Source organism: Oncorhynchus tshawytscha, unplaced genomic scaffold (assembly GCF_018296145.1).
Source record: "Oncorhynchus tshawytscha isolate Ot180627B unplaced genomic scaffold, Otsh_v2.0 Un_contig_4883_pilon_pilon, whole genome shotgun sequence".
NCBI lineage: Eukaryota > Metazoa > Chordata > Actinopteri > Salmoniformes > Salmonidae > Oncorhynchus > Oncorhynchus tshawytscha.
The window spans coordinates 4,024-73,754 of record NW_024609513.1 but is presented as its reverse complement, the minus strand read 5'-3'; the positions used below and the strand labels follow the sequence as shown (position 1 = coordinate 73,754).

The 69,731-nt window shown below is 44.2% G+C and overlaps 5 protein-coding genes across 9 annotated transcripts in view; 4 read left to right on the top strand and 1 right to left on the bottom strand.

The window, feature by feature from the left end:
• The window catches only part of LOC112253571 (ABC transporter G family member 23-like), a 59,967-nt gene extending 39,270 nt beyond the window's left edge, over positions 1–20,697 (bottom strand). For both annotated transcript variants that reach the window (XM_042315634.1, XM_042315635.1), the window contains exon 1: positions 20,559–20,697. In XM_042315634.1, coding sequence (XP_042171568.1) covers positions 20,559–20,655 — 97 coding nt within the window. In that variant the 5' untranslated portion in view covers positions 20,656–20,697. The remainder of the gene's footprint in view (positions 1–20,558) is intronic.
• Positions 20,698–25,939: 5,242 nt separating this feature from the next.
• Positions 25,940–39,825, top strand: LOC112253197 (galectin-related protein). Of its 2 annotated transcripts, XM_042315629.1 has the most exons (6): positions 25,940–26,107; positions 26,208–26,306; positions 26,937–27,020; positions 27,211–27,299; positions 31,733–31,919; positions 33,777–39,825. In XM_042315629.1, exons 2-6 carry the CDS (start codon positions 26,274–26,276, stop codon positions 33,918–33,920), a joined length of 537 nt encoding a protein of 178 aa, XP_042171563.1. In that variant the 5' UTR covers positions 25,940–26,107; positions 26,208–26,273; the 3' UTR covers positions 33,921–39,825. The 2 variants fall into 2 exon arrangements, with proteins under 2 accessions (XP_042171563.1, XP_042171562.1); XM_042315628.1 differs by having other exon boundaries at positions 25,941–26,306.
• Positions 39,380–44,077, top strand: LOC121844992. Its single transcript, XM_042315630.1, has 6 exons — positions 39,380–39,530; positions 42,118–42,265; positions 42,365–42,409; positions 42,475–42,654; positions 42,777–42,911; positions 42,952–44,077. The coding sequence occupies exons 1-6, from the start codon at positions 39,380–39,382 to the stop codon at positions 43,370–43,372; spliced, it is 1,080 nt and encodes a 359-aa protein (XP_042171564.1). The 3' UTR covers positions 43,373–44,077.
• A 4,239-nt stretch (positions 44,078–48,316) lies between these two features.
• LOC112240968 (aftiphilin) lies at positions 48,317–64,265 on the top strand. 3 transcript variants are annotated; one of them, XM_042315632.1, is made up of 10 exons: positions 48,317–48,439; positions 54,992–55,463; positions 55,645–56,732; positions 57,441–57,724; positions 57,861–57,987; positions 58,729–58,785; positions 59,199–59,315; positions 60,605–60,674; positions 63,639–63,723; positions 63,902–64,265. In XM_042315632.1, the coding sequence occupies exons 2-10, from the start codon at positions 55,025–55,027 to the stop codon at positions 64,050–64,052; spliced, it is 2,418 nt and encodes an 805-aa protein (XP_042171566.1). In that variant the 5' UTR covers positions 48,317–48,439; positions 54,992–55,024; the 3' UTR covers positions 64,053–64,265. The 3 variants fall into 3 exon arrangements, with proteins under 3 accessions (XP_042171566.1, XP_042171567.1, XP_042171565.1); XM_042315633.1 differs by having other exon boundaries at positions 48,320–48,534; positions 60,608–60,674; XM_042315631.1 differs by having other exon boundaries at positions 48,320–48,534.
• Positions 64,266–68,331: 4,066 nt separating this feature from the next.
• LOC112253199 (butyrophilin subfamily 2 member A1-like) overlaps positions 68,332–69,731 on the top strand; it is a 4,038-nt gene continuing 2,638 nt past the window's right edge. The window contains exons 1-2 of the mRNA XM_042315643.1: positions 68,332–68,549; positions 68,694–68,762. Of these exons, the coding sequence (XP_042171577.1) occupies positions 68,696–68,762 (67 nt within the window). The 5' untranslated portion in view covers positions 68,332–68,549; positions 68,694–68,695. The remainder of the gene's footprint in view (positions 68,550–68,693; positions 68,763–69,731) is intronic.

Here is a 69,731-nt window from a genome sequence, read left to right as displayed (position 1 = left end):
GTGTGGTTAAGGTTAGGGTTAGACATTAGGGCTAACAGTGTGGTTAAGGTTAGGAATTAGGGCTGACAGTGTGGTTAAGGTTAGGCATTAGGGCTAACAGTGTGGTTAAGGTTAGGGTTAGACATTAGGGCTAACAGTGTGGTTAAGGTTAGGCATTAGGGCTAACAGTGTGGTTAAGGTTAGGGTTAGACATTAGGACTAACAGTGTGGTTAGGGTTAGGCATTAGGGCTAACAGTATGGTTAAGGTTAGGCATTAGGGCTAACAGTGTGGTTAAGGTTAGGGTTAGGCATTAGGGCTAACAGTGTGGTTAGGGTTAGGCATTAGGGCTAACAGTGTGGTTAAGGTTAGGCATTAGGGCTAACAGTGTGGTTAAGGTTAGGGTTAGGCATTAGGGCTAACAGTGTGGTTAAGGTTAGGGTTAGGCATTAGGGCTAACAGTGTGGTTAAGGTTAGGGTTAGGCATTAGGGCTAACAGTGTGGTTAGGGTTAGGCATTAGGGCTAACAGTGTGGTTAAGGGGTTAGGCATTAGGGCTAACAGTGTGGTTAAGGTTAGGGTTAGGCATTAGGGCTAACAGTGTGGTTAGGGTTAGGCATTAGGGCTAACAGTGTGGTTAAGGTTAGGCATTAGGGCTAACAGTGTGGTTAAGGTTAGGGTTAGACATTAGGGCTAACAGTGTGGTTAAGGTTAGGGTTAGGCATTAGGGCTAACAGTGTGGTTAAGGTTAGGTTAGGCATTAGGGCTGACAGTGTGGTTAAGGTTAGGCATTAGGGCTAACAGTGTGGTTAGGGTTAGGCATTAGGGCTAACAGTGTGGTTAAGGTTAGGGTTAAACATTAGGGCTAACAGTGTGGTTAAGGTTAGGGTTAGACATTAGGGCTAACAGTGTGGTTACGGTTAGGGTTAGACATTAGGGCTAACAGTGTGGTTAAGGTTAGGGTTAGGCATTAGGGCTAACAGTGTGGTTAAGGTTAGGGTTAGACATTAGGGCTAACAGTGTGGTTAAGTTTAGGGTTAGGAATTAGGGCTAACAGTGTGGTTAGGGTTAGGCATTAGGGCTAACAGTGTGGTTAAGGTTAGGGTTAGACATTAGGGCTAACAGTGTGGTTAAGGTTAGGTTAGGCATTAGGGCTAACAGTGTGGTTAAGGTTAGGGTTAGACATTAGGGCTAACAGTGTGGTTAAGGTTAGGGTTAGACATTAGGGCTAACAGTGTGGTTAAGGTTAGGAATTAGGGCTGACAGTGTGGTTAGGGTTAGGCATTAGGGCTAACAGTGTGGTTAAGGTTAGGGTTAGACATTAGGGCTAACAGTGTGGTTAAGGTTAGGCATTAAGGCTAACAGTGTGGTTAAGGTTAGGGTTAGGAATTAGGGCTAACAGTGTGGTTAAGGTTAGGGTTAGGAATTAGGGCTAACAGTGTGGTTAAGGTTAGGCATTAGGGCTAACAGTGTGGTTAAGGTTAGGCATTAGGGCTAACAGTGTGGTTAAGGTTAGGCATTAGGGCTAACAGTGTGGTTAAGGTTAGGGTTAGGCATTAGGGCTAACAGTGTGGTTAAGGTTAGGGTTAGGAATTAGGGCTGACAGTGTGGTTAAGGTTAGGGTTAGACATTAGGGCTAACAGTGTGGTTAAGGTTAGGGTTAGGCATTAAGGCTAACAGTGTAGTTAGGCTTAGGGCTAACAGTGTGGTTAAGGTTAGGGTTAGGAATTAGGGCTAACAGTGTGGTTAAGGTTAGGCATTAGGGCTAACAGTGTGGTTAAGGTTAGGGTTAGACATTAGGGCTAACAGTGTGGTTAAGGTTAGGGTTAGACATTAGGGCTAACAGTGTGGTTAGGGTTAGGCATTAGGGCTAACAGTGTGGTTAAGGTTAGGATTAGGCATTAGGGCTGACAGTGTGGTTAAGGTTAGACATTAGGGCTAACAGTGTGGTTAAGGTTAGGGTTAGACATTAGGGCTAACAGTGTGGTTAAGGTTAGGAATTAGGGCTGACAGTGTGGTTAGGGTTAGGCATTAGGGCTAACAGTGTGGTTAAGGTTAGGGTTAGACATTAGGGCTAACAGTGTGGTTAAGGTTAGGGTTAGACATTAGGGCTAACAGTGTGGTTAGGGTTAGACATTAGGGCTAACAGTGTGGTTAAGGTTAGGGTTAGGAATTAGGGCTAACAGTGTGGTTAAGGTTAGGGTTAGACATTAGGGCTAACAGTGTGGTTAAGGTTAGGGTTAGACATTAGGGCTAACAGTGTGGTTAAGGTTAGGGTTAGACATTAGGGCTAACAGTGTGGTTAAGGTTAGGCATTAGGGCTAACAGTGTGGTTAGGGTTAGACATTAGGGCTAACAGTGTGGTTAGGTTAGGCATTAGGGCTAACAGTGTGGTTACGGTTAGGGTTAGACATTAGGGCTAACAGTGTGGTTAAGGTTAGGGTTAGGCATTAAGGCTAACAGTGTGGTTAAGGTTAGGGTTAGGCATTAGGGCTAACAGTGTGGATAAGGTTAGGGTTAGACATTAGGGCTAACAGTGTGGTTAGGGTTAGGCATTAGGGCTAACAGTGTGGTTAGGGTTAGGGTTAGACATTAGGGCTAACAGTGTGGTTAAGGTTAGGGTTAGACATTAGGGCTAACAGTGTGGTTAAGGTTAGGGTTAGGAATTAGGGCTGACAGTGTGGTTAAGGTTAGGCATTAGGGCTAACAGTGTGGTTACGGTTAGGGTTAGACATTAGGGCTAACAGTGTGGTTAGGGTTAGATATTAGGGCTAACAGTGTGGTTAAGTTTAGGGTTAGGAATTACTGCTAACAGTGTGGTTAAGGTTAGGCATTAGGGCTAACAGTGTGGTTAAGGTTAGGGTTAGACATTAGGGCTAACAGTGTGGTTAAGGTTAGGGTTAGACATTAGGGCTAACAGTGTGGTTAAGGTTAGGGTTAGGAATTAGGGCTGACAGTGTGGTTAAGGTTAGGCATTAGGGCTAACAGTGTGGTTAAGGTTAGGGTTAAACATTAGGGCTAACAGTGTGGTTAAGGTTAGGGTTAGGCATTAAGGCTAACAGTGTGGTTAGGGTTAGATATTAGGGCTAACAGTGTGGTTAAGTTTAGGTTAGGAATTAGGGCTAACAGTGTGGTTAAGGTTAGGCATTAGGGCTAACAGTGTGGTTAAGGTTAGGGTTAGACATTAGGGCTAACAGTGTGGTTAAGGTTAGGGTTAGACATTAGGGCTAACAGTGTGGTTAGGGTTAGGCATTAGGGCTAACAGTGTGGTTAAGGTTAGGGTTAGACATTAGGGCTAACAGTGTGGTTAAGGTTAGGGTTAGACATTAGGGCTAACAGTGTGGTTAGGTTAGGCATTAGGGCTAACAGTGTGGTTAAGGTTAGGGTTAGACATTAGGGCTAACAGTGTAGTTAAGGTTAGGAATTAGGGCTGACAGTGTGGTTAGGGTTAGGCATTAGGACTAATAGTGTGGTTAAGGTTAGGGTTAGACATTAGGGCTAACAGTGTGGTTAAGGTTAGGCATTAAGGCTAACAGTGTGGTTAAGGTTAGGGTTAGACATTAGGGCTAACAGTGTGGTTAGGTTAGAATTAGGGCTAACAGTGTGGTTAAGGTTAGGCATTAGGGCTAACAGTGTGGTTAAGGTTAGGGTTAGACATTAGGGCTAACAGTGTGGTTAGGGTGAGGCATTAGGGCTGACAGTGTGGTTAAGGTTAGGCATTAGGGCTAACAGTGGTTAAGGTTAGGGTTAGACATTAGGGCTAACAGTGTGGTTAAGGTTAGGGTTAGGCATTAGGGCTAACAGTGTGGTTAAGGTTAGGGTTAGGCATTAGGGCTAACAGTGTGGTTAAGTTAGGCATTAGGGCTAACAGTGTGGTTAGGTTAGGCATTAGGGCTAACAGTGTGGTTAAAGTTAGGGTTAGGCATTAGGGCTAACAGTGTGGTTAAGGTTAGGCATTAGGGCTAACAGTGTGGTTAAGGATAGGGTTAGGCATTAGGGCTAACAGTGTGGTTAAGGTTAGGGTTGGACATTAGGGCTGACAGTGTGGTTAAGGTTAGGGTTAGACATTAGGGCTAACAGTGTGGTTAAGGTTAGGGTTAGACATTAGGGCTAACAGTGTGGTTAAGGTTAGGGTTAGGAATTAGGGCTGACAGTGTGGTTAAAGTTAGGCATTAGGGCTAACAGTGTGGTTAAGGTTAGGCATTAGGGCTAACAGTGTGGTTAAGGATAGGGTTAGACATTAGGGCTAACAGTGTGGTTAAGGTTAGGGTTAGACATTAGGGCTAACAGTGTGGTTACGGTTAGGGTTAGACATTAGGGCTAACAGTGTGGTTAAGGTTAGGTTAGGCATTAAGGCTAACAGTGTGGTTAAGGTTAGGGTTAGACATTAGGGCTAACAGTGTGGTTAAGTTTAGGTTAGGAATTAGGGCTAACAGTGTGGTTAGGGTTAGGCATTAGGGCTAACAGTGTGGTTAAGGTTAGGGTTAGACATTAGGGCTAACAGTGTGGTTAAGGTTAGGTTAGGCATTAGGGCTGACAGTGTGGTTAAGGTTAGGGTTAGACATTAGGGCTAACAGTGTGGTTAAGGTTAGGGTTAGACATTAGGGCTAACAGTGTGGTTAAGGTTAGGAATTAGGGCTGACAGTGTGGTTAGGGTTAGGCATTAGGGCTAACAGTGTGGTTAAGGTTAGGGTTAGACATTAGGGCTAACAGTGTGGTTAAGGTTAGGTATTAAGACTAACAGTGTGGTTAAGGTTAGGGTTAGACATTAGGGCTAACAGTGTGGTTAAGGTTAGGGTTAGGAATTAGGGCTAACAGTGTGGTTAAGGTTAGGCATTAGGGCTAACAGTGTGGTTAGGTTAGGCATTAGGGCTAACAGTGTGGTTAAGGTTAGGCATTAGGGCTAACAGTGTGGTTAAGGTTAGGGTTAGACATTAGGGCTAACAGTGTGGTTAAGGTTAGGGTTAGGAATTAGGGCTGACAGTGTGGTTACGGTTAGGGTTAGACATTAGGGCTAACAGTGTGGTTAAGGTTAGGGTTAGGCATTAAGGCTAACAGTGTGGTTAGGGTTAGATATTAGGGCTAACAGTGTGGTTAAGTTTAGGGTTAGGAATTAGGGCTAACAGTGTGGTTAAGGTTAGGCATTAGGGCTAACAGTGTGGTTAAGGTTAGGGTTAGACATTAGGGCTAACAGTGTGGTTAAGGTTAGGGTTAGACATTAGGGCTAACAGTGTGGTTAGGGTTAGGCATTAGGGCTAACAGTGTGGTTAAGGTTAGGATTAGGCATTAGGGCTGACAGTGTGGTTAAGGTTAGACATTAGGGCTAACAGTGTGGTTAAGGTTAGGGTTAGACATTAGGGCTAACAGTGTGGTTAAGGTTAGGGTTAGGCATTAGGGCTAACAGTGTGGTTAGGGTTAGACATTAGGGCTAACAGTGTGGTTAAGGTTAGGGTTAGGAATTAGGGCTAACAGTGTGGTTAAGGTTAGGGTTAGACATTAGGGCTAACAGTGTGGTTAAGGTTAGGGTTAGACATTAGGGCTAACAGTGTGGTTAAGGTTAGGGTTAGACATTAGGGCTAACAGTGTGGTTAAGGTTAGGCATTAGGGCTAACAGTGTGGTTAGGGTTAGACATTAGGGCTAACAGTGTGGTTAGGGTTAGGCATTATGGCTAACAGTGTGGTTACGGTTAGGGTTAGACATTAGGGCTAACAGTGTGGTTAAGGTTAGGGTTAGGCATTAAGGCTAACAGTGTGGTTAAGGTTAGGGTTAGGCATTAGGGCTAACAGTGTGGATAAGGTTAGGGTTAGACATTAGGGCTAACAGTGTGGTTAGGGTTAGGCATTAGGGCTAACAATGTGGTTAGGGTTAGGGTTAGACATTAGGGCTAACAGTGTGGTTAAGGTTAGGGTTAGACATTAGGGCTAACAGTGTGGTTAAGGTTAGGGTTAGGAATTAGGGCTGACAGTGTGGTTAAGGTTAGGCATTAGGGCTAACAGTGTGGTTACGGTTAGGGTTAGACATTAGGGCTAACAGTGTGGTTAGGGTTAGATATTAGGGCTAACAGTGTGGTTAAGTTTAGGGTTAGGAATTACTGCTAACAGTGTGGTTAAGGTTAGGCATTAGGGCTAACAGTGTGGTTAAGGTTAGGGTTAGACATTAGGGCTAACAGTGTGGTTAAGGTTAGGGTTAGACATTAGGGCTAACAGTGTGGTTAAGGTTAGGGTTAGGAATTAGGGCTGACAGTGTGGTTAAGGTTAGGCATTAGGGCTAACAGTGTGGTTAAGGTTAGGGTTAAACATTAGGGCTAACAGTGTGGTTAAGGTTAGGGTTAGGCATTAAGGCTAACAGTGTGGTTAGGGTTAGATATTAGGGCTAACAGTGTGGTTAAGTTTAGGGTTAGGAATTAGGGCTAACAGTGTGGTTAAGGTTAGGCATTAGGGCTAACAGTGTGGTTAAGGTTAGGGTTAGACATTAGGGCTAACAGTGTGGTTAAGGTTAGGGTTAGACATTAGGGCTAACAGTGTGGTTAGGGTTAGGCATTAGGGCTAACAGTGTGGTTAAGGTTAGGATTAGGCATTAGGGCTGACAGTGTGGTTAAGGTTAGACATTAGGGCTAACAGTGTGGTTAAGGTTAGGGTTAGACATTAGGGCTAACAGTGTGGTTAAGGTTAGGAATTAGGGCTGACAGTGTGGTTAGGGTTAGGCATTAGGGCTAACAGTGTGGTTAAGGTTAGGGTTAGACATTAGGGCTAACAGTGTGGTTAAGGTTAGGGTTAGGCATTAGGGCTAACAGTGTGGTTAGGGTTAGACATTAGGGCTAACAGTGTGGTTAAGGTTAGGGTTAGGAATTAGGGCTAACAGTGTGGTTAAGGTTAGGGTTAGACATTAGGGCTAACAGTGTGGTTAAGGTTAGGGTTAGACATTAGGGCTAACAGTGTGGTTAAGGTTAGGGTTAGACATTAGGGCTAACAGTGTGGTTAAGGTTAGGCATTAGGGCTAACAGTGTGGTTAGGGTTAGACATTAGGGCTAACAGTGTGGTTAGGGTTAGGCATTATGGCTAACAGTGTGGTTACGGTTAGGGTTAGACATTAGGGCTAACAGTGTGGTTAAGGTTAGGGTTAGGCATTAAGGCTAACAGTGTGGTTAAGGTTAGGGTTAGGCATTAGGGCTAACAGTGTGGATAAGGTTAGGGTTAGACATTAGGGCTAACAGTGTGGTTAGGGTTAGGCATTAGGGCTAACAGTGTGGTTAGGGTTAGGGTTAGACATTAGGGCTAACAGTGTGGTTAAGGTTAGGGTTAGACATTAGGGCTAACAGTGTGGTTAAGGTTAGGGTTAGGAATTAGGGCTGACAGTGTGGTTAAGGTTAGGCATTAGGGCTAACAGTGTGGTTACGGTTAGGGTTAGACATTAGGGCTAACAGTGTGGTTAGGGTTAGATATTAGGGCTAACAGTGTGGTTAAGTTTAGGGTTAGGAATTACTGCTAACAGTGTGGTTAAGGTTAGGCATTAGGGCTAACAGTGTGGTTAAGGTTAGGGTTAGACATTAGGGCTAACAGTGTGGTTAAGGTTAGGGTTAGACATTAGGGCTAACAGTGTGGTTAAGGTTAGGGTTAGGAATTAGGGCTGACAGTGTGGTTAAGGTTAGGCATTAGGGCTAACAGTGTGGTTAAGGTTAGGGTTAAACATTAGGGCTAACAGTGTGGTTAAGGTTAGGGTTAGGCATTAAGGCTAACAGTGTGGTTAGGGTTAGATATTAGGGCTAACAGTGTGGTTAAGTTTAGGGTTAGGAATTAGGGCTAACAGTGTGGTTAAGGTTAGGCATTAGGGCTAACAGTGTGGTTAAGGTTAGGGTTAGACATTAGGGCTAACAGTGTGGTTAAGGTTAGGGTTAGACATTAGGGCTAACAGTGTGGTTAGGGTTAGGCATTAGGGCTAACAGTGTGGTTAAGGTTAGGGTTAGGCATTAGGGCTGACAGTGTGGTTAAGGTTAGACATTAGGGCTAACAGTGTGGTTAAGGTTAGGGTTAGACATTAGGGCTAACAGTGTGGTTAAGGTTAGGAATTAGGGCTGACAGTGTGGTTAGGGTTAGGCATTAGGGCTAACAGTGTGGTTAAGGTTAGGGTTAGACATTAGGGCTAACAGTGTGGTTAAGGTTAGGGTTAGGCATTAGGGCTAACAGTGTGGTTAGGGTTAGACATTAGGGCTAACAGTGTGGTTAAGGTTAGGGTTAGGAATTAGGGCTAACAGTGTGGTTAAGGTTAGGGTTAGACATTAGGGCTAACAGTGTGGTTAAGGTTAGGGTTAGACATTAGGGCTAACAGTGTGGTTAAGGTTAGGCATTAGGGCTAACAGTGTGGTTAGGTTAGACATTAGGGCTAACAGTGTGGTTAGGGTTAGGCATTAGGGCTAACAGTGTGGTTACGGTTAGGGTTAGACATTAGGGCTAACAGTGTGGTTAAGGTTAGGGTTAGACATTAGGGCTAACAGTGTGGTTACGGTTAGGGTTAGACATTAGGGCTAACAGTGTGGTTAAGGTTAGGGTTAGGCATTAAGGCTAACAGTGTGGTTAAGGTTAGGGTTAGGCATTAGGGCTAACAGTGTGGATAAGGTTAGGGTTAGACATTAGGGCTAACAGTGTGGTTAGGGTTAGGCATTAGGGCTAACAGTGTGGTTAGGGTTAGGGTTAGACATTAGGGCTAACAGTGTGGTTAAGGTTAGGGTTAGACATTAGGGCTAACAGTGTGGTTAAGGTTAGGGTTAGGAATTAGGGCTAACAGTGTGGTTAAGGTTAGGGTTAGACATTAGGGCTAACAGTGTGGTTAAGGTTAGGGTTAGGCATTAAGGCTAACAGTGTGGTTAGGGTTAGATATTAGGGCTAACAGTGTGGTTAAGTTTAGGGTTAGGAATTACTGCTAACAGTGTGGTTAAGGTTAGGCATTAGGGCTAACAGTGTGGTTAAGGTTAGGGTTAGACATTAGGGCTAACAGTGTGGTTAAGGTTAGGGTTAGACATTAGGGCTAACAGTGTGGTTAAGGTTAGGGTTAGGAATTAGGGCTGACAGTGTGGTTAAGGTTAGGCATTAGGGCTAACAGTGTGGTTAAGGTTAGGGTTAAACATTAGGGCTAACAGTGTGGTTAAGGTTAGGGTTAGACATTAGGGCTAACAGTGTGGTTAGGGTTAGACATTAGGGCTAACAGTGTGGTTAAGTTTAGGGTTAGGAATTAGGGCTAACAGTGTGGTTAAGGTTAGGGTTAGACATTAGGGCTAACAGTGTGGTTAGGGTTAGGCATTAGGGCTAACAGTGTGGTTAGGGTTAGGGTTAGACATTAGGGCTAACAGTGTGGTTAAGGTTAGGGTTAGACATTAGGGCTAACAGTGTGGTTAAGGTTAGGTTAGGCATTAGGGCTGACAGTGTGGTTAGGGTTAGGCATTAGGGCTAACAGTGTGGTTAAGGTTAGGGTTAGACATTAGGGCTAACAGTGTGGTTAAGGTTGGGTATTAAGGCTAACAGTGTGGTTAAGGTTAGGGTTAGACATTAGGGCTAACAGTGTGGTTAGGGTTAGGAATTAGGGCTAACAGTGTGGTTAAGGTTAGGCATTAGGGCTAACAGTGTGGTTAAGGTTAGGGTTAGGCATTAGGGCTAACAGTGTGGTTAAGGTTAGGGTTAGGCATTAAGGCTAACAGTGTGGTTAGGGTTAGATATTAGGGCTAACAGTGTGGTTAAGTTTAGGGTTAGACATTAGGGCTAACAGTGTGGTTAGGGTTAGGCATTAGGGCTAACAGTGTGGTTACGGTTAGGGTTAGACATTAGGGCTAACAGTGTGGTTAAGGTTAGGGTTAGGCATTAAGGCTAACAGTGTGGTTAAGGTTAGGGTTAGGCATTAGGGCTAACAGTGTGGATAAGGTTAGGGTTAGACATTAGGGCTAACAGTGTGGTTAGGGTTAGGCATTAGGGCTAACAGTGTGGTTAGGGTTAGGGTTAGACATTAGGGCTAACAGTGTGGTTAAGGTTAGGGTTAGACATTAGGGCTAACAGTGTGGTTAAGGTTAGGGTTAGGAATTAGGGCTGACAGTGTGGTTAAGGTTAGGCATTAGGGCTAACAGTGTGGTTACGGTTAGGGTTAGACATTAGGGCTAACAGTGTGGTTAGGGTTAGATATTAGGGCTAACAGTGTGGTTAAGTTTAGGGTTAGGAATTACTGCTAACAGTGTGGTTAAGGTTAGGCATTAGGGCTAACAGTGTGGTTAAGGTTAGGGTTAGGAATTACTGCTAACAGTGTGGTTAAGGTTAGGCATTAGGGCTAACAGTGTGGTTAAGGTTAGGGTTAGACATTAGGGCTAACAGTGTGGTTAAGGTTAGGGTTAGACATTAGGGCTAACAGTGTGGTTAAGGTTAGGGTTAGACATTAGGGCTAACAGTGTGGTTAGGGTTAGATATTAGGGCTAACAGTGTGGTTAAGTTTAGGGTTAGGAATTACTGCTAACAGTGTGGTTAAGGTTAGGCATTAGGGCTAACAGTGTGGTTAAGGTTAGGGTTAGACATTAGGGCTAACAGTGTGGTTAAGGTTAGGGTTAGACATTAGGGCTAACAGTGTGGTTAAGGTTAGGGTTAGACATTAGGGCTAACAGTGTGGTTAAGGTTAGGGTTAGACATTAGGGCTAACAGTGTGGTTAAGGTTAGGCATTAGGGCTAACAGTGTGGTTACGGTTAGGGTTAGACATTAGGGCTAACAGTGTGGTTAAGGTTAGGGTTAGGAATTAGGGCTAACAGTGTGGTTAAGGTTAGGGTTAGGCATTAGGGCTAACAGTGTGGTTAAGGTTAGGGTTAGGCATTAGGGCTAACAGTGTGGTTAAGCTTAGGGTTAGGCATTAAGGCTAACAGTGTGGTTAGGGTTAGATATTAGGGCTAACAGTGTGGTTAAGTTTAGGGTTAGGCATTAGGGCTAACAGTGTGGTTACAGTTAGGGTTAGACATTAGGGCTAACAGTGTGGTTAAGGTTAGGGTTAGGCATTAAGGCTAACAGTGTGGTTAGGGTTAGATATTAGGGCTAACAGTGTGGTTAAGGTTAGGGTTAGACATTAGGGCTAACAGTGTGGTTAGGGTTAGGCATTAGGGCTAACAGTGCGGTTAAGGTTAGGGTTAGACATTAGGGCTAACAGTGTGGTTAAGGTTAGGGTTAGGCATTAGGGCTAACAGTGTGGTTAAGGTTAGGGTTAGACATTAGGGCTAACAGTGTGGTTAAGGTTAGGGTTAGACATTAGGGCTAACAGTGTGGTTAGGGTTAGGCATTAGGGCTAACAGTGCGGTTAAGGTTAGGGTTAGACATTAGGGCTAACAGTGTGGTTAAGGTTAGGGTTAGGCATTAGGGCTAACAGTGTGGTTAAGGTTAGGGTTAGACATTAGGGCTAACAGTGTGGTTAAGGTTAGGGTTAGACATTAGGGCTAACAGTGTGGTTAGGGTTAGGCATTAGGGCTAACAGTGCGGTTAAGGTTAGGGTTAGACATTAGGGCTAACAGTGTGGTTAAGGTTAGGGTTAGGCATTAGGGCTAACAGTGTGGTTAAGGTTAGGGTTAGACATTAGGGCTAACAGTGTGGTTAAGGTTAGGGTTAGGCATTAGGGCTAACAGTGTGGATAAGGTTAGGGTTAGACATTAGGGCTAACAGTGTGGTTAGGGTTAGGCATTAGGGCTAACAGTGTGGTTAGGGTTAGGGTTAGACATTAGGGCTAACAGTGTGGTTAAGGTTAGGGTTAGACATTAGGGCTAACAGTGTGGTTAAGGTTAGGCATTAGGGCTAACAGTGTGGTTAGGGTTAGACATTAGGGCTAACAGTGTGGTTAGGGTTAGGCATTAGGGCTAACAGTGTGGTTACGGTTAGGGTTAGACATTAGGGCTAACAGTGTGGTTAAGGTTAGGGTTAGGCATTAAGGCTAACAGTGTGGTTAAGGTTAGGGTTAGGCATTAGGGCTAACAGTGTGGATAAGGTTAGGGTTAGACATTAGGGCTAACAGTGTGGTTAGGGTTAGGCATTAGGGCTAACAGTGTGGTTAGGGTTAGGGTTAGACATTAGGGCTAACAGTGTGGTTAAGGTTAGGGTTAGACATTAGGGCTAACAGTGTGGTTAAGGTTAGGGTTAGGAATTAGGGCTGACAGTGTGGTTAAGGTTAGGCATTAGGGCTAACAGTGTGGTTACGGTTAGGGTTAGACATTAGGGCTAACAGTGTGGTTAGGGTTAGATATTAGGGCTAACAGTGTGGTTAAGTTTAGGGTTAGGAATTACTGCTAACAGTGTGGTTAAGGTTAGGCATTAGGGCTAACAGTGTGGTTAAGGTTAGGGTTAGGAATTACTGCTAACAGTGTGGTTAAGGTTAGGCATTAGGGCTAACAGTGTGGTTAAGGTTAGGGTTAGACATTAGGGCTAACAGTGTGGTTAAGGTTAGGGTTAGACATTAGGGCTAACAGTGTGGTTAAGGTTAGGGTTAGACATTAGGGCTAACAGTGTGGTTAGGGTTAGATATTAGGGCTAACAGTGTGGTTAAGTTTAGGGTTAGGAATTACTGCTAACAGTGTGGTTAAGGTTAGGCATTAGGGCTAACAGTGTGGTTAAGGTTAGGGTTAGACATTAGGGCTAACAGTGTGGTTAAGGTTAGGGTTAGACATTAGGGCTAACAGTGTGGTTAAGGTTAGGGTTAGACATTAGGGCTAACAGTGTGGTTAAGGTTAGGGTTAGGAATTAGGGCTGACAGTGTGGTTAAGGTTAGGCATTAGGGCTAACAGTGTGGTTACGGTTAGGGTTAGACATTAGGGCTAACAGTGTGGTTAGGGTTAGATATTAGGGCTAACAGTGTGGTTAAGTTTAGGGTTAGGAATTACTGCTAACAGTGTGGTTAAGGTTAGGCATTAGGGCTAACAGTGTGGTTAAGGTTAGGGTTAGACATTAGGGCTAACAGTGTGGTTAAGGTTAGGGTTAGACATTAGGGCTAACAGTGTGGTTAAGGTTAGGGTTAGGAATTAGGGCTGACAGTGTGGTTAAGGTTAGGCATTAGGGCTAACAGTGTGGTTAAGGTTAGGGTTAAACATTAGGGCTAACAGTGTGGTTAAGGTTAGGGTTAGGCATTAAGGCTAACAGTGTGGTTAGGGTTAGATATTAGGGCTAACAGTGTGGTTAAGTTTAGGGTTAGGAATTAGGGCTAACAGTGTGGTTAAGGTTAGGCATTAGGGCTAACAGTGTGGTTAAGGTTAGGGTTAGACATTAGGGCTAACAGTGTGGTTAAGGTTAGGGTTAGACATTAGGGCTAACAGTGTGGTTAGGGTTAGGCATTAGGGCTAACAGTGTGGTTAAGGTTAGGGTTAGACATTAGGGCTAACAGTGTGGTTAAGGTTAGGGTTAGACATTAGGGCTAACAGTGTGGTTAGGGTTAGGCATTAGGGCTAACAGTGTGGTTAAGGTTAGGGTTAGACATTAGGGCTAACAGTGTAGTTAAGGTTAGGAATTAGGGCTGACAGTGTGGTTAGGGTTAGGCATTAGGACTAATAGTGTGGTTAAGGTTAGGGTTAGACATTAGGGCTAACAGTGTGGTTAAGGTTAGGCATTAAGGCTAACAGTGTGGTTAAGGTTAGGGTTAGACATTAGGGCTAACAGTGTGGTTAGGGTTAGGAATTAGGGCTAACAGTGTGGTTAAGGTTAGGCATTAGGGCTAACAGTGTGGTTAAGGTTAGGGTTAGACATTAGGGCTAACAGTGTGGTTAGGGTGAGGCATTAGGGCTGACAGTGTGGTTAAGGTTAGGCATTAGGGCTAACAGTGTGGTTAAGGTTAGGGTTAGACATTAGGGCTAACAGTGTGGTTAAGGTTAGGGTTAGGCATTAGGGCTAACAGTGTGGTTAAGGTTAGGGTTAGGCATTAGGGCTAACAGTGTGGTTAAGTTAGGCATTAGGGCTAACAGTGTGGTTAGGGTTAGGCATTAGGGCTAACAGTGTGGTTAAAGTTAGGGTTAGGCATTAGGGCTAACAGTGTGGTTAAGGTTAGGGTTAGGCATTAGGGCTAACAGTGTGGTTAGGGTTAGGCATTAGGGCTGACAGTGTGGTTAAGGTTAGGGTTGGACATTAGGGCTGACAGTGTGGTTAAGGTTAGGGTTAGACATTAGGGCTAACAGTGTGGTTAAGGTTAGGGTTAGACATTAGGGCTAACAGTGTGGTTAAGGTTAGGGTTAGGCATTAGGGCTAACAGTGTGGTTAAGGTTAGGCATTAGGGCTGACAGTGTGGTTAAGGTTAGGCATTAGGGCTAACAGTGTGGTTAAGGTTAGGGTTAGACATTAGGGCTAACAGTGTGGTTAAGGTTAGGGTTAGGCATTAAGGCTAACAGTGTGGTTAAGGTTAGGGTTAGACATTAGGGCTAACAGTGTGGTTAAGTTTAGGGTTAGGAATTAGGGCTAACAGTGTGGTTAGGGTTAGGCATTAGGGCTAACAGTGTGGTTAAGGTTAGGGTTAGACATTAGGGCTAACAGTGTGGTTAAGGTTAGGTTAGGCATTAGGGCTGACAGTGTGGTTAAGGTTAGGGTTAGACATTAGGGCTAACAGTGTGGTTAAGGTTAGGGTTAGACATTAGGGCTAACAGTGTGGTTAAGGTTAGGAATTAGGGCTGACAGTGTGGTTAGGGTTAGGCATTAGGGCTAACAGTGTGGTTAAGGTTAGGGTTAGACATTAGGGCTAACAGTGTGGTTAAGGTTAGGTATTAAGACTAACAGTGTGGTTAAGGTTAGGGTTAGACATTAGGGCTAACAGTGTGGTTAAGGTTAGGGTTAGGAATTAGGGCTAACAGTGTGGTTAAGGTTAGGCATTAGGGCTAACAGTGTGGTTAGGGTTAGGCATTAGGGCTAACAGTGTGGTTAAGGTTAGGCATTAGGGCTAACAGTGTGGTTAAGGTTAGGGTTAGACATTAGGGCTAACAGTGTGGTTAAGGTTAGGGTTAGGAATTAGGGCTGACAGTGTGGTTACGGTTAGGGTTAGACATTAGGGCTAACAGTGTGGTTAAGGTTAGGGTTAGGCATTAAGGCTAACAGTGTGGTTAGGGTTAGATATTAGGGCTAACAGTGTGGTTAAGTTTAGGGTTAGGAATTAGGGCTAACAGTGTGGTTAAGGTTAGGCATTAGGGCTAACAGTGTGGTTAAGGTTAGGGTTAGACATTAGGGCTAACAGTGTGGTTAAGGTTAGGGTTAGACATTAGGGCTAACAGTGTGGTTAGGGTTAGGCATTAGGGCTAACAGTGTGGTTAAGGTTAGGATTAGGCATTAGGGCTGACAGTGTGGTTAAGGTTAGACATTAGGGCTAACAGTGTGGTTAAGGTTAGGGTTAGACATTAGGGCTAACAGTGTGGTTAAGGTTAGGAATTAGGGCTGACAGTGTGGTTAGGGTTAGGCATTAGGGCTAACAGTGTGGTTAAGGTTAGGGTTAGACATTAGGGCTAACAGTGTGGTTAAGGTTAGGGTTAGGCATTAGGGCTAACAGTGTGGTTAGGGTTAGACATTAGGGCTAACAGTGTGGTTAAGGTTAGGGTTAGGAATTAGGGCTAACAGTGTGGTTAAGGTTAGGGTTAGACATTAGGGCTAACAGTGTGGTTAAGGTTAGGGTTAGACATTAGGGCTAACAGTGTGGTTAAGGTTAGGGTTAGACATTAGGGCTAACAGTGTGGTTAAGGTTAGGCATTAGGGCTAACAGTGTGGTTAGGGTTAGACATTAGGGCTAACAGTGTGGTTAGGGTTAGGCATTATGGCTAACAGTGTGGTTACGGTTAGGGTTAGACATTAGGGCTAACAGTGTGGTTAAGGTTAGGGTTAGGCATTAAGGCTAACAGTGTGGTTAAGGTTAGGGTTAGGCATTAGGGCTAACAGTGTGGATAAGGTTAGGGTTAGACATTAGGGCTAACAGTGTGGTTAGGTTAGGCATTAGGGCTAACAGTGTGGTTAGGGTTAGGGTTAGACATTAGGGCTAACAGTGTGGTTAAGGTTAGGGTTAGACATTAGGGCTAACAGTGTGGTTAAGGTTAGGGTTAGGAATTAGGGCTGACAGTGTGGTTAAGGTTAGGCATTAGGGCTAACAGTGTGGTTACGGTTAGGGTTAGACATTAGGGCTAACAGTGGGTTAGGGTTAGATATTAGGGCTAACAGTGTGGTTAAGTTTAGGGTTAGGAATTACTGCTAACAGTGTGGTTAGGGTTAGGCATTAGGGCTAACAGTGTGGTTAAGGTTAGGGTTAGACATTAGGGCTAACAGTGTGGTTAAGGTTAGGGTTAGACATTAGGGCTAACAGTGTGGTTAAGGTTAGGGTTAGGAATTAGGGCTGACAGTGTGGTTAAGGTTAGGCATTAGGGCTAACAGTGTGGTTAAGGTTAGGGTTAAACATTAGGGCTAACAGTGTGGTTAAGGTTAGGGTTAGGCATTAAGGCTAACAGTGTGGTTAGGGTTAGATATTAGGGCTAACAGTGTGGTTAAGTTTAGGGTTAGGAATTAGGGCTAACAGTGTGGTTAAGGTTAGGCATTAGGGCTAACAGTGTGGTTAAGGTTAGGGTTAGACATTAGGGCTAACAGTGTGGTTAAGGTTAGGGTTAGACATTAGGGCTAACAGTGTGGTTAGGGTTAGGCATTAGGGCTAACAGTGTGGTTAAGGTTAGGGTTAGGCATTAGGGCTGACAGTGTGGTTAAGGTTAGACATTAGGGCTAACAGTGTGGTTAAGGTTAGGGTTAGACATTAGGGCTAACAGTGTGGTTAAGGTTAGGAATTAGGGCTGACAGTGTGGTTAGGGTTAGGCATTAGGGCTAACAGTGTGGTTAAGGTTAGGGTTAGACATTAGGGCTAACAGTGTGGTTAAGGTTAGGGTTAGGCATTAGGGCTAACAGTGTGGTTAGGGTTAGACATTAGGGCTAACAGTGTGGTTAAGGTTAGGGTTAGACATTAGGGCTAACAGTGTGGTTAAGGTTAGGCATTAGGGCTAACAGTGTGGTTAGGGTTAGACATTAGGGCTAACAGTGTGGTTAGGGTTAGGCATTAGGGCTAACAGTGTGGTTACGGTTAGGGTTAGACATTAGGGCTAACAGTGTGGTTAAGGTTAGGGTTAGACATTAGGGCTAACAGTGTGGTTACGGTTAGGGTTAGACATTAGGGCTAACAGTGTGGTTAAGGTTAGGGTTAGGCATTAAGGCTAACAGTGTGGTTAAGGTTAGGGTTAGGCATTAGGGCTAACAGTGTGGATAAGGTTAGGGTTAGACATTAGGGCTAACAGTGTGGTTAGGGTTAGGCATTAGGGCTAACAGTGTGGTTAGGTTAGGGTTAGACATTAGGGCTAACAGTGTGGTTAAGGTTAGGGTTAGACATTAGGGCTAACAGTGTGGTTAAGGTTAGGGTTAGGATTAGGGCTAACAGTGTGGTTAAGGTTAGGGTTAGACATTAGGGCTAACAGTGTGGTTAAGGTTAGGGTTAGGCATTAGGGCTAACAGTGTGGTTAGGGTTAGATATTAGGGCTAACAGTGTGGTTAAGTTTAGGGTTAGGAATTACTGCTAACAGTGTGGTTAAGGTTAGGCATTAGGGCTAACAGTGTGGTTAAGGTTAGGGTTAGACATTAGGGCTAACAGTGTGGTTAAGGTTAGGGTTAGACATTAGGGCTAACAGTGTGGTTAAGGTTAGGGTTAGGAATTAGGGCTGACAGTGTGGTTAAGGTTAGGCATTAGGGCTAACAGTGTGGTTAAGGTTAGGGTTAGACATTAGGGCTAACAGTGTGGTTAAGGTTAGGGTTAGACATTAGGGCTAACAGTGTGGTTAAGGTTAGGGTTAGACATTAGGGCTAACAGTGTGGTTAAGTTTAGGGTTAGGAATTAGGGCTAACAGTGTGGTTAAGGTTAGGGTTAGACATTAGGGCTAACAGTGTGGTTAAGGTTAGGCATTAGGGCTAACAGTGTGGTTAGGGGGTTAGACATTAGGGCTAACAGTGTGGTTAAGGTTAGGGTTAGACATTAGGGCTAACAGTGTGGTTAAGGTTAGGTTAGGCATTAGGGCTGACAGTGTGGTTAGGGTTAGGCATTAGGGCTAACAGTGTGGTTAAGGTTAGGGTTAGACATTAGGGCTAACAGTGTGGTTAAGGTTGGGTATTAAGGCTAACAGTGTGGTTAAGGTTAGGGTTAGACATTAGGGCTAACAGTGTGGTTAGGGTTAGGAATTAGGGCTAACAGTGTGGTTAAGGTTAGGCATTAGGGCTAACAGTGTGGTTAAGGTTAGGGTTAGGCATTAGGGCTAACAGTGTGGTTAAGGGGTTAGGCATTAAGGCTAACAGTGTGGTTAGGGTTAGATATTAGGGCTAACAGTGTGGTTAAGTTTAGGGTTAGGAATTAGGGCTAACAGTGTGGTTAGGTTAGGCATTAGGGCTAACAGTGTGGTTAAGGTTAGGGTTAGACATTAGGGCTAACAGTGTGGTTAGGTTAGGCATTAGGGCTAACAGTGTGGTTACGGTTAGGGTTAGACATTAGGGCTAACAGTGTGGTTAAGGTTAGGGTTAGGAATTAGGGCTAACAGTGTGGTTAAGGTTAGGGTTAGGCATTAGGGCTAACAGTGTGGTTAAGGTTAGGGTTAGGCATTAGGGCTAACAGTGTGGTTAAGCTTAGGGTTAGGCATTAAGGCTAACAGTGTGGTTAGGGTTAGATATTAGGGCTAACAGTGTGGTTAAGTTTAGGGTTAGGCATTAGGGCTAACAGTGTGGTTACAGTTAGGGTTAGACATTAGGGCTAACAGTGTGGTTAAGGTTAGGGTTAGGCATTAAGGCTAACAGTGTGGTTAGGGTTAGATATTAGGGCTAACAGTGTGGTTAAGGTTAGGGTTAGACATTAGGGCTAACAGTGTGGTTAGGGTTAGGCATTAGGGCTAACAGTGCGGTTAAGGTTAGGGTTAGACATTAGGGCTAACAGTGTGGTTAAGGTTAGGGTTAGGCATTAGGGCTAACAGTGTGGTTAAGGTTAGGGTTAGACATTAGGACTAACAGTGTGGTTAAGGTTAGGGTTAGGCATTAGGGCTAACAGTGTGGTTAGGGTTAGGCATTAGGGCTAACAGTGTGGTTAAGGTTAGGGTTAGGCATTAGGGCTAACAGTGTGGTTAAGGTTAGGGTTAGACATTAGGGCTAACAGTGTGGTTAAGGTTAGGGTTAGACATTAGGGCTAACAGTGTGGTTAAGGTTAGGGTTAGTCATTAGTGCCAACAGTGTGGTTAAGGTTTAAAATTCAATTTTATGACTTTGTTGCTGTGACAGCTAGTGACCATTCTTCAGAGCTAACATAGATAACATTCCACTCCTTTCACACTGTGTTAGGTGCCAAAGAATGTTTGGCAATGAAACAGAGTGCAAGGAATAGAATGCTAGCTAAACCAACTGGTACCCAAGCTATGACACATGGCAGTATATGTACAGAAAGGAGCCATTGTTGGACTGTAATAACATTGTAATATAGGATATAGTTTAGTGAGACATTATAGGACTATAGCCTTTCTACACAGACAGAGAGCATTAATTCACTGCAAAATAATTTCGGACATGGGTTCTTATCTTGTTCTTGTGAAGAATAAATTCAAGTTCAACGTTTTTATTAATCAAATTGCAGACAACAAACACTCTCTGAAATACCTGATTAACAGATTAAAAGACTCCATCTCCAGTTAAAGAAGCTCCATAAAACAAGTAATAGTCAAATAGGACAATAATAATAATAATTTGAGTCATATAACAAACAGATGTTACAATATTTAGTAAAGCATCCAGTTCAGGGGTGTGAAACATGCGGCCAGCGGGCCAGATCCGGCCCTTGAGACAATTCAATCCGGCCCGCTGGTGGTTTGAGAAGAATATATATATATTACCTGCCTTGTACCTCTGCACATTGGCTCGGTACTGGTACTCCCTGTATATAGCCTTGTTATTGTTATTCATTGTAAGTAGGAATTTGTTCTTAACTGACTTGCCAAGTTCAATAATAGTTCCATTTTTAAAAAACATGAAAAAAACACAAGCTCCAAAGAAAATGTGCAAATGTTCTTATTTTTTAACTCTGCATTGTTGGTTAGGGCCTGTAAGTAAGCATTTCACTGTAAAGTCTACACCTGTTGTATTCGGCGCATGTAACCGATTCAATTTGATTGGATTTAAAATTTCTAACACAAATCTAAACTGTGTAGAAATGAGAATAGACCTACATTTATAATCCAGTTTGCTAACAGTCATCTAAACAGTCAGGGAGCAGAGAACTCCAATAGCAATGGATAGAGGAATATTTGGTTTGTACATTTTGACAGTGAGGAAATAAAACCAATTTCAGGTGCAGCCCTTTGGACCACAATGGAAAACAGTTGAAAGAGCCAGACTACACTTGATGAGTCTGATAAGCGACAAATCGATTCATCGTTATAATTTCAGATATGCTCCGATACGGTACCATACCGTTAGCCAATCTTTGAAAGAACCACAGATAAGCAAATACAAAAACACCAGCTGTAATTTAGCCAAATGGGAAAACACTGGTCCTAAAATAGAACAGGGACTCACCTGAAAAGGTTCCCTTACACAAGAAGGAGCTGAAGTCTAGAAGATGGAGAGCAACAACATAGCCTATAGCACTGTAGCAATGAGTGTGTGATAACATGAACCAACAGAAGTAAACATTGTGTGAAGATCAGCTGACAGTTCCTTGTCATCAGGGTGTAGTTGGTCTATAGCCTATTTCAAAGTGGTAGAACAGGTTGGTTCTTGAGAAGGGAGAAGAGGCATTATTCAGACTGAATGCATGCAGGCCTCTTGCTCCGGAATCAACGCACCTGTTAACGTACTCCTAAATGACATAAAAGTAGCTACAGATGTAAGATCTTAAATGGATCACTTTTGTTGCAGGGAATTTTCCTGCACAGCAGGAAATGGAAACTTGTAGTGTATTCAAGGTACAAAAAGGCTTCTAAATTTTATAATTTCCAGTTTAAAATGTCTTATTTGATTTGCCCTAACAAAAAAATGTAGCAACCCCTACAAAAATAGAAACAACAACAGACACATCAAATGTTATGTCACATGCACAGGGTCAGCAGAGGGTCAGCAGAGGGTCAGCAGAGGGTCAGCACAGGGTCAGCACAGGGTCAGCAGAGGGTCAGCAGAGGGTCAGCAGAGGGTCAGCACAGGGTCAGCAGAGGGTCAGCAGAGGGTCAGCACAGGGTCAGCACAGGGTCAGCAGATTGTTAATGCGAGTGTAGCGAAATGCTTGTGCTTCTAGTTCCGACCATGCAGTAATATCTAACAAGTAATCTAACAATTTGTCACGTTCGTCGTAAGGATCGGACCAAGGCGCAGCGTGAGTAGAGTTCCACATAATTTTAATAAATCGAAACTCACTGAACAAAACAAACAACCAAACGAAACGCTACTGATGTGCACTAAGGCAACTATACATAGACAAGATCCCACAACACAAATGAGGGAAATGGCTACCTAAATATGATCCCCACTGTGGACCGTCGTTGGAGGTTCCGGACTGTGGACCGTCGTTGGAGGTTCCGGACGGGAATCTATCGCCGGAAGCTCTGGACTGGGAACTGTCACCGGAAGCTCTGGACTGTGGAGGCGCACTGGAGGCCTGATGCGTGGGACCGGTACAGGTGGCACCGGGCTGAAGACACGCACCTCAGGGCGAGTGCGGGGAGGAGGCACAGGACACACTGGATTGTGGAGGCCCACTGGAGGTCTGATGCGTGGTGCCGGCACTGGTGGTACCGGGCTGGTGACACGGGTCTCAGGGCGAGTGCAGGGAAGAGGCACAGGACGCACTGGGCTGTGAAGACGCACTGGGGATATAGCGCATAAAGCTGGCGCAGGATATCCTGGTCCGAAGAGGTGTACTGGAGACCAGGAGCGCTGAGCAGGCACAACCCGTCCTGGCTGGATGCCCACTCTAGTGCGGCAAATGCGGGGAGCTGGGGCTATGAATATGCACTGGAGACACCGTGTGCATCACTGCAGAACACGGGGCCTGACCAGTCACACGATCCCCACGGTAAGCTGGCTCAGGTCTAAACCCTACCTCTGCCAATGTCCCCGTGTCCCCCCCCCAAAATGATATTTTGGGGCTGCCTTTTGTGCTTCCGTCGTTACCCTGACTCCTCGTATCATCACCGTTCCTCTTTCGCTGCCTCCGCCTGCTTCCATGGCAGGGTCTTGTCCCTTGCCATTACCTCCTCCCAGGTCCAGGATGTCCTCCACTCACTTTTCTCCCAGGCCCAGGATCTCTGCTCCTCTTGAACACGCTGCTTGGTCCGTTGGTGGTGGGATCTTCTGTCACGTTTGTCTTAAGGATCGGACCAAGGCGCAGCGTGAGTAGAGTTCCACATAATTTTAATAAATCGAAACTCACTGAACAAAACAACAAACGAAACGTGACGCTACTGATGTGCACTAAAGCAACTATACATAGACAAGATCCCACAACACAAATTAGGAAAATGGCTACCTAAATATGATCCCCAATCAGAGACAACGATAAACAGTTGTCTCTGATTGGGAACCATATCAGGCCAACATAGACATACAAAAAACCCATGACATACAAAGGCCCTAGACATACAAAAACTAGAGTACCCACCCTAGTCACACCCTGACCTAACCAACATACATAGAAAAACAGAGATATCTAAGGTCAGGGTGTGACAATTTCACAACAACTACCTTATACACACACAAGTGTAAAGGAATAAACAAGAAAATGTACATATAAATATATGGATGAGTGATGGCCGTGCGGCTTAGGCAAGATGTAGTAGGTGGTATAGAGTACAGTATATACATATGAGATGAGTAATGTAGGGTATGTAAACATTATATAAAGTGGCATTGTTTAAAGTGGCTAGTGATACATTTATTACATCCAATTATTAAATATTAAAGTGGCTAGAGATTGAGTTAGTATGTTGGCAACAGCCATTCAATGTTAGTGATGGCTGTTTAACAGTCTGATGGCCTTGAGATAGAAGCAGTTTTTCAGTTTCTCGGTCCCAGCTTTGATGCACCTGTTCTGACCTCGCCTTCTGGATGATAGCGGGGTGAACAGGCAGTGGCTCGGTGGTTGTTGTCCTTGATGATCTTTTTGACCTTCCTGTGACATCGGGTGGTGTAGGTGTCCTGGAGGGCAGGTAGTTTGCCCCCGGTGATGCGTTGTGCAGACCTCACTACCCTCTGGAGAGCCTTGCGGTTGTGGGCGGAGCAGTTTCCGTACCAGGCGGTACGATCTTGGCTTTTTGCATTAGTTTCCCTAGTTTAGGTCTATGTGTGGCTGCATTATTTTCTGTAGTTTAGGTCTATGTGTGGCAGCAGGATGCCATCTTAGCATAATAAACAGAGCAGTCTTCAATATAACCTATATTATTTCTAACTAAAACAAAATGCCCCCCCGCTGCAGTTACGGCGAGGGACGCCATTTTCTTTGGAGCTTGTGTTGCACTGATACGTTCCCAGGTTTTCAAGACACCCTGGTTGGAGGATTGATTCCTAGATTTCCTGTGTATTCCCTCCTGATTTCAGGAATCTTCCAACCGGAATTTCTGGAAAACCTGGGAATTTTGGGAAAGTTAGAGGAATTTTCCAACCCTAGGATATACACTATTCCATAGAATTATTCCAAATGTACCTCTCCTACCTTCCTGAGGAAACCTCTGGTGTATGGGATTGTGCTCTTAAGCAATAAGGACCGAGGGGGTGTGGTATATGGCCAATATAACACGGCTAAGGGCTGTCCTTATGCACGACGCAACGCGGAGTGCCTGGATACAGTCCTTAGCCGTGGTGGGAGCTGGTTCGGGTCCCCGATAGGTTGCTGGTTCGGTTCCCAGTATTGACTTGGTGGGAGATCTGTCGACGTGTGTGTGTTTGGGGGGTTGAGAAGATGGAAAGAAGCGAACGAGAGAGATGAAGAGAATAGACAGACCAGGGAAGAGAGGAGGATGGTAGGAGATATGTCCTGGGATAGTCCCCATTACTTGAAGAGAGGAGGATGGTAGGAGATATGTCCTGGGATAGTCCCCATTACTTGAAGAGAGGAGGATGGTAGGAGATATGTCCTGGGATAGTCCCCATTACTTGAAGAGAGGAGGATGGTAGGAGATATGTCCTGGGATAGTCCCCATTACTTGAAGAGAGGAGGATGGTAGGAGATATGTCCTGGGATAGTCCCCATTACTTGAAGAGAGGAGGATGGTAGGAGATATGTCCTGGGATAGTCCCCATTACTTGAAGAGAGGAGGATGGTAGGAGATATTGTTATGGGTGTAAGATTGCACAGTGATGCCATCTGGTGGTAAATGTTAATTACTGCAATTCCAGTGTTTACCGGTGTGCTTGAGATACCCGGATGTATTGTAATGTACTGAACAAGACTGGTTACTCGCATCAATGCCTCTGTCTCGTCATTTAACATTCAAACAGATATGTCCTGGGCTAGCCTCCATGACTTTAAGAAAGGAGGATGGTAGGAGATATGTCCTGGGCTAGCCCCCATGACTTTAAGAAAGGAGGATGGTAGGAGATATGTCCTGGGCTAGCCCCCATGACTTGAAGAAAGGAGGATGGTAGGAGATATGTCCTGGGCTAGCCCCCATGACTTGAAGAAAGGAGGATGGTAGGAGATATGTCCTGGGCTAGCCAGCATAACTTCAGAGACAGGTGCTGCAATGGACAGAATGTCAGAGATGTGCCTTTCTGTCTTTTGAGAGTCACCCTGTGTTACAGAATAAGTGCCTTGCTCAAGGGCATAACGGTAGTAGGTCCAGGTCTCCAGGTCACAGTTGTAAATGAGAACTTGTTCAACTAGCCTACCTGATTAATTAAAGGTGAAATGAAATAAATACATAAAAGTAGACACCAGCAGCTCTTCAGTAGCCAATTCAGTCCCAACCTTTTCATCTCCTCTATACCCTCCTGCAGGGCTACACACAGGCCCAACACACAGCCCCTATTATCCAATCATGTAGGCTGCTCTGACTGAGGAAGTCACTAACAGGGTGAGAAGACAGAAGGCTTGAGACCCACAAAACATCTTGTCATCCAATCTGTCTACAACATGTTGGCTACACTCTTATAAGAAATCGTTCTATACAGAACCAATAGGTTCTAGAACCCCAATGAGACCTTGTTTCTGGATGATGGAACTCCAGAATAGAGCAGGCCTAGAGTAGAGGATTTGTATTTGTAGTACCGTGAACTGCCACAGAAGGACGCCCTCTGACAATTTAAACATGCCCTCCTGATTTGCATAGGCAAATAATGTTCTACATATTTATTGAGCGGAAACATGCTATTTATAGCTCAACGGTGTCCAACAAAGTAGGATATTTCTCAATGAACTTAGTATTTAGAATCAAGTGGCGAAGCGGCGCAGCGGCCTAAGGCACTGTATCTCAGTGCTTGAGGCGTCACTACAGACACCCTGGTTTGAATCCAGGCTGTATCACAACCGGCCGTGATTGGGAGTCCCATGGGGCGGCGCACAATTGGCCCAGCGTCGTCCGGGTTTAGCCGGTGTAGGCCGTAATTGTAAATAAGAATTTGTTCTTCAACTGCCTTGCCTAGTTAAATAAAGGTTACATTTTCAAGAACAAAAGTAGCTGTACTCTTATAGGCTAGATTTATATATCAAAATGTTTGTTTCTTTAACGCCACATTTTGTTCACTATCATTATCATCCCAAAATGGTTACTTTTTCTATCCTAGGCTCCTACTACATACCAGGCCTCTTTAATTATTCTAGGAACGAAGCTATACAAAATATCTCCACTCAAGATTAGAATCGAATGAGATAAGTGCCCCCACTTCATGGGGGTACAGTTTAATTAGGTGAAGGTTCTTTGTGGGAAATAAAAAATCTGATTAGCCTGGCTCGTTCTCGTTCACGAACAGACGGGGATTACCAAAGCCCCTCTTACTATTGTAAAGCATACGTCAGCAAAATAAAAAGACTATCCACCCATTTCTAGAGCGGATAAATACAGCCCAGACATAGCCTACTACAACACCTCACCCAGGCTACACCAGACGTATCCTAGTCCTAAATGTGAATACCGCAGGTAATTCCACGTATTGTTTACGATTCATCTCCGCTGCATGTGGAGTGTGAGTGTGGACACCTAGAAATATGTTGACTGAGTCACTGCTGCCACATTCCAGGAGAGGAGGACTGTCCGGGCTGCCTCTCTTCTGATAAGCATCCTATGGTATTCTGTACAAGTCAAGATGGCGGTGTCGGCAACGGAAAAGGACGCAATAGTGAGTATTACAATTTTCAGGAAAACAACGGTTTGCTTGGAATTGGTTGTTTTCTGTGTCTGCACGTAAAACGGTTAAGCGTGTCATTTGTGGAGAGCTATAATTAATGTCATCATGAAGTTTCTATGATTGTGGGGAGTAATATGGCAATAGGCTGTCCGTGCATTCCCAAACACAGCCGGAGTCGACCTCTGATGTGGGCGCTGAACAAATTCACTATGACTCTGCATGATAAAATGTATCTGTGTGGTGCTCACCCAGGTCGTTTGACCGATACGTTGCTACTATAGATGCAGCGGTGCATTACTTCTCGTTATCACTGTACAATGTGGGCTGTCTATGTGCGAGCTGTTGGTAATGACCGACCGTTCTCACAGGTCTTACGCGCTCTAGTCTACAACATGACAGATGTTTTGACAGCCATGGGTTTCCCCACCTTTTCATTGTTGAATAGCGGCATGAGGACCATTCCGTCGGCTTTTTCAACCGCAGAGAAGCCATCTAGAGCAATAAGCAGCCTTTTAAAACGCTAGGCTACTCCGCCCATTGAGTAGGCTACTTTCATTTAGGCTGTACCTGATCAATACGTTGTGTTTTTTTCTTCCCCTTTTGTCTCTGGTGGTTTTGAAGAATACTGAAGATGACCATCACAACGATTCGTTCGGGAACCCCGGGCTTATCTCGCCGGATAGGGAGGACATTGCACGGCTTCTGGTGGGACTATTCATCCTGAAACACCCACGTTAATCAATATATAGGCCTGTGTTAATAATCCGTAAAAAAAATAATTACCATATCTCCTACCCTGGAGGATGGGGGGGCTACAACCTTTTTTCATTGTCTACATTATGTGTTGTGGTGATTTAAATGTGATGATTTAAAATAAAATGTCTCTCAATCGTAGAAGGTTCCATTCAGTGGCCGCATCAGAGGTGGTATGAGGCCGGGGAAGAAGGTCATTGTCATGGGCATTGTTGATCTGGAGCCAGACAGGTAGGCTAAGACTATAACCTCCACTCTTTAGGTTTTAGCTCTGGTCCCGGAGATATAATCTCCACTCATTAGGTCTTAGCTCTGGTCCAGGGCGATATAACCTCCACTCATTAGGTCTTAGCTCTGGTCCAGGGTGATATAACCTCCACTCTTTAGGTTTTAGCTCTGGTCCCGGAGATATAATCTCCACTCATTAGGTCTTAGCTCTGGTCCAGGGCGATATAACCTCCACTCATTAGGTCTTAGCTCTGGTCCAGGGTGATATAACCTCCACTCATTAGGCCTTAGCTCTGGTCCAGGGCGATATAACCTCCACTCATTAGGCCTTAGCTCTGGTCCAGGGTGATATAACCTCCACTCATTAGGTCTTAGCTCTGGTCCAGGGCGATATAACCTCCACTCATTAGGTCTTAGCTCTGGTCCATGTCGTTACGTGCAGCTTGCTGATGCTGAGCCTTCAACTTATTCTTGAAGAAGAGAAGGCGCCCTGGACTAGAGCTAACTAGGTCTATTTTTTAACTGCACCTTGGCTTATCTGAATGCCATTACCAACTTCTTATCTTTCATATAGTGCTTTTTCATTAGATTCTAAGTCCCATTCCATTTTAGGTGGAGTTCTGATTCTGTAAGACTGTAGCCTATAGAATGAATTGTTGTAGGCCTGTGTATTACATGTTTATTGGTGAAATGCTGTGTTTTCTATGTTATGTCTGCTAAAAAATGTGAATCTAGCTTAAGAAGGAGAGAACATGTATTGTAAAAGACAGAATCGAACACAGGCTCAGAAAGGAAAAAGATCAAAAGAATAGTTTATTATTAGCAGCATGGCAGAAGGCAACTAAACGGCCTGGGGAGGTGAAGAGGAGAAATGGCCTGGGGAGGTGAAGAGGAGAAATGGAGAACTGTGTGGGTGGGTGTGTTGAGAAAGGATGGCTTTTTCATAATGCAAGGCAGGGTGTTCACCTCCAGTCAGGCCAGACTGAGGCAGGGCTGAGGCAGAGCTGGACTGTCTCCCGAATGGCACCCTATTCCCTATGTAGGCCACTAGGGCTACATTGGCCCTCATCAAACGTAGTGTACTACAAAGGGGATAGTGTTCCAGTTGGGACACGGTGCTTGTTGAGCCATTTTAGGGTGTGTCCTTTTATAGGCCTCAATAGAAACTAATGGTCAGTTTAAAAACACATTTAGTGACATCAGTTTTAAATGCCTGTTCTAAAGTTCATGGAGATGTCAACATGCTGCTCCTCCAGATGCAGAACATAATGAAAACAGTTATGTGGTGTTTCTCCTACACAGACACCTCGTCCCTATAGGCCCTCCACCATGTCCCCTACAGCACCACGTCCCTATAGGCCCTCCACTATGTCCCTATAGGACCTCCACTATGTCCCCTACAGCACCACGTCCCTATAGGCCCTCCTCTTTGTCCCTATAGGACCTCCACTATGTCCCCTACAGCATCACATCCCTATAGGACTTCCACTATGTCCCTATAGACACTCCACAATGTCCCCTACAGCACCACGTCCCTATAGGCCCTCCACTATGTCCCCTACAGCACCACGTCCCTACAGGACCTCCACTATGTACCCTACAGCACCACGTCCCTATAGGCCCTCCACTATGTCCCCTACAGCACCATGTCCCTACAGGACCTCCACTATGTCCCCTACAGCACCACGTCCCTATAGGCCCTCCACTACGTCCCTATAGGCCCTCCACTATGTTCCAATAGGCCCTCCACTATGTCCCCTACAGGCTATCCTAGGGATCCCACTAAGGGACAGGTTCACTAGGGCTCCCACTAAAGGACAGGTTTCCTAGGGCTCCCACTAAAGGACAGGTTTCCTAGGGCTCCCACTAAGGGACAGGTTACCTAGGGCTCCCACTAAGGGACAGGTTACCTAGGGCTCCCACTAAGGGACAGGTTACCTAGGGCTCCCACTAAGGGACAGGTTACCTAGGGCTCCCACTAAGGGACAGGTTACCTAGGGCTCCCACTAAGGGACAGGTTACCTAGGGCTCCCACTAAGGGACAGGTTACCTAGGGCTCCCACTAAGGGACAGGTTACCTAGGGCTCCCACTAAGGGACAGGTTATCCTAGGGCTCCCACTAAGGGACAGGTTATCCTAGGGCTCCCACTAAGGGACAGGTTACCTAGGGCTCCCACTAAGGGACAGGTTACCTAGGGCTCCCACTAAGGGAAGGGACAGGTTATCCTAGGGCTCCCACTAAGGGACAGGTTATCCTAGGGCTCCCACTAAGGGACAGGTTACCTAGGGCTCCCACTAAGGGACAGGTTATCCTAGGGCTCCCACTAAGGGGCAGGTTATCCTAGGGCTCCCACTAAGGGACAGGTTACCTAGGGCTCCCACTAAGGGACAGGTTACCTAGTGCTCCCACTAAGGGACAGGTTACCTAGGGCTCCCACTAAGGGACAGGTTACCTAGTGAACCCACTAAAGGACAGGTTACCTAGGGCTCCCACTAAGGGACAGGTTACCTAGTGAACCCACTAAAGGACAGGTTACCTAGGGCTCCCACTAAAGGACAGGTTACCTAGGGCTCCCACTAAGGGACAGGTTACCTAGGGCTCCCACTAAAGGACAGGTTACCTAGTGAACCCACTAAAGGACAGGTTACCTAGGGCTCCCACTAAGGGACAGGTTACCTAGTGAACCAACTAAAGGACAGGTTACCTAGTGAACCCACTAAAGGACAGGTTACCTAGGGCTCCCACTAAGGGACAGGTTACCTAGGGCTCCCACTAAGGGACAGGTTACCTAGGGCTCCCACTAAGGGACAGGTTACCTAGGGCTCCCACTAAGGGACAGGTTACCTAGGGCTCCCACTAAAGGACAGGTTACCTAGGGCTCCCACTAAAGGACAGGTTACCCTAGGGCTCCCACTAAGGGACAGGTTACCTAGTGAACCAACTAAAGGACAGGTTACCTAGGGCTCCCACTAAGGGACAGGTTACCTAGGGCTCCCACTAAGGGACAGGTTACCTAGGGCTCCCACTAAAGGACAGGTTACCTAGGGCTCCCACTAAGGGACAGGTTACCTAGTGAACCCACTAAAGGACAGGTTACCTAGGGCTCCCACTAAGGGACAGGTTACCTAGTGAACCCACTAAGGGACAGGTTACCTAGGGCTCACACTAAGGGACAGGTTACCTAGGGCTCCCACTAAGGGACAGGTTACCTAGGGCTCCCACTAAGGGACAGGTTACCTAGGGCTCCCACTAAGGGACAGGTTACCTAGTGAACCCACTAAGGGACAGGTTACCTAGGGCTCCCACTAAAGGGACAGGTTACCTAGGGCTCCCACTAAGGGACAGGTTACCTAGTGAACCCACTAAAGGACAGGTTACCTAGGGCTCCCACTAAGGGACAGGTTACCTAGTGAACCCACTAAGGGACAGGTTACCTAGGGCTCCCACTAAGGGACAGGTTACCTAGGGCTCCCACTAAGGGACAGGTTACCTAGGGCTCCCACTAAGGGACAGGTTACCTAGGGCTCCCACTAAGGGACAGGTTACCTAGGGAACCCACTAAGGGACAGGTTACCTAGTGAACCCACTAAAGGACAGGTTACCTAGAGCTCCCACTAAGGGACAGGTTACCTAGTGAACCCACTAAGGGACAGGTTACCTAGTGAACCCACTAAAGGACAGGTTACCTAGGGCTCCCACTAAGGGACAGGTTACCTAGGGCTCCCACTAAGGGACAGGTTACCTAGTGAACCCACTAAAGGATAGGTTACCTAGGGCTCCCACTAAGGGACAGGTTACCTAGGGCTCCCACTAAGGGACAGGTTACCTAGTGAACCCACTAAGGGACAGGTTACCTAGTGAACCCACTAAAGGATAGGTTACCTAGGGCTCCCACTAAGGGACAGGTTACCTAGGGCTCCCACTAAGGGACAGGTTACCTAGTGAACCCACTAAGGGACAGGTTACCTAGTGAACCCACTAAGGGACAGGTTACCTAGGGCTCCCACTAAGGGACAGGTTACCTAGGGCTCCCACTAAGGGACAGGTTACCTAGGGCCCACTAAGGGACAGGTTACCTAGGGCTCCCACTAAGGACAGGTTACCTAGTGAACCCACTAAGGGACAGGTTACCTAGTGAACCCACTAATGGACAGGTTACCTAGGGCTCCCACTAAGGGACAGGTTACCTAGGGCTCCCACTAAGGGACAGGTTACCTAGGGCTCCCACTAAGGGACAGGTTACCTAGGGCTCCCACTAAGGGACAGGTTACCTAGGGCTCCCACTAAGGGACAGGTTACCTAGGGCTCCCACTAAGGGACAGGTTACCCAGTGAACCCACTAAGGGACAGGTTAACAAGGGTAAAAAGGGATATTGTTAAACCAGCACAGAGACACCTATTTCTTTTTTCTTCTCTATGTTTCTTTCCGTCTCAGCTTTGACGTCAGCCTGACTTGCGGCCGCGGCACAGAGAAGGAGGAGCCACAACCGGATGTGGCCCTGAAACTCAGCGCTCGATTCGCTGAGCGCCAGTTTCTGCGTAACTCCCGCGTCTCGGGAAAATGGAGCGAGGAGGAGAAGTCTATCGACTACTTCCCCTTCATCCCTGACCAGCCCTTCAGGGTACCTGTTACACTGATCCTAACACCTAACCTGACCAGCCCTTCAGGGTACCTGTTACACTGATCCTAACACTGATCCTAACACCTAACCTGACCAGCCCTTCAGGGTACCTGTTACACTGATCCTAACACTGATCCTAACACCTAACCTGACCAGCCCTTCAGGGTACCTGTTACACTGATCCTAACACCTAACCTGACCAGCCCTTCAGGGTACCTGTTACACTGATCCTAACACCTAACCTGACCAGCCCTTCAGGGTACCTGTTACACTGATCCTAACACTGATCCTAACACCTAACCTGAACAGCCCTTCAGGGTACCTGTTAAACTTATCCTAACACCTAACCTGACCAGCCCTTCAGGGTACCTGTTACACTGATCCTAACACCTAACCTGACCAGCCCTTCAGGGTACATTTTATACTGATCCTAACACCTAACCTGACCAGCCCTTCAGGGTACATTTTATACTGATCCTAACACCTAACCTGACCAGCCCTTCAGGGTACCTGTTACACTGATCCTAACACCTAACCTGACCAGCCCTTCAGGGTACCTGTTATACTTATCCTAACACCTAACCTGACCAGCCCTTCAGGGTACCTGTTACACTGATCCTAACACCTAACCTGACCAGCCCTTCAGGGTACCTGTTACACTGATCCTAACACCTAACCTGACCAGCCCTTCAGGGTACCTGTTACACTGATCCTAACCGGACCAGCCCTTCAGGGTACCTGTTACACTGATCCTAACACCTGTTACACTGATCCTAACACATAACCTGACCAGCCCTTCAGGGTACCTGTTATACTTATCCTAACACTAATCCTAACTCCTAATCCTAACTCCTAACCACTAATCCTAACTCCTAACCTCTAACCTCTAATCCTAACCTCTAATCCTAACCCTTAATCCATAACCCTAACTGGACCAGGCCTTCAAGATACCATAACACTCCACTCTCTTTTTAAATTCTAACCCCTAACCCGACCATCCCTTCAGGGTACCAAGAACACTTCACGTTCTTATCCAACCTGTCCCAAATGGCACCGCATCCCCTTTCTAGTAGACTTCCTTTGACCAGAGCCCTATGGGACCACAGTTAACTAGGGTCTTAACTTCATGATAATTGGCCTTCCACCCTTATCTCTATCTCATACACTCCCTCGCTCTACCATTCTCTGACTTCTCTTTAGTTGCTGTGATATGATTCAGTACAGACGTTATGTAAAGATATAGCCCAGTGATAAGGAACACACATTGTTCCTTGTTGTGGTTTATTGTAAAGCAGGTTGCTCCAGTCACACATTTGTCAGAGGATGTGGTTTAGAAATGTGATAAGTTATGCAAAACTAACAAGCTCTCTTTCATTTGGAGAAAGAACCACATGGCCACATAATGTGACCCTCTCTCCTCTCTCTCCCTCTCTACCTCCTCTCTCTCTCTCTCTCCTCTCTCTACCTCTCTCTCTCCTCTCTCTCTCTACCTCTCTCTCTCTCTACCTCTCTCTCTACCTCTCTCCTCTCTCTACCTCTACCACCTCTCTCTCCTCTCTCTCTCTCTCTCTCTACCTCTCCTCTCTCTCTCCTCTCTCTCCCTCTCTACCTCTACCACCTCTCTCTCCTCTCTCTCTCTCCCTCTCTCTCTCTACCTCTCTCTCTCCCTCTCTACCTCTACCACCTCTCTCTCCTCTCTCCTCTCTCCCCTCTCTACCTCTACCACCTCTCTCTCCCTCTCTCCTCTCTCTCCCTCTCTCTCTCTACCTCTCTCCTCTCTCTACCTCTACCACCTCTCTCTCTCTCTCTCTCTCTCTCCCTCTCTACCTCTACCACCTCTCTCTCCTCTCTCTCCAGATGGAGATCCACTGCGAACACACGCGCTTCCGGATATTTGTGGATGGAAACCCGCTCTTTGACTTTTTTCACAAAGTGAAATCTTTGCCGTCCATCGATACAGTGAGGATAGAAGGGGGTCTACAGATCACCAAGCTAGGTTAACCAACCCAGCTGCTATGCCAGTGTGTGACACAACAAGAACTCAATACAGGTGAACACACACACCTGTTACTACAATACCCACAATGCAACACTGCAGCGACAGTGGGCCTAGCGCTTTGGAAAGGCCTCGCCCATCCCGGTTTGGTTCTGCCGTCACTCCTCTTCTTCTTTCCCCTTTATCTTGTCACGTCTCAACCAAGATCTGACGTTATTGTGACCTTCCTAATTGTTGGTTGAATGGTTGCAATGCAACACAGCTCTGTGTGTCTTTGTTCTGAAAGAATTCCTTTGTTTTCTTCCTCAGTTCTGTGTGTGTCAGGGATCTCACAATATAAACGCCTGCTCATGGTTACCAAGCATCCTATGGGGATTTTGCTGAGAGAGGGGGCCCTATTCCAAATGTAATAGTGCACTGCTTTTGGGGCACTATTGGGCACTAGAGTGCTATTTGGGACACAGCCGTAGAGCACTCAAAAGTATTTGCTTTCATGTGGAGAAATCCTACAATTCTCAGGAGGTTTCTCAGGAATCAACACTATTTATCACGTATAACATCATCACTGTAAATGAGGGTTATCTCGTGGGGTTGACAAGCTCAGTATTATGGGAGCTTTCATTTTTGCACTCCCTCCCTGTTCTTCAATTGGGTTTTATTGGTTGGTTGGTTGTCATGGTTATTGGCATCCTAACTCAATGACCTACATACAGAGGTTGCATTCTAAATTGCATTCTATTCCCTATATAGTGCACTACTTTGATCAGGGCCCATTGGGCTGTGGCCAAAAGTAGTGCACTACGTAGGGAATAGGGTGCCATTTGGAAAGGGAAATGAGGATTATATTGTGGAGTCTCGGCAAGATGAACCGTAGCAGCTTTTTGATGGAAATGTCTTGTAACTGTATGCAATGTATTAATGGTGGTTCTTACTCACAGTTTCAGTTCATTGCAACCATTCTCCTCCTGTAGATATAGATATTGCACTGACATAGAGCTATGTGGTAGTGAATAGAATGTATCGTTCATTTGGATCTCTGTTTACATTGCTTATTTAACAGTGATGAATGATTGGTTCGTTTTAAAGGGGTAGTTCACCACAAAATCCAAGTTTATCAGATGTGTTTTATACCTCAACTGTTCTGTGTGGAGCTAATAAACTGGAATTAGAGGTGCCAATCTTTCCTATTCCTTTGGGTTCTAGATGAGATCTGTAGGTTTCTCCAATGGCTCACAGCAGAGTCTAGACAACACGTGGTGTGGAATATGGACTCAGGTGGTGTTTCTAGGCTTCAAAACATCCTAGCATCCTATCTTGGAGTGAACTATCCCTTTAAGGAGTTTGCTTAACTGGACTCTGACTTGTAAATGAAGAAAAACCCCATAGTGAAAACACACCCAGCGATGGCCAGCCTAAACAACCATTCAGTCAAACCTCGCTATCACAGACCAGATTATTACTGTATATGCAAATGGTGGATTCTCTTCCACACTTGAGCATTTTTTAAACCAGGGTCGTATTCATTAGGGAACACCGAAGTGAAATGTTTTGCCCAAAATAAAAAACAGTTGACCCGAAACTGTAACCGGTACCTCTTGAAGTTTACAGACTGTTCCGTTAGCTAGCGGTTAGCGGTTATGGATCAGCGGTTGATTGTTGTGAAGAATAGGAAGGCTGAATGTTGTTATGAATGTACAGCAGCCATGTTTTTCTATGGTAGCATACCAACTGGACACAGACGTCAGTTCAACATCTAGTTTTGATTGAAATTTGGTTGAGTTGTGAAATCAACAAAGAATTCCACCATGTCATTGGATTTAGGTTAAACGTTGGGTGAAAAGAAGATCCTTTTGTTGATGACTTTTTGCAAATCCAATCAGTTTTCCACATTGATTCAACGTCATCACAAATACTTTTTTGGTTGTTGAAATGACGTGGAAACAACATTGATTCAACCAATTTCCGCATCTGAAATGGCACCGTAGCACCTTTTTATTCTAGGAGTGTATCTACCTGGAACCAGAATGGGTGCTAACCTGGAACCAGAATGGGTTCTTCTATGGGGACAGCAGACGAACCCTTTTGGGTGTTACCTGGAACCAGAATGGGTTCTTCTATGGGGACAGCAGAAGAACCCTTTTGGGTGTTAATCTGGAACCAGAATGGGTGTTAATCTGGAACCAGAATGGGTGTTAACCTGGAACCAGAATGGGTGTTACCTGGAACCAGAATGGGTTCTTCTATGGGGACAGCAGAAGAACCCTTTTGGGTGTTACCTGGAACCAGAATGGGTTCTTCTATGGGGACAGCAGAAGAACCCTTTTGGGTGTTACCTGGAACCAGAATGGGTGTTACCTGGAACCAGAATGGGTGTTACCTGGAACCAGAATGGGTGTTAATCTGGAACCAGAATGGGTGTTAACCTGGAACCAGAATGGGTGTTACCTGGAACCAGAATGGGTTCTTCTATGGGGACAGCAGAAGAACCCTTTTGGGTGTTAATCTGGAACCAGAATTGGTGTTAACCTGGAACCAGAATGGGTGTTACCTGGAACCAGAATGGGTTCTCTTATGGGGACAGCAGAAGAACCCTTTTGGGTGTTACCTGGAACCAGAATGGGTGTTACCTGGAACCAGAATGGGTGTTACCTGGAACCAGAATGGGTTCTCTTATGGGGACAGCAGAAGAGCCCTTTTGGATTGCTTTTTTTCTAAGAGTGTATTACCTATTTAGTGCACTACTTTGGACCAGTGCCCACCACTTCATCAACACACAGCGCTACTACTGTTCACCAATAACTGTGATATGACTCAGTGGTTTAGTGGAGCATCATATGACTCAGTGGTTTAGTGGAGCATCATATGACTCAGTGGTTTAGTGGAGCATCATATGACTCAGTGGTTTAGTGGAGGGTAAATTCACGTGATCGCAGCTTTACACACCTTTTGTATTCTGCGTAAGCATGTACCCACCTATTGCAGAAAAAATATTTTTAAATATATACAGCGTTACTTTACTCACCACAAACAGGGATCAGAGTTCACTCACCGATTTGTTAATTACCACTACATCACTGATATGCCTCTAACACACTGCCCCATGTCTATGGCCCACTGCATCGCTCTCTCTCTCTCTCTCTCTCTCAATTCAATTCAAGGGCTTTATTGGCATGGGAAACATGTGTTAACATTGCCAAAGCAAGTGAGGTAGATAATATAATATATAAATCGCTCTGTCTATATCTCTCTCTCTCTCTATGGCCCACTGTATCTCTCGCTCTCTCAAAACTGAGCCAGGAGAGCAAGAATGGGGCACACGGACATCACATGGTGCCAAGGGGAGCTATTGTGCTCCATCAAAGCGCTCTATTGTCTCTTACTGGGCTTAGTTGTTGGATCTCTCCTTCTCTATATTGTCTCTTACTAAGCTTAGTTGTTGGATCTCTCCTTCTCTATATTGTCTCTTACTGGGCTTAGTTGTTGGATCTCTCCTTCTCTATATTGTCTCTTACTAAGCTTAGTTGTTGGATCTCTCCTTCTCTATATTGTCTCTTACTAACCTTAGTTGTTGGATCTCTCCTTCTCTATATTGTCTCTTACTAAGCTTAGTTGTTGGATCTCTCCTTCTCTATATTGTCTCTTACTAAGCTTAGTTGTTGGATCTCTCCTTCTCTATATTGTCTCTTACTAACCTTAGTTGTTGGATCTCTCCTTCTCTCTATATTGTCTCTTACTAACCTTAGTTGTTGGATCTCTCCTTCTCTCTATATTGTCTCTTACTAACCTTAGTTGTTGGATCTCTCCTTCTCTATATTGTCTCTTACTAACCTTAGTTGTTGGATCTCTCCTTCTCTATATTGTCTCTTACTAACCTTAGTTGTTGGATCTCTCCTTCTCTATATTGTCTCTTACTAACCTTAGTTGTTGGATCTCTCCTTCTCTATATTGTCTCTTACTAACCTTAGTTGTTGGATCTCTCCTTCTCTATATTGTCTCTTACTAACCTTAGTTGTTGGATCTCTCCTTCTCTATATTGTCTCTTACTGGGCTTAGTTTTGGGATCTCCTTCTCTATATTGTCTCTTACTGGGCTTAGTTGTTGGAGGGAGCGCTCATTCTTCGGTTGCCCCTACATAATGCACAACTTTGACCCTAACTTTAACCCTAACCCAAGACACGTTTGACCCTACGTGCACTACTTTTGACCAGGGCCCAATGTATGGAATAGGGTGCCATTTGGGATGCGGCTTTCCTGTTAGGAGCATGTCAGCTCTGAGTTGTAGATGAGTAGGGAGGGACTTTGGATTAAAGGTGCTACACAGGATTTAAAAAATGCCATTGTAATAGTGGAATGATAGTGTTTCACAGTATTACTTAGCTGGCTGTAATATTTGCTTATTGATTTCTCCCATTGGAGAGGCATCTGTTGTCAAAATGGGAAAGCTGTTTTGACTTTGTGGCTGTGTTATCTATTGGAAATCGGGTCAGGTGGCCAATATAGAAATCTCTGTAATTTCTTGATTAAAACAATTCTACACTGTTCGCTCAATTTCAGTTTATGTGAGAAAACAAGCACTGAATAGTGTAGGGCAGGGGTATTCACCTCTGACCCTACGAAGTCCAGAGCCTGCTGGTTTTCTGTTCTTACTGATCATTAATATCACCCACCTGGTGTCCAACACAGTTCCACTGCTTTTTTTGGGAGGTTCAGAGTTGAGTTTGAGGGGTGTAACTAAACATATGTTCAATAATAAAACATATATAGTTTTTCCAGCTGTTTGAAGCTGCTGGACCAAAACAGAAAGTAAAAGGCTCAATTGTGAGTCTCCTTCATGTTACGGAGAAATGGGGTTTTGGGGCTGTAGCACCTTTAAGTGATGATAACTTTGAAGGTTGAGGGGTTTGGTGTTTATTTTCTTTGCTGTAGTCAGACATCCCTCTGTACAGTGCTTCAAATGGTCCCTTCCTTGGATTACCCCTGTAAAATGCTTCAAATGGTCCCTTCCTTGGATTACCCCTGTAAGATGCTTCAAATGGTCCCTTCCTTGGTTTAACCCTCCCTGTAAGATGCTTCAAATGGACCCTTCCTTGGTTTACCCCTGTAAAATGCTTCAAATGGACCCTTCCTTGGTTTACCCCTGTAAAATGCTTCAAATGGACCCTTCCTTGGTTTAACCCTCCCTGTAAGATGCTTCAAATGGACCCTTTCTTGGTTTAACCCTCCCTGTAAGATGCTTCAAATGGACCCTTCCTTGGTTTACCCCTGTAAAATGCTTCAAATGGACCCTTCCTTGGTTTACCCCTGTAAGATGCTTCAAATGGTCCCTTCCTTGGTTTACCCCTGTAAGATGCTTCAAATGGACCCTTCCTTGGTTTACCCCTGTAAGATGCTTCAAATGGACCCTTCCTTGGTTTACCCCTGTAAGATGCTTCAAATGGACCCTTCCTTGGTTTACCCCTGTAAGATGCTTCAAATGGACCCTTCCTTGGTTTACCCCTGTAAGATGCTTCAAATGGACCCTTCCTTGGTTTACCCCTGTAAGATGCTTCAAATGGACCCTTCCTCGGTTTACCCCTGTAAGATGCTTCAAATGGACCCTTCCTCGGTTTACCCCTGTAAGGTGCTTCAAATGGAACCTTCCTTGGTTTTGCCAAGATTGGCCACTGCACTGACTGAACCCTGAACAGTGCATCACATTCAGCATGGGGGGATAGTGAGTGGTTGGTAATGAATGTGTGTGTGCTATATGAGACGTTCGGTCTCTGAACATCATTACAGTAGGCAATCCATGACAATATTCTGTGGGATACAGAATTGTTCAGTAGGCTGCATATGCACAGGTCTTTCTTTTCTGTGAGAGAACAATAACACACAGGGTTTTCCTGAGGTACGAAGATGGAGAACTCTTTTTTTTAAATGTTTTTCATGACAGGCACTCATTTCCATAAGGAAACTACAGTAGGCTATTAGGAAGGCAATACGGAGGACAGAGAGAGAGTTTGTATGAACCAGCCCAATGCACTGACCTCGACAGTATTGTATCCTTAATGTTGTGTTAGTCTGAGTCTGGGTGTGGGTGTGGGTGTGTTTCAGGGGGCTGATTTCATTGTCGGTGCTGATCTGGCTGTAGTGAGTTGAAAACTGTCTCTAGTGAAACCACAACTTCTGACTGTAGTGAGTGGGAAAACATCCCTAGTGATATGACAACTTCTGACTGTAGTGAGTGGGAAAACATCCCTAGTGAAACCACAACTTCTGACTGTAGTGAGTGGGAAAACATCCCTAGTGAAACCACAACTTCTGACTGTAGTGAGTGGGAAAGCATCCCTAGTGAAACCACAACTTCTGACTGTAGTGAGTGGGAAAACATCCCTAGTGATACCACAACTTCTGACTGTAGTGAGTGGGAAAACATCCCTCGTGAAACCACAACTTCTGACTGTAGTGAGTGGAAAAAACATCCCCTAGTGAAACCACAACTTCTGACTGTAGTGAGTGGGAAAACATCCCTAGTGAAACCACAACTTCTGACTGTAGTGAGTGGGAAAACATCCCTAGTGAAACCACAACTTCTGACTGTAGTGAGTGGGAAAACATCCCTAGTGAAACCACAACTGACTGTAGTGAGTGGGACATCCCTAGTGAAACCACAACTGTAGTGAGTGGGAAAACATCCCTAGTGAAACCACAACTTCTGACTGTAGTGAGTGGGAAAACATCCCTAGTGAAACCACAACTTCTGACTGTAGTGAGTGGGAAAACATCCCTAGTGAAACCACAACTTCTGACTGTAGTGAGTGGGAAAACATCCCTAGTGAAACCACAACTTCTGACTGTAGTGAGTGGGAAAACATCCCTAGTGAAACCACAACTTCTGAAAAAAACATCCCTAGTGAAACCACAACTTCTGACTGTAGTGAGTGGGAAAACATCCCTAGTGAAACCACAACTTCTGACTGTAGTGAGGGGAAAACATCCCTAGTGAAACCACAACTTCTGACTGTAGTGAGTGGGAAAACATCCCTAGTGAAACCACAACTTCTGACTGTAGTGAGTGGGAAAACATCCCTAGTGAAACCACAACTTCTGACTGTAGTGAGTGGGAAAACATCCCTAGTGAAACCACAACTTCTGACTGTAGTGAGTGGGAAAACATCCCTAGTGAAACCACAACTTCTGACTGTAGTGAGTGGGAAAACATCCCTAGTGAAACCACAACTTCTGACTGTAGTGAGTGGGAAAACATCCCTAGTGAAACCACAACTCCTGTAGTGAGTGGGAAAACATCCCTAGTGAAACCACAACTTCTGACTGTAGTGAGTGGGAAAACATCCCTAGTGAAACCACAACTGTAGTGACTCCCTAGTGAAACCACAACTGACTGTGGGAAAACATCCCTAGTGAAACCACAACTTCTGACTGTAGTGAGTGGGAAAACATCCCTAGAAACTGACTGTAGTGAGTGGGAAAACATCCCTAGACTGAAACATCCCTACACAACTTCTGACTGTAGTGAGTGGGAAAACATCCCTAGTGAAACCACAACTGTGGGAAAACATCCCTAGTGAGTGGGAAAACATCCCTAGTGAAACCACAACTTCTGAACCACAACTTCTGACTGTAGTGAGTGGGAAAACATCCCTAGTGAAACCACAACTTCTGACTGTAGTGAGTGGGAAAACATCCCTAGTGAAACCACAACTTCTGACTGTAGTGAGTGGGAAAACATCCCTAGTGAAACCACAACTTCTGACTGTAGTGAAAAACATCCCTAGTGAAACCACAACTGACTGTAGTGAGTGGGAAAACATCCCTAGACTGAAAAACATCCCTACCACAACTTCTGACTGTAGTGAGTGGGAAAACATCCCTAGTGAAACCACAACTTCTGACTGTGAAAAACATCCCTACCACAACTTCTGACTGTAGTGAGTGGGAAAACATCCCTAGTGAAACCACAACTTCTGACTGTAGTGAGGGGAAAACATCCCTAGTGAAACCACAACTTCTGACTGTAGTGAGTGGGAAAACATCCCCAGTGAAACCACAACTTCTGACTGTAGTGAGTGGGAAAACATCCCTAGTGAAACCACAACTTCTGACTGTAGTGAGTGGGAAAACATCCCTAGTGAAACCACAACTTCTGACTGTAGTGAGTGGGAAAACATCCCTAGTGAAACCACAACTTCTGACTGTAGTGAGTGGGAAAACATCCCTCTAGTGAAACCACAACTTCTGACTGTAGTGAGTGGGAAAACATCCCTAGTGAAACCACAATCCCTCTGACTGTAGTGAGTGGGAAAACATCCCTAGTGAAACCACAACTTCTGACTGTAGTGAGTGGGAAAACATCCCTAGACTGTAGTGAGTGGGAAAACATCCCTAGTGAAACCACAACTTCTGACTGTAGTGAGAAAACATCCCTAGTGAAACCACAACTTCTGAAAACATCCCTAGTGAAACCACAACTTCTGACTGTAGTGAGTGGGAAAACATCCCTAGTGAAACCACAACTTCTGACTGACTGTGAAACCACAACTTCTGTGAGTGGGGGAAAACATCCCTAGTGAAACCACAACTTCTGACTGTAGTGAGTGGGAAAACATCCCTAGTGAAACCACAACTTCTGACTGTAGTGAGTGGGAAAACATCCCTAGTGAAACCACAACTTCTGACTGTAGTGAGTGGGAAAACATCCCTAGTGAAACCACAACTTCTGACTGTAGTGAGTGGGAAAACATCCCTAGTGAAACCACAACTTCTGACTGTAGTGGAAAACATCCCTAGTGAAACCACAACTTCTGACTGTAGTGAGTGGGAAAACATCCCTAGTGAAACCACAACTTCTGACTGTAAAAAACATCCCTAGTGAAACCACAACTTCTGACTGTAGTGAGTGGGAAAACATCCCTAGTGAAACCACAACTTCTGACTGTAGTGAGTGGGAAAACATCCCTAGTGAAACCACAACTTCTGACTGTAGTGAGTGGGAAAACATCCCTAGTGAAACCACAACTTCTGACTGTAGTGAAAAACATCCCTAGTGAAACCACAACTTCTGACTGTAGTGAGTGGGAAAACATCCCTAGTGAAACCACAACTTCTGACTGTAGTGAGTGGGAAAACATCCCTAGTGAAACCACAACTTCTGTGTAGTGAGTGGGAAAACATCCCTAGTGAAACCACAACTTCTGACTGTAGTGAGGGGAAAACATCCCTAGTGAAACCACAACTTCTGACTGTAGTGAGTGGGAAAACATCCCTAGTGAAACCACAACTTCTGACTGTAGTGAGTGGGAAAACATCCCTAGTGAAACCACAACTTCTGACTGTAGTGAGTGGGAAAACATCCCTAGTGAAACCACAACTTCTGACTGTAGTGAGTGGGAAAACATCCCTAGTGAAACTACTTAATTTTAAATACAAACAAATATCCAGTTGCCCCATGGGAAAATAAGTAGGCCTATATGATTCACATTGGAAATCCTTAAGAGACCTAATAACACATCTATGTATAAAAGACCAAATTGTGGTTAAAACCACGAGGCAGAATAAAATACGTGTTCTATTCTTAATAATGTCATACATGTCACTCTAGCATCTCGCCTGTCGTTCAGCCTGTCAGTTGTGGTCCAGGGGTCAACTTGAGAGGTCAGTCACTCCCGTGGTGCTGTATATCCAGGAAGAACATGGGGAGGGAGATAACACAAACACTTCCTGATTCACAACATGGGGCAGGGGCTTATTCTGGAGGGGCACAACAACATTTACATAGAAATATATTGTGTGAAATATCTCTATCTGCAATGGCCTAGTAAATGGTGCAGCCTTTAAATTGTACCTTTATTTAACTAGGCAAGTCAGTTAAGAACAAATTCTTATTTTCAATGACACCTAGGAACAGTGGGTTAACTGCCTGTTCAGGGGCGGAACGACAGATGTGTACCTTGTCAGCTCGGGGATATGAACTTGCAACCTTTCGGTTACTAGTCCAATGCTCTAACCACTAGGCTACCCTGCCGCCCCACTACTGAATAAGCCCCAAGAAAGGCTTGTTTTGTAACTTTGTGTCCCATGATCCTAACTCCTCTAATAGGACTGACATTCAAGCAAACATGCAGTACAGAAAAAACCCATTACATTGGTCTTTTTACAAAAACAACGGCATGAATACTGATGAATCAATCAATGCTAATTGGAAGAAATCAGGTTTGGATTTGATTGAAATGAGTTACTGTTATTGGATTTGAATGAGATGGTGTATTGCTGGAACACAGGAGCTAGTAGGACTTTTCCACAATGTGAAATACCTGCAGTGCGTGTTGGATTGATCTCAGCCCTTGGGGCTACAGCTGCAGCCTGCCACAACACAAATACCATTCAACCCACTCTGACCTACAATGGCCTCAGAAAAACAGCAGGAAAACAAGTAAGACTTTATAAAAATAAGATTTTTGGTTTGAACTGAATGTCGTTGCTCCCCGATTGTAATCTGATGATGTTAACATGCCTTCGGATTTTCTACATATTTTGAACATGGCCTTGGTTTTTACATGAGAAAATGTGTCTGTGCTTTATAGGCAAAGCGTTTCGGTACACCTGTGTTGTTGACAGACCTGGGTTTAAATACTATATAATTTCAAATACTTTATCTGAGCTTGACTGGCACAATGGAACCAATAGAATAGTCACAAGGACTGCAAGCCCCGCCCATCAGGCACTCCAGGCATACTAGACGAGAGCAAACTGAATGTTTTTGAAAGATTTCAAGTAGTAATTGAACCCCGGTCTGGTTGTTGAATACAAGTACTATCTGAGCATATTGTATATCTGAGAAGCCAAGGTTATAGGTTTTCCTACTTTTTGTTTTTAGACTTTACAAAACATGTGAGATGTCTTTTTGTTCTTTCTACCAGTGGTGTTATAGCCTAGTGAAGCATTAAACTGCTGTTGGAAGGAAAAGGCCCGAGTCAATGGGTATGTACCAAATGGTACCCTATTCCTTACAAGTGACACTTCTTTTGACCAGAGCTCTATGGGCCCTGGTTCAAAGTAGTGCACTACGGTACATAGGGAATAGGGTGTCATGCAGTAATTTATTATAGCTTTTTTGGAAAAGCAAACTGTAGTTATTATGGAGTGTCATATGTAGGTTAGGTTGTGCTGTTGATGTTGTACTATAGAGTTTCCCTTTTCATTTGTTAAGAACAAGGACATTTTCATATTTTTTTTAAAACAGTGCCTGTTAAATTAAATATTAAAAGATGAGTCTTGTAATTCAAAAGCATTATCTATAAAGTTAGGTTTGATCAAGTTGTTCTCTCACCAATTGACATCAGATGAGGATATAGGATTTAGGATGAGAAGTTTGACCAAATCCAGTGTAAAAGAAGCCTGTCTGCTACAGCATGTAAAGGGGTTGTTTTTGTCTGATGTAGCTAGTGTTGTCTGACTGACTGACTCAGGAAAGAAGATCCCTGGTTAACAGGTTCATTCTCTATTCTGGGTTTTCATATAACCAGTCCCATAGGAGCAATACAACTCTTTGTCTGTGTCCCAAAGGGCAATCTATTCCTTTATATAGAGCACTACTTTCAACTGGTCAAATGTAGTGCACTATGTAGGGAATAGTGTGTCATTTGGGACACGCAGACTTATTAGACACTATTTCCTAACTGAATGAAACCAAGTTGAGTCATTCATGGAGAATTGCAACATTTAGCTTTTAGAGCATGTTTTGTTTGTGTTCATTAAAGGAGTAATTCCACTAGTTGTGCTCTCTTCCTCTTCAAACATTTTCATTTCTCTTGCTTCTGTTAAAACGACTACTTTTGTAGACCAATAAATGTGTCATCTTGGAATGTACCGGTGCTCAATGTGTTTCATTCTGACCGGGCTGAACCACAGTATGGAGCTCTTGACAACGAGACATCAGGAAAACAAGGGAGTCTGTGTCCTGCCCCTGCCAAGCTGAGAGAGGGAGGAGGAAAGGAAGGAGATTGTGTGTGTGTGTGCATAAAATACGTATGGGAGCGCGAGAGAGTGTGTGTGCAGTCTGTGTGCATGTGTCTGAAACAGAGTGCGAAAGAGAGAGTGTGAGAAGGAGAGATAGGGTAGAGTCCGCTGGTTTGACATTTGACGTCTTGCCTATCAGACACAAATGCCTTTGTCACAGTCACTGAGTGATTACAGACAGGAAGTTATGCAGTTATGTGGAGGAGCAGTGGAATGGATTAAAAAAGCAATCAGCAATAACAGAGTGGTTACCCAACCACTTTTTTGTCAATAAACATCTGATGGATGGAGCTGCAGAAATGTAACCACTCTCAAATACATAGACCGAGCTATGGATGTAAGGACTGACCATCCATGATATCAAAATGAAAGGACTGACCATCGATATCAAAATTCAGTATTTCAGTTGATTTACAATTGCATTGTTTACAAACAATTGAGTAAAACTAGCTGATTAGGTTCTGATGGGTTCTGACAGACGAACTAATAAGCTCATTTAGAAGTTCTATTGTTCAAGAATCAATGGGTATTATAATTCATTTAAAAGTCCAAAATGGGCTGTACCAATCACAGATTGCCCCTTTCAAACTGCTTTCCTCAGCCTGGGATGCCTCGGGGAAAAACTAAGGGGATGTGTCTGACATACAAACTGATATTTAAAAGACAAAAATGGTTAAAATGAGGTAAAAGTTAGGGGTTAAGGTAAGGGTCCGTTTTTGTTTCGTCGGGCTGTCAATGGAATGCTCAGCACGACTCTCGTGATGGTTTGTTTATGCTCTGTACCGCCACCTGCTGTTTCTTTACCAAACTGTTACCACTGGAATGTAAGTCTATGTACTGTTCAATAGTAACATTATTATCACATTCCTATTAATAAGATGTAGCACCTTTTTTATCTACTTAAAATTATATTTATTTATTTTTTATGATTTCAAGATGTCTGTTTTATAGATGTTATTTTGTAGCGGTAGGTAGCCTAGTGGTTAAGAGTGTTGGGCCAGTAACCAAAAGGTCACTGGTTTGAATCCCTGTACAGACTAGGTGAAACATCTGTTGATGTGCCCTTGAGCAAGGCACTTAACCCTAATTGTCACTGAAACAGTGTCTGCTTCATAATGTAGAAACCTCAGCTGTTATATGACTTGACCGATTTTATGATATCCATTGGTAACAATGTGATGTAATCCTAAAAGATTATAGAGACGATCTGACATGATTGAACATTACTCAGTAATCTAATCTGGTTGGAGTGATTGCTCAACCTAATCTGAGTCCCATGAGCACAGATAGCCAGATAGAGTTCTGAGGCTCAGTCAATGACTGTGTATTGCTGCCATAGCAGGCTCCAGATTTGTGGATGTCAATATTGAATGTGGACTGACTGTGCCCGACTCCCAAATGGCACCCTATTACCTATATAGTGCACTACCTTTGACCAGCTGTGGTCAAAATTAGTGCACTACATAGGGATAAGGGTGCTATTTGGGATGCAAAATGACTGTGTTGTTATAACAAGGAATAAATGACTTGTGGAGCCAAGTCTCATTTGCTGGGAGCTGAGGGCACCTTCAAGAACATAGATGTGTTTAAATGTATTTTCTCTCTCCAGCTGAGCGACGCCAGATGACCGGAAAAGGACCCTCATCTCTCTGAGACGTTGACCTTGACAATGTGTCAGTCAGACACATTAAAGGACAAATAGCTTATTCTATGTGGATGTCGTTGAGTCCACTTAGCCTACAGAGGCCATGCATAGCAGTTCTTAATGGGAGAACAATCTCACTGAATGGATTGGATTCTTATAACCCATGATAATAATATTTATAACTCTGTATCTTTCTGTCTGTCTGTCTGCCTGCCTGCCTGCCTGCCTGCCTGTGCCTGCCTTTGACTTTCTCTGCCAGTCTGTGTGTCTGCCTGTCTGTCTCTTTCTTTCTTTCTCTCTCTATCTCCCTCTCAACTTGAATTACAATATTTCTCATGTTCAGCTGAATAAAATAGATGCAGCATGAGCGTCCTTCAATCACAGTCCAGTAGTTGATAGGTGCACTTGTCTAGGTGTGTCTGTGAGCACAGCACAGCTGGTGTAGGATATAACCTATGTTAACATTATTACAGTATGAACAAAGGATATGTGGCAATTCCATGTGAGCAGCGATGTGTTCATCACAGGTGTATACTCTACACCTACATGCCATGCCAGGAAAGTATAGTTACCTACGCACTTTACCCAGAAGATCTCGTTTTGTAAATATATATATATTTTTTTGTGTAAATCAACACTAACTCTTATTTAATCTAAGCTAAATAAAACAAATAAAAGGAGGATTTTACAAATTAAAACATTTGGTCTGGCATTACAGAAAGTAACGAATCGGCACAATTGTTTTATTCGTTTGTTATCATGCCAACAGAGTGAAGTGGAGAGATGCAGTAACAGTAGCTTGATAGAGAGAGGCAGTGTAGCTAGCTACAGTCCAGGCACCTGCTACGCTAATTATCATAACAGGTATTTACACTAAATCAACATTTTGTTTCGTGCATCTTAGTTCATCTGCACATCCCGGTTGTGAGATGAACATGCCATAGCTACAACATCTGAAGGTAAGAGGGAAATAGCTAGCCAAGTAGCTATTAGCGAGCTAGTTGTTAGCTCTGGTCCAGGGCATTACGTGTGGCATTATGCCGCAAGAGCCTTCTTCAATGGCCTGAATCTTTCAATTCATCCATCAAGGATTTATTTTCCACACGATGTTGTTTAGTGACTGGCTTCAATAGAGCTACTTTAAGTAAATATGTTGCTGAAGTGCTATATCTACCGCCACACTAGCTCTGGATCTGCAATATGGGCTGTATCCGACGTAGGCCCTTGGACCAGAGTTAGTTAAATAAATCATTGCTGCTGTTTTCAAAAGCAAACACGTCTGTCTCATTTATGCTCACAGTTAACTGGCCAACGTTAACTATTAAGATCTACGTATCTAGTTTACTAGCTAGATATCTAATCACAGCATTAGTTCGCCTGCCGGTTTAAGACACCTGTCTAATCTCAAATGGGTCTGTTGTTGTTTCAAAGCTAGCTAACATTAGTAGCTAACGAAATTGTATTTGTTTCTCAACAAGCTCGCTAGTTATATATTTTCTCATCGTGACCCATTTCTCATAGCTCAGGGTTGTCATCTCACTGTGTTGATGATAAGATTGGAGGAACTGGACTCGGTCATGAACCAGGACTCGGTGGAATAAAGTATAATGTAAGGCTGTTTATTCAGTGAAAAGTATCAACAGACATCAAGTTCATTTCCCACTTACTACAAGGGTATCAAAGTCAAGTGGTTTATCTAGTCAGTTAGAACAACACTAGCCCCTTAATGAGTCTCAGTTCCATTACATTACACATAAGAGTCATTGGAGCAGGACGTCTTCTGCAGGGGGGGAGTTTTGTTGAGTCCTGACCCTCGGGCTGGACATTAACACGCATTGCTTTCCGTATGGTTTTGAATGCACAATCCCTTTATCTTTCATATCAGCGAGAAATCATGTTAAATTGATACACACCTTTTATATAGGGTTAGTTTCCAACGACCATATCTGCATGTTACAGCAAATTAGCTACCTAGTGTAAGTGTAACTCGGGAAGTGTAGTTGAAGTGTAGTTTTGTTGGATGGAGGTCGAGGCGCCCGTAGCTGTACAGATCTGTGCAAAACTGCTTAGTGTTTTTAATTATTATTATTTTCTTTAAGGGATTCTTTCTCGCTGATGAAAGATTGACGTTTCTAAACGTTAAAACACAGAGTTGGGATTGTAGTTCACATTTTTCCATTGAAGGTAGATGTCTATTCAGTGCAGTGCATTGGCATCATGTTACCGGAAGCTAGCTAACCGGCTTCTTCATTAGTTGGATAGCTATGGATATGCCTATATCTCTGTATGTACTCACTGATACCTAGTAAATTCGTGGTGAAGGGATATACTTGTTTGTTTACACGCAGTAATGGTCTGACATTATGGTGTGCTGGCTGATAATATTATGAAGTACAGAGTTTCTGGTGGAAGAGGATCTACCATGTTCCCTATGTAGTGCACTACTTTTGACCAGTCCAGAGCCCTATTGGCCCTATATAGGGAGTGCACTATATAGGGAATAGGGTGACATTTGAGACACAATCTGTTTATGTAGGTGCAGCAGCAGCCCTCGCCCTCCCTATCTGTGAGCTGACTAGTGGAGCTCAATGGTGCTGCTGGATACAATTACCTGGATCAGTTTACACTGACTGACTGGCTCGCTGACTGGCTCGCTGACTGACTGACTGACTGGCTCGCTGACTGACTGGCTGGCTGACTGGGGGTGTTGTGTAGGCTTTGTCCTGGCTACTTTTTCCATTCCAATGGCCTCAACAACAAGAAGAAAACAACTAAGACGGAGGTAGACAGTAGGCCTTTTGGTCCTAGAATAACTGATATTACAGGCAAGCAAGAGACTAAATAATAATTGTTAACTTTGAGGTTATTTAACAGATTCTTCAATAATTGAATTGGCAACGTAATGGGGAAAGTGTGTTTGTGTACTGTAAGATGCAGCTAGTCTATCAGTGAGGAGTGAAGTAGGTAGCTAGTTAGACCTGCGTTATAGATTACCCCGTGACCTTGATCTCTCTGACATTCTCTCCTTGTCCCAAATGGCACCCTAGCGCTCACCCTGGTCAGAAGTAGTGCACTAGGGAATAAGGCACCATTTGTGATGCTCCCTCCTTCACCTTGAAGGTGAAGGTCCTCTACCCTTCTTTCAAAGTGTGCAATCATACACTCCCCTTACTGAGTAAACAGTTTCCGTTGCAAAATGTTTTGAAACAAGCCCAACTTTTTGCTACGGTCTGCGACTAATGAATACACCCTAGGTTAGTCCATCCTTAATGCACAACAAATAACACGTTGGCAAGCTTTAATCCTGATAAGGCCTGAAACAGTCTTGATTTAGCCTGTTGCCTACTGTGCCGTTAATATCTGCTACTTAGTAATAATATAATATAGCCTAATAATATATTCCATTTAGCAGACACTTTTATCCATAGTGACTTAAAGTAGTCCGTGCATACATTCTCATATGGGTAACCCCAGTGGGAACCTACAAACCTGCTGTTATCTAGGACCACTTCAGCCTATAAAACACCCATTCCTCTGAGGGATAAGACTGAACATAGTCCAAACTCAGAGTTAACAACCAAATCTCGCTCCTGCTGTTTTGCGTGCCAAACATATTTGTGTTTACAGTTCCTGTTTAGTGAGAGCACAAAATCACGCATGGGGAAGTCAATGACACACAGGCTGCATTCAAAATGACATCCTGTTCACCTATCTACTGCACTACTTTTGACCACGGTCCACATAATAGTGCACTTGGGTAGTAGTGCATCACGTCTGTAGCCGTGAAGTGCTTTGAAAGGCTGGTCATGGCTCACATCAACACCATTATACCTGAAACCTTAGACCCACTCCAATTCACATACCGCACCAACAGATCCACAGATGATGCAGTCTCACTCCACACTGCCCTTCCCCACCTGGACAAAAGGAGCATCTATGTGACAATGCTGTTCATTAACTCCAGCTCAGCGTTCAAAACCATAGTGCCCTTAATGCTCACCACTAAGCTCAGGACCCTGGGACTGAACACCTCCCTCTGCAACTGGATCCTGAACTTCCTGACAGGCCGTCCCCAGGTGGTGAGGGTAGGTAACAACACATCCGCCACACTGATCCTCAACACAAGGGCCCCTCAGGGGTGTGTGCTCAGTCCCCTCCTGTACTTCCTGTTCACTCATGACTGCATGGCCAGGCACTACTCCAACACCATCATTAAGTTTGCCGATGACACAACAGTGGTAGGCCTGATCACCAACAACGATGAGACAGCCAGTAGGGAGGAGGTCAGAGAACTGGCCGTGTGGTGCCAGGACACATCCTCTCCCTCAACACAATCAAGACAAAGGAGGTAATTGTGGACTACAGGAAAAGGAGGACCGAGCACGCCCCCATTCTCATCGACAGGACTGTAGTGGAGCAGGATGAGAGCTTCAAGTTCCTTGGTGTCCACATCACCAACCAACTAGAATGGTCCAAACACACCAAGACAGTCGTGAAGAGGGCACGACAAAGCCTATTCCCCCTCAGGAGGCTGAAAAGATTTGGCATGAGGCCTCAGATCCTTAAAAAGTTCTACAGCTACACCATCGAGAGCATGGTTGCATCACTGCCGGGTATACTCCAGCCACCCAAGTCATAGACTGTTCTCTATGCTACCGCACGGCAAGTGGTACCAGAGTGCCAAGTTTATGTCCAAAGGACTTCTGTTAAGTAATTTTGTAATCAATGTTCATAAATTCCAATTACCTTTATCTGTCTGATACCCAGAGGTTGTAAAGTTCTGGTCTTAAATAAAACAGATAGAATTCTCAGCTAACAATTGATCAGATCCCGATTTATTTGTGAGAGCTCTCAAGTTTTCACAAATGCATTCCTTTTATACCATCCTAACCTGCGCACATACATACACACCAACATAGGGATTTTCTCATGAGTCTCACCACAGTTTATAACCACTCAGCTGCAGTTCCAGGCTCCCCCAGATACTAGAGCTCTGGATAATATCATAGTAATATCATCAACCATGTGTAGATAACTAGTGATTATGATTGATTGCTTGATTGTTTGTTATATGATAAGTTTAATGCTAGCTAGCAACTTACCTTGGCTTCTTACTGCATTCGTGTAACAGTTAGGCTCCTCGTGGAGTGCAATGAGAGGCAGGTGGCTAGAGCGTTGGACTAACGTTAGTTAACTGTAAGGTTGCAAGATTGAGTCCCCGAGCTGACATGGTAAACATTTGTCGTTCAGCCCCTGAACAAGGCAGTTAACCCACTGTTCCTAGGCCAAAATAAGAAAGTGTTCTTAACTGACTTGCCTAGTTAAATAAAGGTGTAAAAAAAATCGGTCAAATCGGTGTCCAAAAATACAGATTGTTATGAAACCTTGAAATCGGCCCTAATTAATCGGCCAATCCGATTAATCGGTCGACCTCTACTCGGTACCCCCTGTATATAGCCTCGCTATTTTACTGCTGCTCTTTAATTACTTGTTATTTTTATTTTTTACTTATCAATTTTTTACTTCACTTATTTTTTCTTAACTACATTGTTGGTTAAGGGCTTGTAGGTAAGCATTTCACCTGTTGTATTTGGAGCAAACAAATGAAATTAGATTTGACTATATATAGGGAGTAAGGTGCCATTTGGGACTCAATCATACACTTGGGTGACATGATTACAGTTGATGTCTGAGTAGCCAAAGTGTTTTTTCCCCCAACACGTTTCAAACAAGTTTGAAAGGTTCTCTTTCAAAAAATAATCTTCTTATAGTTTTTTCCTCCACAGGAGACCTTCTCCTGATGTTCATTTAGCAGGGCTCTACGCCAACTTTTTTTTTTACAAGGAGCACGTTTGTGCCGAGTTGAAAAATGTAGGCACACACAAATACATTTAGAAGCACAATGAAATATATTAAAGCTAGAATTCCAAAACTGTCTTGGTACACTGGTGCTCCTAGGATAGAATTCCAGGTCAGACAGCTAAATATTTAGGCGCATATGTGAGTAAAATGGTCGCTCTGTTTATTTGTTACTGCTAACTTACAATAGGAAGAGCATTTAGGCCTACTGTCTGTTAATAATGACATATGGCTATGTAGAACAAGGCCTACTGTCTGTTAATAATAACATATGACTATGTAGAACAAGGCCTACTGTCTGTTAATAATGACATGACTATGTAGAACAAGGCCTACTGTCTGTTAATAATGACATATGACTATGTAGAACAAGACCTACTGTCTGTTAATAATGACATATGACTATGTAGAACAAGGCCTACTGTCTGTTAATAATGACATATGACTATGTAGAACAAGGCCTACTGTCTGTTAATAATGACATATGACTATGTAGAACGAGGCCTACTGTCTGTTAATAATGACATGACTATGTAGAACAAGGCCTACTGTCTGTTAATAATGACATATGACTATGTAGAACAAGGCCTACTGTCTGTTAATAATGACATATGACTATGTAGAACAAGGCCTACTGTCTGTTAATAATGAACAAGGCCTACTGTCTGTTAATAATGACATATGACTATGTAGAACAAGGCCTACTGTCTGTTAATAATGACAAGGCCTACTGTCTGTTAATAATGACATATGGCTATGTAGAACAAGACCTACTGTCTGTTAATAATGACATATGACTATGTAGAACAAGGCCTACTGTCTGTTAATAATGACATATGACTATGTAGAACGAGGCCTACTGTCTGTTAATAATGACATATGACTATGTAGAACAAGGCCTACTGTCTGTTAATAATACTGTCTGTTAATAATGACATATGACTATGTAGAACAAGGCCTACTGTCTGTTAATAATGACATATGACTATGTAGAACAAGGCCTACTGTCTGTTAATAATGACATATGACTATGTAGAACAAGGCCTACTGTCTGTTAATAATGACATATGACTATGTAGAACAAGGCCTACTGTCTGTTAATAATGACATATGACTATGTAGAACAAGGCCTACTGTCTGTTAATAATGACATATGACTATGTAGAACAAGGCCTACTGTCTGTTAATAATGACATATGACTATGTAGAACAAGGCCTACTGTCTGTTAATAATGACATATGACTATGTAGAACAAGGCCTACTGTCTGTTAATAATGACATATGACTATGTAGAACAAGGCCTACTGTCTGTTAATAATGACATATGACTATGTAGAACAAGGCCTACTGTCTGTTAATAATGACATATGACTATGTAGAACAAGATCTTCCTTTTATTTTTCTCCCACCACCACATTTATTTGATTGATTGAACATTCAGGATGTCTTCTAGTAGGCCGTTCTGTACTCAACCTGTCTTCTAGTAGGCCGTTCTGTACTCAACCTGTCTTCTAGTAGGCCGTTCAGTACTCAACCTGTCTGTGTTCTCCCTACAGATCTATGAGGCCTTCAGCCAGGAGAGCTCTCCCATGGAACAGGAAGTGATGCGCTTATACTCCTCCTCCCCCCCTCCGCTGGACGACGAATCAGGGGGAGAGGAGGACGATGACGAGTTTGGGGATTTCTCTGGGGGTGTGGCAATGTCATCCAACCAGCCGTGCCCCCCCACAACAGACCCCGCCTCCCCGACCCTATCAACGGTGCACTTTAGTGTTAGTAACTCCTCCTCTTTCTCCGGAACTACCCATAGCAACGGAATCTCGAAACAGTTCCGAGCAGCTGACGACCTGAAGAAGCCATGGGCGCCGGTGGTGGACCAATCACAGCCCGCTAATACTGGGACCTCAGAGGTCGGCAGGGTTCGGCCGGGGTTGGAGGTCAAAGGGCAGCCCTGTCATTGCGACCTCCCTGACCTCCCTCTCACCAATGGGTTTGTCAAGCGGAATCACCAGGGGACCATGTCTGCAGGTAACAACTTTAGTCCCGAGGGCTGTCATGGAGTTGTTAGTGAGGTTGTTTTTGTTTTTGTTGTATTGTGTTTTTAATCCTCAATAATTTTGAATATGTACTGTTGTACTCAAATGGCTGAGGCATCTCTATATGTATTTTAAATACGTTCCAGTAAAATGTATGAATTAATTCACCACAGGTCTTGTACCGGCTGGCCTGGGCTCCCCCAGCCAGGATCAGGGGTTTGCAGACTTCTCTGCGTTCGCCGAGCCAGAGATGGAGCTGGAACCCTGGTGCTGCGGCTTCACTCACACTCACAGTACGGAGCACAGGAAGGACGGCAGGATGGAAGGGACAAACCTAACCAACGGTTTCTGCAATGCACACTCGGTCCAGAAGGACATAGAGCAGCGGGCCAGAATAGAGCCTGGCGGGCCTGACTCTCAATGTTTAGCACAGCAAGGGGACAGGGACTGTACTGGAGTCCAGCAACACTGTGAGCTAAGGGGCCACCCTCAGGACTCTGGCCTCTTAGCCCCCATAGAGGTGCTCTGTGCTATGGGTGAGGGGCTGGGGGAGCCTGGAGAGAGGGCACCCAGCATCAACAGGGATAGCACGCTTACACAGGACCCAGAACTGGGAGGGAGGAGGGTGGAGGAAGATAAGGGGAGCGAAACAGAGGACAGTGTCTCTCCTCTCCAGACCACAGTCAGTGGGTCAGTGAGTGAGGAGTTTGCCTCCTCTGGTGAGGCTGTGTCGTCAGACGCTTTGGAGGAGTTTGGGAACTTTGGCGAGATGGTCTTCACTCCCTCGTCAATAGGGGAGGAGGAGAAAGAGGAGGTGCAGCGGAGTGACCTCAGGGAGGAGACCGAGACAAAGATGGTGGAGGAGGAAGATGAAGAAGAGGACTTTGGAATCTTCAGGGATGCTGGATCCTTCCCTAGCCAGGAGGACTTTGCTGACTTCAACCAATCGGAGTCCAGGACACAGGAGGGCTTTGGTGACTTTGAACAGGACTATTCTGAGGACCCAGGTCCGACCCAGGCGTGTGGGGAGGAGGTTGGACATGGAGACCTTCCCCTCAGTGACAGCTTTGCAGACTTCCACTCTGCTCCCCTGGAGGGGCAGGGTGAGAGGGAGGAGGGCTGGGGGACGTATGGGGACCAGAGAGGTCTGTCGGAGGGGGAGACCTGGGCAGAGTTTGGAGAGGAGGATAGAGCCAGGTGGACAGAAGAGGCAGAGGAGAAGAAGTGGGGAGGTGCTGCTGTACAAAGGGACAGTCTGCCGGTGAGTGGTCTTCTGAGTTATTAGAGTGGATTTATATTGTGTAACACCGGAGAGACAGTCCCAGCTCCAACACCTCACATTTTCCCCAACACGGCCGACACACAATTTATACCGGTGAGATGAATGGTCAGCCGCCGCATGCTCAAATGTAAAGTGATAGAGAGTTGGGACTCCAAACAGGATTCTCCAGGAGTCTGGATAACGAGGCATCCAACAGTACTTAGTTGTCCCACGTCTGGTAGAAATCCACTCTGACATTTGTAGTATGTTTGTCATAACCTTTGACTCTGCAAGAATAATTCTGCCCAGATGGTTTTTTATTATTGTATCAATAGATTGTCACTGCAGTTCGCCTAGAGGTAGCTCCTAGAGGTAGCTCCTAGAGGTAGCTCCTAGAGGTAGCTCCTAGAGGTAGCTCCTAGAGGTAGCTCCTAGAGGTAGCTCCTAGAGGTAGCTCCTAGAGGTAGCTCCTAGAGGTAGCTCCTAGAGGTAGCTCCTAGAGGTAGCTCCTAGAGGTAGCTCCTAGAGGTTGCTCACACCTAAATGAGTTTGCTGGAATAAGACAGTTCCTGCCAGACTTCAGTTTGCTTCAAAATCAGGTAGAGGGACATAGTTAGTTTAAAAATCTTTCCCATTAATTGTGTTTGATTACAATGTAGTAGACTGCACTGTACTAGATCTCAAACAAGCCATGTCTCTCCCATTCAGGACTCCCTGTCTATCCGGCTACAGAGAGTCCTACAGACCAGCTTCCCTGCAGTGGCAGTCCCAGAACTGGATCAGGAGAGTGAGGAGACTGGGGTGGAGGGGGAGGAGACTGGGGTGGAGGAGGAGGAGACTGCCGTGGAGGAGGAGGAGACGGGGGTGGAGGAGGAGGTGGAGGACAGTGGGGATGAGGTGTTGAATGTGCTCAGCCTCAGGGCTCTGCTAGAGACTCTAGACACACAGCCTGAGGAAGAGGAGACGAAGGGGCTCAACCACACTACACACTGGTGAGAGAACCTCTAGTGATGATGATGATGATGATTATAACGATGATGGTTCAGTGGAATAACAGCAGATAGCATTGGAGGCTGGCCAAAGCACTACTCTGCTGTATGTGACCGCCTCCTTGGTTGCTTTACCCAGGGTTCCCAGGGGCGCGTGGCGGCAGCCTCAGGACCTCCACGATGCCGTGGGCCTGGGATTCCAGTGGGGCGGTTCCCATAGCAACAGGGCCCTGCTCCGCTGTCTGGGGATGGACACCAGAAACATGGTAACGGCCTCTTTTCAGTTTAAAGCCACACTCTGTAGTTATGTGAATGGCTCCATGCGTAGCAGAGTGAGCCACAGCCTCCCCAACAGAATAACAGAAGATGTAAAGAACAGTAAGAAAATGGATGGATGGCATTTCACATGACTTTAAATCATCTACATATATAGTGCTCAATGAAGGACTTTCCATCAGAGCAACATAACTAAATAAAACATGAAGCCATTTGTCTTTGACAACAACCACATCAATGATGTAGTAAGTCATGTGTTGAGTTGAGTTTGAGTTTATTTTTACAGGGACAGTGCACATTAATCAACGTTTCAGTAAAGGTGCCAGTTTTAGCCAGCTGGCTAATTTTCAAACGCAGTCCCTGGGCAGGTTATTAAAAACAATAACAATACAGACAATCATTGAGCAGTGGGCATTGAACACTCCCTGTGTCTTGTCTGTCTGTCCGTAAGCCCCTCCCTCTCTCCTCCCTCCCCATAATTCCATATTGTACATCATCTACTGTAAATATGTCTGTATATCCCCTTTACTATGTAGTAAGTGTTCTGTTGTTGCTGTATCTATAGTGTACATACTGTATGTGGATTATATGTCAATTCTTCATCTATAATATAATGTTATTCTGTCTGTATATTCTGTTTATTGGTGGGAAAGCAGCACCGTTTCACCAGCTTGAATTCCTGCTACATTTAAAGTTACTTGGTGATTTCTGATTCTGTCTCTCCTCCACAGTTGTTCACTGGTCAGAGAAAGCAGCCTGTCATAGTTCCTGTGTTTGCAGCCAGCCTGGTGAGTGGACTGATGCAGATACTGTACTGTGTCCCAAATGGCACCCTGTTCCCTATACAGTGCACTACTTTAGACCAGGGCCCATATGGACACAGTCCATGGTTGCCCTAGTTCCATTTCTGTCCCTAGATCCTCCCCCTAAGCATGTGTACCAGTCAGTCTGTTCCGTTATGCCACTCCTTGTCATGCCAAACATGACCAGGAGTTGACATGATAGCACCAACAGATCTGGGACCAGGCTACCTTCCCTTAGACTTGTATGCTGATAGACACTTAATGTTCACAGATCTAAAACTACTGGGTAGGTGTGAAGCAATAAGATGATGACTTGGCAGTTGGCCATATTGCTTTCTCCCGTTATCCCCCCTCTCTCCTCTCTCTCTTTCGCCCCCTCTCCCCTCTTTCTCTCTCAGGGAATGTTAGAGCCCACCAAAGAGCCACTGAGACCACCTTCAACTGCGGAGAAGACTGCTGCCACAGCACAAGCACTTCCTGGGTCACAGGAAACCACCACCACCTCGTCAGTACAGGTACAGAAACAGGTGTAGGGAGAAGTTGTCCTAGATGCTGATATGTGGTCAGTTTAGCATTTTCCCTCCAAATGGTTACAGTTAGAATTGCGGGAGGTGAAGCAGATCCTAGATCTGTACCTAGGGGAAACTTCACTCCAGAGCAACAGGCACACCACGGCTGTGTGTGAACATGTTACCAGCTGTTAAACTCTCCTCCGTCTTTGTTTCCTCAATCCCGTACCCCTTTCTCAAAGCTCATTGGAGGAGGAGGTTTGAGAGGAGGGACCTTAGATACTCTCTTCAAAATTAACTTTGAGAGAGAGGTAAGAATAGTTATGTTCTTTGAATTGAGGACAGAAGAGGCAAGGATGTGACAGTTGGTAACTTTTCCAGACAGTCTGTGACTAGGATGTGACAGTTGGTAATGTCTCCAGACAGTCTGTGGCGATGTGACAGTTGGTAACGTTTCCAGACAGTCTGTGGCTAGGATGTGACAGTTGGTAATGTTTCCAGACAGTCTGACTAGGATGTGACAGTTGGTAATGTTTCCAGACAGTCTGTGGCTAGCATGTGACAGTTGGTAATGTTTCCAGACAGTCTGTGGCTAGGATGTGACAGTTGGTAACGTTTCCAGACAGTCTGTGGCTAGGATGTGACAGTTGGTAACATTTCCAGACAGTCTGACTAGGATGTGACAGTTGGTAACATTTCCAGACAGTCTGACTAGGATGTGACAGTTGGTAACATTTCCAGACAGTCTGACTAGGATGTGACAGTTGGTAACATTTCCAGACAGTCTGACTAGGATGTGACAGTTGGTAATGTCTCCAGACAGCCTGACTAGGATGTGACAGTTGGTAATGTTTCCAGACAGCCTGTGACTCACACAGTATACCCAACACAAACAGGGCAACATTGGGCACTATATTTTACACTTCCTTGATAATGAAGTTAACCCTAAACTCTGACCTATGATCAGATATCCTTACCGCAGATCCTAATCTTAGCATTAGGAGGATAATGACAATATCTGACCCTAGACTAACTAACACCCAATTCCTCTGTGCTGTCCTCTATCCATCACGAAGACCTGGCCATATTCACAAAGCGTCTTGGAGTAGGAGTGCTGATCTAGGATCAGTCTAGTCTTTTAACTCATAATCAATAAGATAACAAGAACCAGGGGGACCTGATTCTAGATCAGCACTCCTTTGTCTGATGTGCTTTTGTGAGTATGGGCCTTCAAGAGACTGTGTTGAATAGAGGGCACACTGCTGAGCCTCACTACAGTTTGTTCCTTCCGCCAGCAGGGGGCCCCCCAGCCTTGGTCCCAGTTTGACTGGAGCAGCAGTGGCCTTGGCATCAACCGTCTGGATGGTACGTCCTCCCACTGAGCCCCCTACCTACAGGGCTAGAGATGAGGCTGCTGAACACACTCTCCCCTCCGACTCTGCTGCTACCTGACTCCTGTTGCTCTCTTTGGTTCCAATGTCCACACCAGCATACTAGACTACCATTTATAATGAAGCAATGTGTTGGACATACTAGACCACCATTTATAATGAAGCAATGTGTTGGACATACTAGACTACCACCTATAAAGAATCAATGTGTTGGACATACTAGACTACCACCTATAAAGAATCAATGTGTTGGACATACTAGACTACCACCTATAATGAATCAATGTGTTGGACATGCATTCTAAGTAAGTCGTATGCAAGTGTGGACTTTGGAACATAGTCCCTATCACTCCCCCCTCTCCATCTCTCCTCTGCTCCTCTCTTCACATTGATGTTTCCCTCTAGATGGTACTACTCATTTTCATGACTGTCTGTCCCTTTAATTATATCTTGTACTGTGGAATCCCAAGGCTCTCTCTCTCTATACGTCTAACTTAACCGGCTACCTCGTCTGCCCTGTATAGAGTGATGCTGATGAGGTTTCTCACATGTTGTTACCCTTCATCATTGATCCAAACACTGTTTCTTATTGCACTGGGCGAGAGATCTTTCAGTATTAGTGGAGGAAATGGGGCAAAGACAAGTCAAGCCATATAGATGAATGTGTGGCCATAGCCTAAAGGAATCCCCCCAGTAGCTGCATTTTGGTTGTAGTAGAAATAAGCTCATGTGAAAAAGCCTGAAATCCAGACCTGTTCTGTACTAACATTCCACTCCTTGTACTTTGTCATATGCCAAAAATTATGTTTGGCATGACATGAAGTAGAATATTAGCACAAACAGACTGGTATCCAGACTAGAGAAAGTCAGGATCCTCTTACTAGTACCCAGGATAGAGAAATACAGGATCCTCTTACTAGTACCCAGGCTAGAGAAAGCCAGGATCCTCTTACTAGTACCCAGGCTAGAGAAAGCCAGGATCCTCTTACTAGTACCCAGGCTAGAGAAAGCCAGGATCCTCTTACTAGTACCCAGGCTAGAGAAAACCAGGATCCTCTTACTAGTACCCAGGCTAGAGAAAGCCAGGATCCTCTTACTAGTACCCAGGCTAGAGAAAGCCAGGATCCTCTTACTAGTACCCAGGCTAGAGAAAGCCAGGATCCTCTTACTAGTACCCAGGATAGAGAAAGCCAGGATCCTCTTACTAGTACCCAGGATAGAGAAAACCAGGATCCCAGGGCTAGAGAAAGCCAGGATCATCTTACTAGTACCCAGGCTAGAGAAAGCCAGGATCCTCTTACTAGTACCCAGGATAGAGAAAGCCAGGATCATCTTACTAGTACCCAGGCTAGAGAAAGCCAGGATCCTCTTACTAGTACCCAGGATAGAGAAAGCCAGGATCATCTTACTAGTACCCAGGCTAGAGAAAGCCAGGATCCTCTTACTAGTACCCAGGCTAGAGAAAGCCAGGATCCTCTTACTAGTACCCAGGCTAGAGAAAGCCAGGATCCTCTTACTAGTACCCAGGCTAGAGAAAGCCAGGATCCTCTTACTGTTACCCAGGCTAGAGAAAGCCAGGATCCTCTTACTGTTACCCAGGATAGAGAAAGCCAGGAAAGCCAGGATCCTCTTACTGGGCTACCCAGGATAGAGAAAGCCAGGATCCAGGATCCTTTACTGTTACCCAGGATAGAGAAAGCCAGGATCCTCTTACTGTTACCCAGGATAGAGAAAGCCAGGATCCTCTTACTAGTACCCAGGATAGAGAAAGCCAGGATAGAGAAAGCCAGGATAGAGAAAGCCAGGATAGAGAAACCCAGGATAGAGAAAGCCAGGATCCTCTTACTAGTACCCAGGATAGAGAAAGCCAGGATCCTCTTACTAGTACCCAGGATAGAGAAAGCCAGGATAGAGAAAGCCAGGATAGAGAAAGCCAGGATCCTCTTACTGTTTTCTGTTTAAGCTGCTATTCTGTGTTTTCTTATATTCTTCTGTATCTTTACTTTTCATTTTCTTTGTAAAATAAAGAGGACATATATATTCAGTAAACTGAAACTGATCTTTACAATCACTGTGATTATATAAACACAATATCGGCAAAAGAAAATACCATTTGATTTAGCTTGAATATGTTTTTATATTTCTTTTTAGATTCCCCCCAACCAATGAGATGTTTTAAGGTTCTTTCAGTGTGGTTGCAATAAACACTGTTGTAAATACGTGAATAAACCTCTTTCTAATATATTACACCTATCTGAGCTGTCCTGCCTCTTGGTTTTCTCTGGCTGTTCTATCACTGCACTGACGACTTTCCTCCATAGACATGGATAGATGTAACACATCCTGGTTTAACACCGGCAGTGCCATTGAGGCCGTTCACCATAAGGAAGCAGTCAACTGGGTGGGAATTTCTATAGGATAAGTAAGGATCACAGAATTCCATCCAGGTCAGCAGGAAGGATCTGCCAATGAATTATACTCCTGAGCAAACGTCCCATACCTGGATGTGGCTGTAAATCACCCACCTTGGCCTTAATGCCTGTTCAGACAATACACTCCAGGAGGCAGTATGCAAACCCTTTCAGTTTGTTAACCGACTGTCAATGAACTCATTTAAGTCAAATGGAGAGAGCCCTCAATATTGCTGCCCATGCTGTCACGGAAGCCAGTATGGCAAAGATGTAAGGAAGAGCCCTCTATCCAACTCTATGCTGCTTTCCTCTGTTCTGGAGATTCTTATTCCAGCTCCATACTGCCACCCACTGTGTTGAAAGACCAAATTCTTGATGGTTTCTTCACCACTTGCTAGTAGTTTGTACACCTTTTATTTGGACCAAAGAGAGAAGTGCCATGGTGGTCTTTTTGTTTTGAACTCTAAACACAGGTACAATGTGTGTGTACATATGTATTGTGTGTGTGTGTGATGTGGTGGATCCAGAGCTAGACAGTGACATCTGCAGCCGTCCAGCTGACACCCTGAACCACCTCATGTCTACTATGGAGAACACCACCACCTCCACCAGGTCAGACTGACACACACACACGTAGTGATCAATAATTGCTAATCAAGCATAATCGATTGGTTTTATATCGTGCTTTGCCAGGTCTGAAAGAGCTTTGCATGGAAAGAGGGGAAACTCACCTGCAATCAAATGTCGCCTCTGTGTATTTCCATCTTAATGTGTTGTGTGTTTGTGTCAGGAAACCCCATAGGGATGAGGAGGACCAGCTGAGTGAGGAGGCAGCCAGGGTGATCTGTGGGCTGGCTGACCTGTCCTTCATGAAGGCTAAGGTCCTAATGTTCCCCATCACCCTCACACCAGCCGCTGGCTCTGGTACACTGCTGGAGTGATGCACACATGGATGGATGCACACACACACAAACACAGAAGACTTGTCCGCTTCAAAGCTAGATTGAACATTAATGCAAAGTCAAAATGTTGATAATGTTGATGTTGATCAAAATGTTGATCAGTAATATGGTGAAATACAGTGAGGGGAAAAGGTATTTGATCCCCTGCTGATTTTGTACGTTTGCCCACTGACAAAGAAATGATCCGTCTATAATTTTTATGGTAGGTTTATTTGAACAGTGAGAGACAGAATAACAACAAAAATCCAGAAAAAACGCATGTCAAAAATGTTATAAATTGATTTGCATTTTAATGAGGGAAATAAGTATTTGACCCCTCTGCAAAACATGACTTAGTACTTGGTGGTAAAACCCGTGTTGGCAATCACAGAGGTCAGACGTTTCTTGTCGTTGGTCACCAGGTTTGCACACATCTCAGGAGGGATTTTGTCCCACTCCTCTTTGCAGATCTTCTCCAAGTCAGTAAAGTTTCGAGGCTGACGTTTGGCAACTCGAACCTTCAGTTCCTTCCACAGATTTTCTACGGGATTAAGGTCTGGAGACTGGCTAGGCCACTCCAGGACCTTAATGTGCTTTCTCTTGAGCCACTCCTTTGTTGCCAAGGCCGTGTGTTTTGGGTCATTGTCATGCTGGAATACCCATCCACGAACAATCTTCAATGCCCTGGCTGAGGGAAGGAGGTTGTCACCCAAGACTTGACGGTACATGGCCCCGTCCATTATCCCTTTGATGCGGTGAAGTTGTCCTGTCTCCTTAGCAGAAAAACACCCCCAAAGCATAATGCTTCCACCTCCACGTTTGACAGTGGGGATGGTGTTCTTGGGGTCATAGGCAGCATTCCTCCTCCTCCAAACACGGCGAGTTGAGTTGATGCCAAAGAGTTCCATTTTGGTCTCATATGACCACAACACTTTCACCCAGTTGTCCTCTGAATCATTCAGATGTTCATTGGCAAACTTCAGACGGGCATGTATGTGTGCTTTCTTGAGCAGGGGGACCTTGCGGGCGCTGCAGGATTTCAGTCCTTCACGGCGTAGTGTGTTACCAATTGTTTTCTTGGTGACTATGGTCCCAGCTGCCTTGAGATCATTGACAAGATCCTCCCGTGTAGTTCTGGGCTGATTCCTCACCGTTCTCATGATCATTGCAACTCCACGAGGTGAGATTTTGCATGGAGCCCCAGGCAGAGGGAGATTGACAGTTCTTTTGTGATTCTTCCATTTGCGAATAATCTCACCAACTGTTGTCACCTTCTCACCAAGCTGCTTGGCGATGGTCTTGTAGCCCATTCCAGCCTTGTGTAGGTCTACAATCTTGTCCCTGACATCCTTGGAGAGCTCTTTGGTCTTGGCCATGGTGGAGATTTTGGAATCTGATTGATTGATTGCTTCTGTGGACAGGTGTCTTTTATACAGGTAAAAAAGTGAGGTTACGGATAGGCCAGGACAGTGGCGTCCCACTTGGGCAAAAAACAGGGAAAATGCAGCGCTGCAATTTTTTTTTAAAGAAATGATATAAAAATAATTTCATTAAAATCACAAATGTAAGACACTAAATTAAAGTTACATTCGTTGTGAATCCAGCCAATGTGTCATATTTTTAAAAGGCTTTTCGACTAAAGCATAAGAAGCTATTATCTGATGATAGCACAACCAGTAAACAAAGAGGGTAGCATATTTCAACCCTGCAGGCGCTACACAAAACGCAGAAATAAAATATAAAACATGCATTACCTTTGACGAGCTTCTTTTGTTGGCACTCCAATATGTCCCATAAACATCACAATTGGTCCTTTTGTTCGATGAATTCCGTCCATATATATCCAAATGTCAATTTATAAAGCGCGTTTGATCCAGAAAAAAACAGTTACCAAAAAACACAACGTCACTACAAAATATTTCAAAAGTTGCCTATGTTCAATACAGGAAGACAACAAACCAGCGCTACTTTTCATGTCTTGCGCAACCCTTAATAGTGTTACCCAGTTCCTAGTTGGCCTACTTCTTCATTGCACAAAGCAATAACCTCAACCAAATTCCAAAGACTGGTGACATCCAGTGGAAGCAGTAGGAACTGAAAACCAGTTCCTAAGAAATATTGTTTGCCAACGAGAACTCACTGAACAGACAGAGACCTCAAAAAAAAAAAATCTGAACGGTTAGTCCTCAGGGTTTTGCCTGCTACATAAGTTCTGTTATACTCACAGACATGATTCAAACAGTTTTAGAAACTGCAGAGATTTTCTATCCAAATCTACGAATAATATGCATATCTTATATTCTTGGCATGAGTAGCAGGAAGTTGAAATGGGGCACGCTATTTATCCAAAAGAGAAAATTCTGCCCCCTAGCACCAAGAGGTTAATTAATTAAGAGTGTGCTCCTAATCTCAGCTCGTTACCTGTATAAAAGACACCTGGGAGCCAGAAATCTTTTGATTGAGAGGGGATCAAATACTTATTTCCCTCATTAAAATGCAAATCAATTTATAACATTTTTGACATGCGTTTTTCTGGATTTTTTGTTATTACTGTCTCTCACTGTTCAAAGAAACCTACCATTAAAATTATAGACTGATCATTTCTTTGTCAGTGGGCGAATGTACAAAATTAGCAGGGGATCCAATACTTGTTTTCCTCACTGTAGTTAGTCTTTTGTTCTGAATGTATTGATGTATTTATGTTGTGACACAGTGGTTGAGGTCTAAGACTGATCCACACTAACCTCCAGTCATCTGCCTCGTTCCCCAGTGGTATTAGATCAATTTCCTGTTTCTCTTTTCAAGATGGACATTTTATCTTCATGTATTTATTCTTAATGTGTGTATAGTTATTCATGTAAATTCATCATAAATCCATAGGAAATATATTGTATTTAATATTTACAGAACAGATTGGTTATAACAATATTTATATGATATATGTTTGTGTTGTTGATCCAGAGTGTGATTTCCTCTTAAATGGCACCCTATTCCCTATATAGTGCACTATTATTGTCCAGAGCCAAATTGGCCCTTGTGAAAAGTAGTGCACTACATAGGGGATAGAGTGCCATTTGGGACACAGCCTATCATCATGGGGTTAACTACTGTTAAATAATATAATAGCACAAGTCTGAATGAATAGGGCTTCCAGAACCCTACTATTTCTGATTAGTGTCTAGGGGGAAACACAGTCTTGTGTGTTCAGATGATCTGCCATTAAAGGGACAATCCAGTATTGGTACATCCATTTTTTTTAAACCTTTAAATTAATGATATGTAGCCATTGATTGTTAGAGAATTTAATGAATAAATACCTCATGAGTTTAGTTCAAATGTCTTCCCTAATCAGAACCCAAATTATCAGCTTGTTTCACTACATTTCTTGTAAATAATGTAATTGGTAACTAACGCTGTATAGCTTCAGAACATGGTTAAACTATCATTTTGATCTCATGGATGGTCACTCCTTGCATCCATCCTTTTTTCATCTTTGAATTTGAGTGGTTTAATTTCTGAGTGGCCATTTAGTTGTTTGAATCGCAGATTGCCCCTTTAAGGATCATATGGTGGTGCTCACAGGAGCAATATATATATTTTTTGTTACGTTTTGTGTGTTTGATATTAGGGTTTGTGACAGTTTCTCACACTTGTTCCCGCTGCCTGTCTACATCTTCAAGGATGCCTTTGCACATTCTAATGATATGAAATGAATGTAACCTATAGTTCACTGGTGCTGAATAATAAGATCACATTCTAAAGATATTAAATGAATGTAACCTGTAGTTCACTGGTGCTTAACAATAAGATCCGTGGAGGAAAACTATGGACTGTAAAATGTAAGGGACTTCCTGTGGAAAAACACAAGACATTAAAGAGCCTCTAGAAAGGTTTGAAAGCCTTGCTCTCCTTGGCTGTTCCTGTTAATGTCCATTCAAATGGAAATGATTTAGAAGAGGTACATGAGTGTGAACGTGTGTTTGTCTGTGGTGAGATTCAAACACGTTACCACTAGATCATTACACTAGATGTTTATGTTATACCAACCACCCTCGTTTCAGTTTTGCCTTAAATAACCATCTGTCTTATGTGACCATATCAAATATACTAATTTAAATGTTCTGGATTTACGTTTACTAAGTTACATCTAGTCTAGTGATGTAACCTAACATAAACATATCATACTATATAAAAGGAGTGGCACAGATTTAATAAACTATAATGTGTTTTGCTTGGGTTATAGACCTCTCTATGTCATGTGGTCTACACATCAGCCAGGCTTAGAATCCACAACCAAAACTTACCACCACAGTTCACACCCATGTTATCTGATTCTGAGCTCACTATGCAACAGTTGTGTGCAGCGATGCAGTTGAACAGGTTCTTGTTCCAAGGAATAGAAAGAAGAAGGTGGTTTGATCACATCACAATAGTTTGATCACAGAACACTAGTACATTTATCAGACTGCAGTGCCTCAATAGGACCGATTCAACCAGGTAAATGGATCAGCTAGTTGTCTTTTGAAATGTGTTATACTATATTATACATTGTTATTGTATAATTAATGCTACAGTATTGCTTTCCTGGTTTCAAGTTATGTTAGTCTTTCTCTTTATGATTAATCTAATTGTCTTCTTCAGGGATGAAGGTGACTCAACTAGAATGTCTGTGTCTGATTCTTCTACATCTCCTACACACAGCAGGCTCTGGTACAGTAGAATACACATTTAATATCTCACTGCCTTTAATACCTCTGTGTGTGTGATTAATATCATCTCATTGTGTCTTTAGTCACAATTGTGGTCTTAAGGGTTCTACCCAGTCTAATCAAACAGAGCCGACGGAGGTCCTTTTGCTTCTCTGTCTACATAGTTCTACTACTATTGTCCGGTGTGTGTGTGTGTGTGATTAATATTATCTCATTGTGTCTTTAGTTGCTTGTGTAGTGTTAAGGTGCATAACCTAAGGTGGATTCCTCTCCTAGCCTCCTTTCCTTCCTCAACTAAAAGTGAATCCAACTCTTCTGTAGCCATCCACCCTATAGTTGTCAGGATTTGGCCAGGGTTGTTCCGGTCTTTGGTCACTAGATGCCCCCATTGTGCTTTTTGACCCTTTTGTTTTCCCTTGTTCCCAGTTATTATTTGCACCTGTGCCTCGTTTCCCCTGATTGTATTTAAACCCTTAGTTTTCCTCAGGTCTTTGCTCTGTGTTTGTATGTTAGCACCCAGCCCCAGTATGCTGTGAACATTTGTTGCTCCCGTTGGACTCTCTTGTGCTACTCTGTTTTTGTTCTTGTTTATACATTTTTGAGTATCCTTTGAGTTTTTTTCATACTATACCTACCACCCTGTGGATTTACCTTTTTGCCTTGGAGGATTACCTTTGTTCTCGTGGAATTACTTTTGACGTTGTGGAGTTATATGTTTGCCTGAAGGACTTTCCTTTTTTACTTTATTAAATACTCCAATCAAGTACTGCTGTGTCTGCCTCATCTGGGTTCTGCCGACTATTCGTGGTTCAGTTAAGTGACTGTTTCTCACTCCGGAGACCCGGGTTCGTTACCGGGTCCTGACAATAGTACTACTACACTGCTCAAAAAAATAAAGGGAACACTAAAATAACACATCCTATATCTGAATGAATGAAATATTCTTATTAAATACTTTTTTCTTTACATA

What these genes read in the sequence shown, in the direction of transcription:
- LOC121844992 (XM_042315630.1), top strand. Translation starts at nt 39,380, where the DNA reads ATGCTTCAAATGGACCCTTCCTTGGTTTACCCCTGTAAGATGCTTCAA. An exon ending in ACTGTAGTGAGTGGGAAAAC is followed by an intron (nt 42,655 to 42,776) that starts ATCCCTAGTGAA and finishes ACTGTAAAAAAC; the next exon opens with ATCCCTAGTGAAACCACAAC. An exon ending in ACTGTAGTGAGTGGGAAAAC is followed by an intron (nt 42,912 to 42,951) that starts ATCCCTAGTGAA and finishes GTAGTGAAAAAC; the next exon opens with ATCCCTAGTGAAACCACAAC.
- LOC112240968 (XM_042315632.1), top strand. Translation starts at nt 55,025, where the DNA reads ATGGAACAGGAAGTGATGCGCTTATACTCCTCCTCCCCCCCTCCGCTG. An exon ending in GGATGGACACCAGAAACATG is followed by an intron (nt 57,988 to 58,728) that starts GTAACGGCCTCT and finishes TCTCCTCCACAG; the next exon opens with TTGTTCACTGGTCAGAGAAA. An exon ending in AACACCACCACCTCCACCAG is followed by an intron (nt 63,724 to 63,901) that starts GTCAGACTGACA and finishes TGTTTGTGTCAG; the next exon opens with GAAACCCCATAGGGATGAGG.
- LOC112253197 (XM_042315629.1), top strand. Translation starts at nt 26,274, where the DNA reads ATGGCGGTGTCGGCAACGGAAAAGGACGCAATA. An exon ending in AGGACATTGCACGGCTTCTG is followed by an intron (nt 27,021 to 27,210) that starts GTGGGACTATTC and finishes TCTCAATCGTAG; the next exon opens with AAGGTTCCATTCAGTGGCCG. An exon ending in GTTGATCTGGAGCCAGACAG is followed by an intron (nt 27,300 to 31,732) that starts GTAGGCTAAGAC and finishes TTTCCGTCTCAG; the next exon opens with CTTTGACGTCAGCCTGACTT.